This window comes from Zootoca vivipara, chromosome 2 (genome assembly GCF_965207765.1).
Source record: "Zootoca vivipara chromosome 2, rZooViv2.hap1.1, whole genome shotgun sequence".
NCBI classification, from domain to species: domain Eukaryota; kingdom Metazoa; phylum Chordata; class Lepidosauria; order Squamata; family Lacertidae; genus Zootoca; species Zootoca vivipara.
Window position 1 is genome coordinate 55672369 of NC_142584.1, and position 72089 is coordinate 55744457.

A 72089-nucleotide genomic window follows, 5' to 3' on the forward strand; every position below is an offset into this window, starting at 1 on the left:
GGAAAATCTAGTTTTACCGTAGGATAGAATGTTCCATAAAGGGGGTTTCCTGATGTTCATGTTTACCTAACCTCACAGTTATAGTTGTAAATTTGACCTTCTTTGATGATTTGAAAGATTCTCCTCTACTTTTCAATTCACAACCCAATGCATTTACTAGGAAAGTCTAATTGTTTTCAAAAGGGCTTCAAAGTATTCTTAGGCTTGGGTTGTTAGTGGCTTTAAGTAACCCCTTTCCTAGCAATGCCATCAGCAAGTCTCAGTAGTGTTATCCTTCTCTGCATGGCTTTGATATGTAAAAATAAATGACGCTATAGAGATATATTGGGAGCTCCTCAAACCCTATTGAAGAAATCAGAATTATCATTACTGTTCCTGTGAATGTGTCACTTTATTCTCATCTTGGATAGATTTGGGATCTGTGCAGGAAAGCAAAAGACCTACCAGTACAGCCACCTTTGCATTTCATGGCTATTTGCCTGCCCCCCTCTCCAGTCCCATCACCCCTCTTTGAATTCATGTTGTGTACATCTCAAGCAACTAAAACTAATGCTTAAAAGGGGATTCTAGTCCATAAAAGGTTCTCTATGTCAGGACCCAGGTGGCGCTGTGGTAGGACCCAGGTGGCGCTGTGGTTAAACCATTGAGCCTAGGGCTTGCTGATCAGAAGGTCGGCGGTTCGAATCCCTGTGACGGGGTGAGCTCCCGTTGCTTGGTCCCAGCTCCTGCCAACCTAGCAGTTCGAAAGCACGTCAAAAATGCAAGTAGATAAATAGGAACCGCTACAGCGGGAAGGTAAACGGCGTTTCCATGTGCTGCTCTGGTTTGCCAGAAGCGGCTTTGTCATGCTGGCTACATGACCTGGAAGCTATACGCCGGCTCCCTCGGCCAATAACGCGAGATGAGCGTGCAACCCCAGAGTCGGTCACTACTGGATCTAATGGTCAGGGGTCCCTTTACCTTTATGTCAGGAAAGTGTGTTTAGGATTGCAGCCTAAGAGCAAGCCCCATTGAGCTCAAGTTCCACTCAGAACTTATTTCTGACAAGATTATTTTGTAATCATGGTTAAATATTTGCTTGAGTATTGCAGGCTTGCTTTCAGCTGTTTATATTGGGGGTGTCGGGGAATCCAGTTCTGTTCTTGGCCTAAAGTGGAGTATTAAAATCCTACTGTTGTACCGTGCTTTTTCTCCAGTATCTTTCTCCCCCATCAAGGTGTTGGAAGTCTATGGGGTATACACCAGGAGTATTGCAGTTAGGTTGGAAAAGGGAGTGTATCCTCCCCCTCAGAAAAGGTTCAAGAGAGGGATGGCTGCTTGTCCACAATCTTCTCACTTTTTTTCTGGAAAACTGGCCTTGGATTGTTTTAAAGATTTATTTGGCCAAAAAGGTTGACACAAAAAAATTGTTCACATCATTGGATGGCTTTATCAAAACTATGTTCAGCTCTTAATTAACCTGCTGACTGTCTCTACCCAAAACTGCAGGTTTCAGCCAGGAGCTCTGATGCTGGAGACATCTCTTTGGAAATTGTAGGGCTTACTTTCTATTAACAAGGAGGAAAAAAAAAGAAAAAAAAGCCCCAACCCTTTCCATTTTCCAGAAATGGAGGAGCAAAAAGCCCCTCTGCTCCTTTTCTTTCTCTTTCTACTTTCTCCCATGTACTTTCTCTGTACATGGGAAAGACCCTGATTTTAAGGGCAAGCCCCATCACTTCAACCAGGAAATCATCTATTGATTTCATTGTAGTTCACTTCAAAGTTAAGTGTACTGTATTTAATATTGTAGCACTGAGATCATAATCTTGGAAACAATATCACTGGAATCTATGCACTAAATATTAGGGGACTAATTCAATGGCTTTGAGGCAAATCCCACGCTGAAGGCCATGGGACTCAATTGCAAGTAAATGTTCAATGTCAAAGTTATAGTGATACTTGATCAATTTATGCACAGGCCACTCTTTCACTTGGTCTCACAGCATGTTTACATTTTTGGGCTCATTAATTATATAAGAAGACAAAGGAGGTAAAGCCCACCACTACCAGACTGCAGTACTGAATGTAATATTCAAAATATCCTCTGGGATATTTTCTTTAGATTAGAGGATCTAGACATTAATATAGCTAGAAAGGAAGACCAAAAGCATTTGAAGAGGTTTTTTATTATTATTATTCCCATGCTCTTAATTTTGGAAAAAAATCACAAAAACATAACTTATAAAACAATATATATACTGCATCCTCCACAACAGCATTATTGAAACATCCAGCGTAACGGTTACCACAGGTGGGAATACACTGGGAAAGAAGTACCTTGTGCATTTTATATTACGTTTCTTTGTCATCTACAGGTAATAAGTATTGACAGAAAGAAGCAACAAATATGTCTGCAGGAAAACTTCATATGCGTTTTTAATGCGTATTAATAGTTAAGATCATATTTATCATTTTCATAGTCATTTTAGTATTATCTACATTTACATCATAACACCTTTTTAAGATTTCTTGTTTGGGCTCCTTGCTTTTTGTTCAGAGCTGGAAAAGCAAGTCACTTTTTCAAACATTTCCCCCATCCACGAGATTACTATACTCCTTTCCTTTTAAGATGCAGTATCGACGTTTCAGGATAGTCCTTTTCCGTATTTTAAACATTTCTGTCCCTAGATTCTCTAGGAGAATTCTTTCTTAATTAAAAAAAGAGCCATTTAAATAAGGATGAACGATAATTTGATTATCAGGGGTAAGACTTTTGCAAAGGGGAAGGGTTGGGGAGGGGGTTCTGCAAAGTTCCTTTTTAAAGGGATGCGATTTAAAGAGGGATGTTGGGGGGGGGGGATACTGCCGTCTTGGGAGGGAATAAAACGAGAGAGAGGTAGGAACCTTTCCAGCCGCTTAGTGCTCGGCATGGCCGGCTCTCCATCGTTTTCAGCTAAAGAAACACATCCCCATCGAGAGTCACTCATGCACGTGGAAAGCAACGCCGCCCACCCGACGGCCAAGCGCAGGGAAAGGCGAAAAGATAAACAGAACCTCCCTGAAGTGGTTGACCCTTGTCAGGATGACATTTGCTCCGGTTGAGAGTTCCCATCTTTCCATTGACACGAAGCCCCGCCCCCTCTCGCCAGAGTCGCCGCCCCTTCTCCTGAAGCGGCCGGAAAAGCAAGCAAAACCCCGCCCCGGAAACCCCGCCCCTTCCTCCTCCCACCCTCTACCACAAAAAACCCCGCCCACGAGCCGCGCCTTTCTTCGCTGGCGCGGTTTCTCCCCCCCGCCCCCGCCCTCTCTCCTCCCCGCCGTATTTCTTCGAATAAAGTGGACTCTTAGAAGAGGAAGTCCTGTGCAAGTTCAAGTAAACACGCATACAAAACCCGCATCATCCAGAGGAGAACGAAATACATTGCAACTCATCCCCGTGTTTCAGGGCCGGGCTGGGGCGTCGTCTGAACCCCCGTCTCTCTCGCTCTCTCTCTCTCTCCTTTCCCGTCGTCGCCGCCCCGCCGCTGCCGCGCCCTTCCTCCTGCGGGGCTCCCTCGGGCCCCTTCGCGCAGCCGCCGCGGTCCCTGTGCGGAGGCGCCGGCCCGTCAGCTGTTGTACTGGCAGGCGTTGAGGGTGGAGCCGGGGCTCTGCAGGCCGCTGTAGCCGAAGTTCGAGTGCTGCTTGGACTTGAGCCTCAGGCTGGCCAAGCTGGAGTTGCAAGTGTCCCGGTAGACGCTGTAGGGCGATCCCGGCGGGCCGTAGGGGCAGGCGGGCGACGACATGGCCGTGTTGAGCGACGAGCCGCTCAGGTTGTTGAGGCCCGCGTTGGGCACGCCCGGCACGGCCGAGTGGCCCATGGACGACGGCATGCTCATGGAGGGCAGCGTGCTGGGCGCCGAGAACATGGACTGCGCCGACGAGAGCGGGCTCATGGAGTTGAAGAAGGTGAAGCTCTTGGACGAGAGCGGCGCCGGCGCCAGGCTCTTGGCGTGCCAGTAGTTGGACGGGTAGCCCGCGTACACCTCCTCGTAAGGCTGCATCAGGCCGCTGAACTGCGGCACGTAGCCGCTCTTGCACAGGTCCATCTGCTGGTTGCGCTCCCGCTTCCGCCACTTGGCGCGCCTGTTCTTGAACCACACCTGCAAGGGGCGGACAAAGCAGGGCCCGGGCTTAGCGAGGGGTGGCCAGTCTCCACCGACGGCGAAAACGCTGCTCGCCATTCCTCCCACCCACCCACCCACACTGGGGAAAGCGGTTTAGACTCGGGAGAGCATGAGACTCGTCATCTCAGGGTCGTGGGTTCGGGCCACAAGTTGGGCAAAATATTCCAGCGTGCCAGGAGTTGGACTCAGGGATGCCAACTTGAATAAATATTGGCGCGCGGGGGGGGGGGCAAGTCACACCCCACATAATTGATCATTGAGCCTGGATAGCTCAGTTGGTTATAGCGTGGGGCTGATAATGCCAAGGTTGCAACAGCTGCATAATCCTGCATTGGTCCCTAAGTTTACTATCTGCAAACGGGCGTTTAATGCTCACAACCAGCTCTATGATTCTATGATCACATGAAGTGGCGCGCACACGCCATTTGAATTGCAATACCCATAAACCTGGGGGAGGGCTCCCTCAAATATTTTATGGGGGGCAGAGGGCCCCTACAAGTTAGCTCCTGTGGTTGGACTAGATGACCCTGGGATCCCTTCCAGCTTCTGATTTCAATGGCCTTATTTCCCCTGCGCCCCCCCCCCACTTTATTACACGTCACCATTAAGCGGTACAGAAAATTATTAATAGTAATAATAATAATAATAATAATAATAATAGCATAGAGGGCTTCAAAGTTGGCTGCCAGCCCTGCTGCCCTACATTACGTCCCCCTGTGGCATCCGCCGCTACACGGTCGGAGCCTTTTTAATGGGAAGCGCTCAGCAGATGAAACGGAAGGACCCAAGAAGGGTAGTAGCATCAGATTCAAAGTCCGGCTATTCCGGGGATGGCCAGCTGATGGGTGCGCTTCAAGATGTCGTTGGCATCCACTTCCCATCATCCCTGGCCTTTGCTGATGCTGGCTGGGGCTGACGGGAGTAGACAATATCTGGAGGATACGACGTTAGCAATGTCGGAGCTAGTTGCGTACTGGCCAGCCCGATGCTTCCGGAAAGCATCTCCGCTTAACTGAAGCTCGACTAAGATGTCATTTAGTTAACAGCTAATATACTCTCTCTCCGTTGTGGCATCTTCATACCAGATTATGGAATCACTTGGTGGAATTTCTGGAGGCCTATTTTCTGAAAACTAGGAGTATTCTGCCAAATGCTTTGCAAGGGTGCAACATGGTTAAAAGTACAGTAATAGTTGCTTCTGAGCCATTTAGAAAGGAAAAAAGGGACAACCAAAGTAAAGGAAGAAACACTTCGAGCATGTTCAAAATTGCTTTTCTTTCTCTAAAAGAAGAGCTGTCAATGTTCAATAGATTTCTGATATTTCTTTCTCCTTTAACCCCCCAAATATGAAATAAATCTATGAGTTATTCTACAAGCTTATTGCACTCAAATACATTGCTCACCTGATCTAGCAATATAACCCTGGCACTAAAAATAGGTTTGGGGCCACCTTGTAAGGACAGCCTATATTAATTCTTAAGTTTATTGAAGTGGATATGGAAGCATGAAGTTTATTTAGTTTTAATGGTCTTTCATGTTTTAACTTTGTATGTTGCCTTGATGTTTTATGATTCGATAGTATTGAAACACTGTTTAGAAATTTAAAAAATGGATGGCAGAGGGTGACTGGAATGTTAAAAACATGCAGGATCAGCACATTAAACTGATTTTTTAAATTCTCCATTGTATATAGACACCTATGGGCACTGTATATAGACACCTCCATTGTATATAGACACCTACCACTCTCTCAGCCCAACTTATGCATTTGATAAAAGTAAGCTATTGCCTTTAAAAGATTGCACAACAATGTTAGCCTTTAAAACCTGTGGCCCTCCAGATGTTGCTGAATTACAGCTCCCATTATCTCTGACCATTGGCTATTCTGGCTGGGGCTGGTGGCATCCAGCAACATCTGGAGGGCCTTAGGAGTTCCCTGTCCTGGCTTTAAAAGCTGCCATGGTACTTTTGACCATCTTTTTGCTGTAAACTAGCATGATTGCTGGTCTGGATTTTTTTTTAAGCTGAACTGTCACTTGCAATATTTCCCATATTCATGCTGCTCCACTCCACTGGGAAAGCTGTTTGTGGATAATCTATTATGCCAGAGAGGCCATTCAGCCTCCCTTCGCCTCCACCCCCAGCCCTCCCAAAGGAACAACTGGAGTTGAAGTCAATTGAGTAGAGCCAGTAGAGTACAATTTGTTTCTAGGTCTCAGCTAGGGTCCAGTTCCTGTCTCTGGGGAGCAATTATCCTTAAAACTATGGCTGCAAGCCAGTTAAAGAACGTTGGCTTTAAGAGCGCTTTTAATTGATTAATCAGCAAATGAATTGAATATAAATAAATATGCTTATATTCTCAGTCTAGGTGCCTTTCTGGGGATACTGAAGAAAACATGTTGTCCATCTATTTGTGCCCAGTCTGAACTCATGCCAGATTCTAGACTTCCCTTATCTAGTTTTCCTGCTTTCCTTTAAAAAGCCCTGGAGAAAGTTGTCCTAGGAAGAACACACCTCCTCAGAAATGAATTCTGTATCTGCCACCCCTCTCCCAAGCATTATATATTTGAGGCTCCATGCAATAAGACATGTAAGCTGTTTTTGTCCTTGATGTTTTTGTCCTTGCATAAATCCCTTCCTGCAGACTGCTGCTTTGGACGGGCATCCGATTTCTCTCCTCTTGATGATCTCCAAAATTTCAAACCCTCACTTCCTTTCTCTGCAGAGAATTAATGTCCCTTGACCATACTCTTGTTGTGATCAGGCCCTGGTTATGGCGGCTGGTCTGCTTTGTCCAATGCTAACGCTTTTAACAAAAAACACACCCAAAACACCCTCCTTACAGATCATAAAAAGTGGGACTGGGCAAGTAGGTTTAAGGTAAACACAGAGCCAACCACCCCCTACATCCTTCGCCTTTCAATGGATGCAGCATCTGCCTTTGCGTTTAATATTCAGAATTTACAGCTTTGCTGCTGGAGAGCAAAAGGAGGCTAGTTGCTCCTGGGGTTTAATGTAAAAAACGGTGAAAGAGGAGGGGTGAGGGATCTGATGCAGATTTGTGGAAAGTGCATCTTTGGGAAAAGCTTTGAGTTCCCTTTCATAAAAATCCAGGGCTCAGAGAACAGGAAAAGACACCCAACTCATAACCTGAAGCAGGACACAGCCGGATCTAGTTTAGCCTCCTGTTAAGAGACGGCCGATCTAATGGGGAGGTTTGTCTTCCACGTGGTTTCTGCTACAGGTTAAAATATCTTCCCTTGGTGGAAAATATCGGCCTCTGGAACTGACTGTGTTACTGGTGGGTTGTGTGGTCTTTGTACAGGTCCTGGCTAAGGAGAGTCAGGGAAACCAAGCAGATGTGAGAGGACATCACATCCACCTGGCCTCTTAGAAAGTGAGCTCTTCCAACAGAACCCATTTTTCCTTAAGTAAGGTCCTTCCAAAAAGTGGAATGGCTGCTGTGTCATTCAAGGGGGCCTTTCAGACTCAGCCATCTACTTCAAAATTATGCATGTAGCTGATGCTCACCAGTGTCTGAGTTTAGGGGCAACAAACTCGAATGCTACATTGAGAACAGGAAGGCAAATTGTGAAGGGAAAGGGACCAGGGAGGAGGAAGGATCCGGTGTAAATATAAAAGAGGAAACGAAGAAAGGCGACACACTCAAAACCTGTAATTCATTTTTCAGAAGGTGCTTCCAGACAGGAATTTCCTGAAAATGAGGCTAATAGTTTTAATGATGGCTTCTAGACGTTTTAAAGGAAGGTCCTCTTAGCAAATTAAGGGTGGGTTGGCAAAACTGAGTTTTAAGGCTGCTTCTAAATATATATGCATTATCTGCAGAAGGCTGAAGGAGGAGGATAATTGCAATGAATGGGAATGAATTCCCCGAATTCTTCCTCACCAAATGTTCAGCTTGCCCACACGTCTATTATTATTTATTGATTTGTCTACCTCTTACTTGCCAAAGTGGCTTCAATCTAAGCTGTTTACAAGTATAAACGCAATCACAAAATTTACTTGGGAGGAAACCTGATTTTTCTGGCTGCCCCCGAAAGGTTAAAAGCGGCATCTGCAAGCTACGCTTTTATTGGTTTGTTTTGCCCAGGTCTCAGTGATTTAAGTAGGCCAAAGTGGGATTTCCAAAAACGGCCTTTCATTTAGATTTGGACAGAAGTAAGGACGGGGCGATTCCAGCCGAATGAAGCCCTACAAACGGGGCTAGTTCCTAGAATTTGAAGCTACAGTCTTACATCTCGCTTTGGGGGAAATAGAACCCGTGGGGAGTGACACCTTGGCAAGAATTTAGCAAGTGATCCTCAGATGATCCACTTCGGCTGGATCGCGCCAAAACTAGTCTAAACGCATCCTTGCAAAAATGCAGCATATTCCCCGATCCTGCCCATGCTTTGTTTTGGACACACGTCCCATTGACCTCAGGCCTCGGGGTTACTGCTTAAATTTCCTTTACTGCAAAAACGACCCATAGCTTTTTTCTTTTTCTTTTTGCTTGTCACAAGGGCTGCCATTTCCTGCGCAGTTCCCGGGGAATAAGCCGGGGTTCACTTTTGAGGAGACAGAGCTGGCCTAATTGCATTAAATATCAAACCTTAAATAAATATCAAACCTCTGCGGATTTCCCAGTTCTAATAGCCCGATCCCTAAGCCGGTTAAGTGCCCGTTTATTTATTTTTTATTTTGCTTTGAAAATAAATTAGCGGGGCTTCCTTTGCAAGTGCCGCTTGGGGACAAAATATCAGCCTAACAGGGCGATTTAAGCAGACTGAGGAGGTGGCTGAGATCCCTTGCAGGCGTGACTTGAGAGTCACACTGGATTTGGTGTGATTTACCCCCGAGTAAAAGTGCATCGGATCCGGCTTCACCGCGGTTTCAAAAACCCCAAGACTCCAAGCTGACCTCCAGCAAAACAAGCCTTTCCCTTAACGTTTTTCCGTGCTGAGTTTACACATATACCGGTACTCCCTGGTCGCTTCTCCTGCCCCATTGCGGTATACAATACACTTTAGGCTGGTCGCCAGCTGGAGCCCATGATGACGCGGTTTTAAGAGGATGCAAGGCAGAACCATTGAACTGAATGGACATCTTGACATTCGCTTCCGCCCACTGTAGTTATGTCGCAAACTATCCTCAGCGGGGATTAAACGCACCCGCAGCTCTGGCGCTAGGAGGATTCATTCTCCTTACAGTGTAAGGAAGTATCCTGGGCTCATAAATGGGGTGGTGGGGGGGGGTGGAAGATGAGAAACAGAGAGAGAAAAGAGGGTGGAGAGAGAACCTCCAAAAAAGTCCAATAAACTAAAAATCCAAAGTTAAAAACAAGCAAAGAGAAAGTCTAATAAAATACTAATCCTCTCCCTACGGCATGATATTTTTTTCCTGCCAGTTGGGGCAGGAAAACGTTAAAAACAAACAAACAAACAGCCTCTCCAGTTGTAGGCAATAGAGGCGTAAGAGATCAGCTCTGTACGGATTTAGGACTATAATGATTTGTTGACGGGAGCCCAATGCAACTGGCCCTGGTAGCTGAGTTTACTCTGCGGATCCTGTCCGTGCTGCGCTAGCGATTCCTACCTACGCACAGACTTGGAAGTCGCGGATCCTTTGATTTCAACGAAATCTATTGAAGCTAAAGTGTGCTTTGGGGTGTGTTAGAGCTACAAGTTAGGAAATATATTAATAATCAATATAGCCTCTCCTGCCACCCTCAATATTCCCACATCCACAAGGCCCAGTCCATATAAAGTCAACACCAATGGGATTGTTACTCCGATCCTGAACACTGAATTTGTAGTTTCTTTAATTCCAGGGGAACTTAGCGTTTTAGGGCCACGCGCTTGAAATGAACTCTCACCGAAAGCGGGTTGGGCACAGTCAGGGAGACGGAGCCATCCGCTTAAAAAACCAATTTTGTGAATCAGGCTGTTGGCGTTCAAACAATATGTACACGAATATAAGGAAGGGGTGGCCAAAACAAAGCGAAACACAACAAACCAAACCGCACAGGAAATGGGGCCTTTTATATATGGTTCCCTGCTGGTTTTTAGGGATTTTGCACAGCTCTCTCTAACACACACAGAGCAATCTCAGCGCAACATATCAAATAACATTTCATTTCACCGGGATTTACTTTCACGCAGTGGGCACGATCCAGCAACAAACCCTACCTATGTTTAATTTAGAAGTCCGACTGAGCGCTAGGTAATTCACCCTCGCGGATTATGTTTCCTGGGGAGAGTTAAGCAGGTACTTGGCTAGGCCGCTGAATTCAATGTGACCTTCCAGGCCAAAGCAGGGCGTAGTTGCTTGGAATTAAGTCTCAGTGAGCTCAGGTGAACCTGAATCCACAGAAATGCACCTTTCTGAAGTGCTTATTTTGGGGTGGATCGTGTCCAGTGTTCTCCTCCAGGGCAATCCAGCGCAAGCCTCTTAATTTATTTTAAATCTCCGAGTTCTGCAGTAATTTAAGTACAGCGCGCAAACGCCACGTTCTGCCCAGCCAGCACCATTCACAATGCCCAGCACGTGCAAACGAGCGCGGCCCCTGCCTTCTCCTACATTAGCTAAAGGCGCGGTGTGATCGCTCCCCTACGTAGAATGCGTAGACGCCAGAATGTGGGCCGGCGCTATAAAGAGGGCTAAAGAAACGAGGCATTTCAGAGGGTGTCTGTCTACTATTCTTTCCCGCCTCTGGTTTGTTTAAATATGCTTAGAGCTGAAACTTAGAGCTGAAGTGCAGGGTTCTGTCCTGGACGTGTCTCGCGGTCTCACTGCAGTCTAGCATCTAAGGAAATGCGCCAAGGAAACGTCGCGCAAGCGAAGTACCACCCAATGAGAGCGGCCGGGACCAAGACTCCCCTGGGGGGGGGGAACCCACAAGTTCCTCAATTCTAGATCAGACGGCACAATGGTTTTTGTTTTGTTTTGAAAGATCCCTTCCTGGCCCCATGAAAAAGAGCGCATTCATAAAGGCTTTCTACCCGGATGCCTGGGCTCCCTCTCTCTCTCCCCCAGCAATCGCCCGAAGAGAAAATAGATTTCCTGCTTGGTATTAAATGGCTGCATTTAATTAATCCAGGAGAGAACAGTAAATTCTGAAAGATGGCTCTCCTGGCTAAGACCCGCTTTTCCCATGCTACGGAAAAGGACAATGATCTGGGGCAGGGTTTTGTCTCTCTTACTCCCTCTCTTTATAAAGATTATTATTTGTTTACGGCCCAATCCGGGGCATGTTTACTCGGTTGAGCTTGCTCCTTAACGTTCGTAGGATTGCGCCTTCAGCAGTGTAATGGAGCAGTGATTTTGTTTTAAATAAAGCCTCGCCCGCGTTTCTGGAGGCCTGTCTCCCTAGCGGCTTTAAAGGGCCATCGACGTGCCAGGATGGGCGCATTTCCACTGCCACTTTCTCCACCCCTGGGCCCGGTAGGCCCCAGACGCCCCGGAAGGGCTTGGGGCTGATTAGATCCTGCACTCTGCGTATCCTGATTTTATGCGAAAAATCACCTCCGATGCTCCTCCAGGGAACTGGCTTCAGCCCTGTGGTCGCGGCCCGAACTCCCTCCCGGGATTTCCCTCCGCCGGGAGCCCGACGCGCCAAGTTTGTTGCGCGTGGATTCTTTGGTCCTCAGGCGCCCAAGTGAGGCCCGATTCCTCACCTCGTTTACTCAGAAGTGCGCTATGTACGTTTTCACTGGGTTTTGCTCCCCAAATCGCAGCCTCCCCGACTCCCAGAACAACCCTTGGGGTATAGGGTGGTTCCTCAGATTTCCTAAAGCAGGCTTGTAGTTGGAGCTTAGCCGAGTCCACTCAGAAGTAAATCCCGTTTGGTTTCTTACTCCCGAGTAAAGCTGAGGCCACTTTCGTGCGAGCCCGTTCCTCGGGAGTAAGCAGCGAGGCACGCGTCTACGTAAGCAGGGCGAGGAATGAGTTGCGCGGCTCCTACACGATATTCGACGGGGACTTTCTCCTCCATGCAACCCAACTCTATGCACGTTTATTCTGAAGCAAGTCTCGCTGTCCTCGGCGGGACTTCCTTCCGAGCAAGTGGGAATATAGGGCTGCAATAATTACTTTGGTTGAGGAGGTGGCAAGCACAGAACTGATCAGGCCCAGCTCAGCCTTGTTTTCCTGCATGGAATTATGCGTTTTGCTGCCTTCAGTAAAGCAAATTCTCCCATTACTGAAATACTGTCTCTTTTTTCACTACGAAGGAGCTAATTCTAATTACATACTATAGGACTTCCCTCCTCTTTCTGCAGATATTCCTAGCATAAAGTGAAATCGACCAGAGATAGCTTAGGATCTGTAAAAACAAAACACCCTTGGACAGTCCCACCTCCGCCAGATCCCCCGGTTCTCTTCCTCACCTTCCAACAACGGGCGCTTCCTCTTAACCGCCTCCTGCCCCAATCGCTCCCTTTCCTCGGATTTCATCTGGGACTCCTCTATTTGGTAGACCGGTGTCTAAATAAGGCTCAAGGCTGCGCTCCTCTCCGCACAGGCACACCTACCCGGGAGAAGAAGGCCGCGCAACCTCTGGAACAAACTTACTTGGAAGTCCGTCCCCTGGGACACGCACATGGGGGCTTACTTCCGAGTAAAGCTGTTTCTCGACCTGGGAGGCGAGGGCCCAGGAGAGTTGGCGATGGGCTTTTACGGGCTGCCTCGGAGTTGTCTTCAGGCAAGCCTGGGAAGTGGCTGGGTTGGTTAACCCTGGGAGGCGGGCGCCCGAGGAGAGAGCTAAGCATGGCTCACCCTGACTCGGGGCTCCGTGAGGTTGGTCCACACCGCGATCTCCTCCCTCATGCTCATGTCCGGGTATCGGTTCCTCTGGAAAGTGGCCTCCAGCTCCTGCAGCTGCTGGCTGGTGAAGTGCGTCCTTTGCCGCCTCTGCTTCTTCTTCTTCGCCGGGTCATCCACGTTCCCGTCGTCGCTTTTCTGCACGCCGCTTCGCTCCTTTTCTGCAAAGGCAAAGGGCCGGGCATAAGGAGGCGAAATAAAGAATTACAATTAGAAAGCGGGTGTGTGTGTGCAGAAATGTCCAAACTGCTTCTCCTAACTCCCTAGCCCAAGTCAAAGCCATCGAACTCTCCTTCAGAAAGAAATCTGAATGAGGTCTGGATTTGTAGCCCAAATCTTCCTCAAATGCATATTTGCACTAGCACAGCAGCGAGAGCTCCTGGACTGGAACCATCGCGTCTGTTTTAGAAAGCCTCATCAAACACAACCCAGAACCGAGGACTTTCCATTACAAAAGCAAAGGCCAATCAAACCCGGATCCTGACCTAGTCTTCCTTTTACGCAAATGACAACAGCTTTTTTTTGTTTTGTTTTTATAATGGACTTTAAGAGATTCAAGACGGGGAAAACATTTCTTAAAAAGGCGTGGGAAACCTTTACAAGTCATTTCTTTTAAAAAGTCTCTAAAAACAATGAAGAATTCACATCGATTTGTTGTTGTTGTTTTTGGATATTTTCCCAGCAGGCACCAGGACACAAAATATACTCCCCACAAGGGGAACGTTTGAATTTACTTAACCCGAAAACGAAGCCTTTCACACAACTGGGTTAAACTTCTACTTTGGGCATTTGGATTCTGACAGTCAAATGATTTTTCAGTTAGGTAAAATTTAGAACCCTTTCCCCCCCCATGGTTCCTTAAATAAAGTAAAACAACAACAGCAAAAACAAAATACATTTGATCCCACCTACACTATTCGAAAATGGAAATTATTTGAATTATTTTCAGTTTCGAAGTGCAAGATATGTGCACGTGTACACACAAGTTAAGGCAAAACATAATACCTGGTACAAGCTTCTATTGGCACATTACATCAAGACCGGGGCTTCAGTCTAGGACTCTCTGAAGTCACTGAAGGAAGACTTCGAGGGCAAGAGCTCCACTGACTTCAACGGGCAAAATTCAATCACATTCTGAACTCTGCCTCTGACATCCATAGGACTTTCAAGGTGTCATAGGTATGCGCCCTGGAGTGCAAGTATTCTCGCCTTCAATTGACTCGCTTCCGAGTAAATATGCACAGGATCGTGCTGCCTGGGCAGTGATTAAATATATTGCCTTTTGCTTGTTCGATGTCTCCATATTTTTATTCCTGCTTAATAATATTAGTATATCTACTTAAATTATACAACGTTCATTTTATAGCAATACATTCTAGAATGGGGCGAGCGGCGGCGGCAATATCTATGGCTTCTTACTTCTTTAAAAGCAATATAAGAGGAAATACCTAGACAGGTCAATTTGATTTCAGTGAATTTTGTGGTTCACCGGCACTATGGTGCTAACATATTAATGTAGAAGAAACATATTTCAGACCGGCAAACTTTTTCTATCATGCAGCACGATGCTGTACATGTTTACTCAAGAGAAAATCCCAGAGTCCAATTGGGACTTGTTCCCAAGGGGTTGCCTCCTGTGGTGATGCTTTGAGAGCACTAATCATTTCGCCTTAACTGAAGCTATTCAGCTTGCAATCCCTGGCAGCAAATATTAACCACTGAACCTAGCGGCACTTTCTTCCGAGTAGAAACGTTTAGGGTTGGGTTACCAGTGGTCTGTTTTTCTGCATCGATATATTCGTTCATTATTGCAGAGTCACTCCAATTTTACGGGCTTGCAAAACGGTTTTTAAACTCATATTTTACGAAGCATTTTATCAATAGCAATAGACACGTGTGTTAACCGATGCTGATGCGTTGCGCGTGTCTATCGTAGTATGCAAACAGGAGTCCATATGCAAATATTTTCAGGTGGGATTATGTGTACTCCACACATAATCGACTATGCAAACGAAGCAAATATTATGAAAACCACCCATTTTACTCCACAACGCTTTTTTAAAAAGCAACATTCTCCAGATCATTGCAATAAGTTTTAAAACAAAGGGACTATGAATCTCAGCCATAGGCCGTTGTGTGTGTATGTGCAGAATGAGAGCGATTTTGTTCTCACGTACATAAAACTTTGCTTTCTTATTTTTACAGGCTGGTGTCTAACAACATTATTTGAAGTCCCAGTTCTATGGCATTGACTTAGGATCGTCACCTTCTAATTTCTCTGTGTATTGAAACGCAAAAATTGCAATTGATTCCGTGCATAAATATATGTACAACACATCAGTGTTTATGTAATTATCAAACCAAATCAAACCATAGCACAGGATCCATCAAACAGCAAGCTCTTTTCTTCCATTGATTTCAAAAGTGAGATTAAAGCATACACTTTAACCAGTGGGATGTGGGAGGCTACAGAATCTCGCCCCCCACACTTTGTTTGGATCGGGAACTATGTGCCACTCTATAGAGCGAGAAGAATTTCGTGTGCTCCTATCAGTGTGTGTAAGGCACGCACACCACCCATACAAACACGCGCACGCATACACCTCAATGACTCACGCAAACAAGAGTGAATGCGCTTTCATTCGCATCTGGAATGTTTCCTAAATCTAAGGTTTAGTACTGAATTAATTTCCTTGAAATGTATTTGGGAAACGTCGTTTTATGTATCGGGCAGTGGGGATCTGAAAATCCTAAATAAACGAGCTCTACTTCTGCAAAAAAAACCAAAAACAAAAAACCCCCCTCAATTCCCTTTAAGTCACCGATTAATGCCAATCCCCCGCTCTGGCTGTGCTTAAAATGACCCCACCGTTCATCTGGGAACTCTGAAAGCAAAGAGGCGAGTTCAAACGGTTACACGGTTCAAACCCCAAAGTAGTAAATGACCTTATTGGAGCCTGTGATAGCCCTCTTTCCAGTAAGCGGTTTGCAAAGCAAACAAGGCCTGGAACGCACTCGCCTCGTTAAAAGTTTCCTTGGTGGTGTCCAAGCCAGAAACCCATCGCAACCCAGATCCCACCCACTCTAGCTCCATCTAGGCTCCTCCAGTTCGCCATCCCTGGAAAGAGGGTCCGGCTGGCCAGCAGCACAGGGAGAAGATTTCACTTTGGGACGCCTCCTCGAACTGGCAGAGCACAGGAGAGCTGCCTCTGAGAAATATATATGTATATATATTACTATATATACATATAAATTATATACATATAAATCTTTGGAACCGCCATCCATCAAGGCGATTGAGATCTTGGCCTTTGATTTATCCCTCTTGCCCGTTTCATTGCAGGAAAAAAAAAGGGGGGGGGGTCTGCCTTCTCCAACGGGCCTCTGATACAGTTTCAAATCATAACACACATTAGGCTTAATTGGTCTTAGCACATTTTTCCACTTAGAAGAAGTGAGAGGTACTTTGTGCCTTGGCGTGGACTAGCGCGGGCCCTGCTCGCTGAAACGCTTTGGGATTTATGAGCCACAGTTTAGGGGGACAACGACCACTTTCCCACTGCTCCCTCTCCCCGCACCAAGACACATCGACCTTTCAGCATAGGCCCGGCCGCTTTCAAGCTGTCTTTGGGAAAGGGAAAGGAAAAATGAGGTTTATTTATTCCGTGACTTTGCTTAAGGCGCCTCCTTTGCTCCGGAGCTGCTAAAACCGAAGCTCCCTATTATTTTAAGACCTCGTCAAAGCGCCCAGAATCATCGATTTCCGTGGGAAAATCTAGAGGCAATAATGACCATTCCCAGCCCTGTTTTTTGACTGCTTTTGTTACACAAATTAGGTTTGTTACGGAGCTTACGCAGTGTATATACATTCTCGGTATATCTATATTGTGTAGATGGCTGCGTGTGTGTCTTAAAGATCCATATGCCGAAAGTAACAACTGTCTATGCAAAGGAAAACGCACCAGGGTGTGTGCGTGTGTTCGAGAGTTATAAAAAGATACTTAAATTTAAATGAAGCCAATATATATTTTGCCCGGGGAAAAGAGGCTGCGATCCTGTGCACACTTACACAGAAAGACGTGTGACACAATGAGACTTGATCGCAAGTAGATATGTATAAAATCGTGCTGCTGCAAGTCTCAAAGGTTTCTGTAGACCTCCCTTCCAAGAATGCACGCAGTATCCCGGCCATAACCTCTTCCTGTGCTCTTTTAAGCTTCCAGCCCTCCCCCATTCACTTCCAGGTTACAATCTGTCATCGAGGCCTCTAATCGTGGTTTAAGTTTCCCGGGATCTTAACCACAGAGCTCTCGAAATTAAATGGCAAGGCAAGGAATAGGGTCGTATGTACCGACTTGAGGGACAAGGCCTGGGTGTCTGTGACTCTGTTTTGTGTTGAAATAAAAGATAACCTTTTCAGCGGAGGGGCCTTATTATATGCGGGACATCCGCCAAAATTGAAACAGGCAGACAGTTTGGAGGGGGGAGAAAAAGAAATCCGAAAGTCTCCTTAAAATAACTTGAAGCATTAACTTTAATTATACTACGCACGTTTACCTGCGAGTATCAGTATAAGCATCTACACACACACACACATACAGAGAGAGAGAGAGAAAGAGAGAGAGAGAACCACACACCCGTCCCCTTATTTTGGCGTCTTCTAAAAATGATTTTTCCCTTTATAAAGTTATATTGTAACATAACCCAAGTTTTACATGATAGGCAGCCTATGGAATAATATAGATTCTGAATGTCTGGATTTCTCAGTCTTTCTCTCGTCTACTCCTACCCTTCACCCCCTCCTGATTTTTGATGGGTGCTCACCCATTTTGACATGTTGTACAGTTTCCAGGATGGAAAACAAACCCAGCGGAGCCGACATGTTTTCAGAAACGTTCTACAAAAACCGCAATCGGAATGGCAGCTCTCAAATAAATTTATAGCACATAAATTTATGTGCGTGTGCATATATATATGTGCATGCAACGCCAATGTTTCGCTTGGATGTGGAGAGCAATATACGACTATATGCTAGAAAAGCGTTTTAATCCCTCCGCGCCTCTTTCCCTTTCGGTGATTAACATAGTTCAAGTGCATTCGCCTACAGTATTTGGTTAAAAGACAAAAGTCATCCGGTGTATCTTCCCTCGGTAAGGAAAGCAGGCATTTGCCCTCTTTTCTTACGTGACGCAAACAACCCCAAGAACGACGCCACTCGAAGGACGTCAGCCCTTACCTGGGACTTCGGTGTCGGACGATTCGCTGGCGGAATTCTCGATCGCTTCCCTGGCCTCGGACGATCTCTGCAAATGGAAGCTGGAAGCCATGTCGTGGGGCGCCTGGGGAGCTCTCAAGCCGTCGGGAACCCTTTCCAAATTCATCCCACCTTTAAAAGAATCCATAGCAAGAAGAAGAAGACTCAGTTGTGCCCGGCTGTGCCTTCGGGGAGGCGCGCGCGCTGCTTTCCCAAGACGGGGCGAGGGTTATTCCACAGCGGTTGCAAAAGGAGAAGTCTGCTTTTTTGCTTTGCTCTGATTTTGACGGGTTAAATCCACTCGGCTCCGGGCTGGGCTTGGCTCGCTGCGGGACAGGCGGCGCCAAGCCTCGACGGGCTCTGGCTGCATAAGCGGGGCAGTGGTAGCAGCCCCCCGCGCCAGCCAGCCCCTTTGATGGAGAGCAGGGGGGCCAAGCGCAGTAGCAGCAGCAGAGCGCAGTGGCGCGAGGTGGCCGCTGGCGAGCGAGGGAGCTCCGAGTGCGCTGCCCGCGCCCGTAGGTCTGTAAGCTGTCTCGTAGCTCCTCCCTCTGCCGAGGTTCGAAACCTCCCCGTCCCTCCTCGCGCTGAGATGCCTTCCCTTCCACGCTGGGTCGGCCTCAAGGGAGCTGCCTGCGAGCCGGCGGCCCAGGCGAGCGCTCTCGGGGGCTGGCGGCGGGGCGCATTTCTTAAAGAGACCGCGCCGAGAAGGAGCGCTCTCGTCTCTCTCCCGGGTGGCTTGGAGCTGCTCTCGCTCTCTTGCCTCGCCTCCCCTCGCTTAGCTTTAAAAGAACCGAGGCCCCGGAGCAGCCTGGAGCCAATCAGGTGGCTCCTCTTGCCTCTCCATCAGCGCCTGCCTCCTGCCAGGATTTATGGCGCAAGGCAAGGTCCAATTCCAGCCAAAGGGGACCTTCTGGCATTGACATCACCGGAGAGGGGGGAGGAGGAGGAGAGGGGCTGGGGAAAGGTAGATCGCCCCCACCCCACCCCCGCCAGTCTCAAGGAGGTTTTCAAGGGGGCTTTTAACCACATCCTATTGGAATCCACAAAACCTGCCCCCCCCCACTTCAGTGGCATCATACGGCGCCCACTGTTCGGTTGCCAGTGCGCATGCTCCACTTAAAGGGGCTTAGTTCCTTCCTAAGAACTCCCGTCCCAATTTACCTGTAAACGAAGCTGGTTCGAGACGGAGAGGCTGAGCCGCCAGTAAACTGGTCATAGGATCGGCTTGTGAGGCTTTTTGGGGAGGCGAGGGCGGGGATGGGATAGTCCCACCAAATTCATCCTTAAGGCTTCCGTCCCCAAGCTTGGGAGTGAGCCCTACTGAAGACAAAAGGGTTTGCTGCTGAGCAAACCAGCACAGGATTGCTGATTTAAAAAAAGTGGGGGCATGGGATGAGCTCCCAGCACCATTTCGATGCTCACGTGTGAATTTGCTCGGGATTACCATGTCTCACCTTCCCAATAGAACTTTCTGTGCCGATAGGATTGCTCAAGCCTAAACGGCTTTTAGGCACAGAACATAAACCGAAAACCAGCCGGGGGTGTGTAGTTCTTTCGGATTAAATCGCGTTGTGCAAAACGGGTGTGCTATTGCTTAGGGCTCCTGTAAGGTCAAGGGGGGAGGGGGGGGGAAGCACGAGAACGAATTCAGCCGAGTTGCACTGGTTTCAGATAGGGTGGTGGCATGGTGTTCTAACTTCTTATAGGGGTTCGGAGGTCTCTCCGCGCCCCTCCATAAATTTAAGAGCGACGGAGAACATATTTCACCCCTGGATATAAATCCCCATAGAATAATCCAGATACAGTGATACTCAATAGATTTTAAAGAAAAAGCAAATTCAAGTATTCATTAGGACCCCCACCCCTTTTGCAGAATAAAGCACCCCAGCCAAACACTCTCTCTGGGACTGCTATAATTATGGCGTGGAAAGGTTGAACATAAGAAAGTTCTCAGTTTGTTACATATTATCCTTAAATACATCAGTGAAAGAACTTGCCTAGCTTCCTGCAAACTGGCGACCGGGGAGCGCAGTCGGGAAATAATTTGTTTTCATGGGGCAAGAAAGGCAACGCCTTTTCCCCCTGGCCATTTCTGGAGCCTTTGGGCTGAAGGTATAGTATAAGAAGCCATGGCCCAGTCCCCCAGCCAGCATTGCCATGGGGCTGAATAAGAATCTGCCCAATTGTTATTCTTGAAGGCCAGTCGGAGATTTCCTTAATGCGGGAGGTGGATTTATTTGGTTTAAAAGAGAGGCTTTCCTGGCGGTCGTCCTCTTCCACCGAGCGCGCAGCTTCGGGACGGACGCACATGGAGCGGTGAGGGAGGAAGGGGACACCCGCCTAGCCAGCCAGATCAGCCGAATCAACCCTGGCGATCAATGGGGTGACAGATGTCGCAGCCAGATCGCCCTCACATCTAGGCAAAAACAGTTATTACTCAGAGGCTTTTTGACATTGAACTGCAAAAAGAAGATGCCTCGCTTCCTAAGAACTACAGGTGTCTAAAATCTTGGCCTAATCTGGCAGCTGCCCCGTACCTATCCAATATTATCTATGAATCTTATAGATGGGCCTTTTCCAGAGCCCGATTTGATGCGATGCCTTCAGCTGTCTTACACGGCAAATTCTTGCGTATACCAATGGAAGAGCGCCTCTGTCCATGCATGTCCTACAAGGTGGAATCTATTATTCACATTCTTCTACTCTGTGAATTCTATAATGAAGAATGATCACGACTCATTTTACCCCTATTATTCACACCCTTGCAATATTATCTGGAATTCCCCCCCCCAAAAAAAAACGTTACGCAAATTCCTTCTGGAAGACTCTTTGAGCTCAGTATCCTACGCTGTGGCCAAATTCTGCACCTTAGCTATTAAAAAACGTAAATCTCTTTTATTGAATAACATATTATAACAATTTGTCCTGCCCTCCGATGATGATATTGCGGCTACAGTTCTTAGTTAAATTTCTTATTCTTTTATGGTGTTTTATTCCGCTGGACCTGTATTTTAAGTATTGTATATTGACTGTTAAAACCCCATATCAGTTGCTTTTATTGTTCATGTAGAGAATTATGCAGAATTTCTGGTTTAATATGCTGGCTGTTTGCCGTAATAAACATTGACTTGACTTGACTTGCTTTTCTGGTGGGATCCTACCAACACCTGCTTGGGTAAGATGCGGTGCTCCAGTGGCTGAACTGAGTGATGGACTAATTTCTGAGACCCTTTGGTCTCTTTAAAAAGTAGAGCCTTTGGGGAGTTTTCCCTCGTGAGCCGAAAACAGTACCGCTTGAGGATGCAGCCTTTGCATTCCGTGGGAATGTCACCCCGACCTTCCCGTGGTATTTGGATCGCAGCCCACGTGTACTGAAATTCTCGTTCTTCAAGTCAACCGGGAGGCCTATTAGGGATTGCCACAACGTGCGAGGCTCTCATTCCATGCAACTTCGAGAGGACTACTTGGGAAACTGGTTGTGGATTACAGTTTGGAATAATAATCCCTTTTGCTCTTGTGGTTTAAAACTCGCCTCTCGGTTGTTTTAAAACTAGCCTCCTAATCTCGCCTCATTTTGGAGCCCAGTGCCACTTTGGGGGCAGGTTGGATGATGGTGGGAAGGTCGTGGCTGCCACGTGTGTGCGCATGCGTATACATTTTGATGACTCCCTAATGAGTTGTTTACAGATCTGTCGACCACCCTGAATTCACACACACATCTCAGCCCGAGAAGGCAACTTCTGAATCCGACTGCAAGTCCACCGAATATTTCAAATCGGGGAGAGGCTCTTCCTATTCCTACTCCTTGAAATCTCTTCTCCAAACTGGGCTCAAGGGTAGAATATAAAGCCTGGCTCTCCCTCCTCCCACTCAATACTAAAAAAGAGACAACGCCACTTTCAGATCCTCTGGCAACCAGTGTTGAAATGTTTCTCTCCAGGAGCCCGGCTTGGTAGATCAGTTGTGGATTGATGGCTACCTAGACCTAGTTATAATATCATTTGCACGTGTACCATTACTAAAGGTATCAGCGGATAGCAATAAACCAGTCGATAACTCTAATAGAATCTACCATTATATTTATACGTCCTTTAGTTGGCTATATATATATATATATAACTCTTAGTGTTGGTGCATATTAAATTCCACCTTCACCTAGGAAGGGCTCTTGCACAAACCTGGGACTGAGGCATGTAGGCCTGGGGATAGATTCCGCGTCTATACACTGGAGAGTGCTCAGGATCAGAATCTTCCCCCATCCCCTATCACTCTGTCTTGTCTCTCACCTACGCTAAACAATAAATGCAGGCTATAATGTTATTTAGCCCTCTTCTTCTTTATGACTTGTCTGTTGCGGACAGAACATGTATTTTTTGGGATAGGAATGCCGAGTGTGGATGTTAAAGAAAGAAATCTCATCACAAAGAGATCAGCTCAGAAGCTGGATCCTTCCCTGTGTCCTGTTTAAGGAAGCCTCCTCCCCGCCCCCATTGTGGAGCATCCCAAATCCCTCCTGTAACCCTGAAAAAAGGAACACCGGGAGTGCTTCAGTGATGCCAACTTTACCATTTGCAAGCCTAAACACAATTCCTTGGAGACTATTCCACTTGAAAGTAATCAGGAGGCCTTGTTCCAAATAGAAGTTTTTTTGGGTCGAGAAGGCCACTCCTTGCAAGATCTTGCTTGCTTGGCAGGGCTGATGAAACTGTGGTCCTCCAGATGTTGCTTGATTTACAATTCCCATCATGCCTGACCATTGGCTGCCTGGGATGCTGATGGGAGTTGGAGTTTCGCACGATTCTGGAGGGTCACAGGCTCCCTTCATCCCTTGTCTAAGCCGAGTGCCTAAAGGACTGGCCTCCTATGTTGATAGGACGGTCTCCCCAACAGACTGTAATCAGAGACAAACCTCTCTCTCTCTCTCTCTGTGTGTGTGTGTGTGTGTGTGTTTTAAAGGGCTGTGTGGGTTACATAGAATCACGGACAACTATCTAAAGCAGGAGTGGGGAACTGCCCGCGTCACCCCATGCCACTGTCATACCGGGTAGGGTTGTTGGGAACTATAGTTCAACAATACCCGAAGGTTCCCGGTTCCGTCCCCCCTTGAGCTAAAAGGTGTCTTCGTTTCCCAGCTGCCAGGTTCAAAACAGGTTCGATTCGGCCCAAAATACTTCCAGAGAGAAGAAGAAATCTGTGGTTAATCTTCATGCTCCATATTCCAGGGAAATGTCACTGGAGGGAGTTTTCCAAAAAGGGAAAAGGGCCCCAGGAGGTCAGTTTCGGTTTAGGAAACTCCTAAATTCCTGTACTGGACTCTCTTCTTCTTTAATCGCACCCTCCCCAACCAATGTGCAAAAGGAAGACTGGAGAATTGTCTTGAAGAGACTTTTTCCAGACAACCCCAAAGCGCACAGCTCTAACGCTGACTCAGGGCCGCCGAACCACTCCCCGGTTAAAATGGCCCTTCAGCGTTTCACTCTCACTTCTCTTGAAACCACCGACCCACCCACTCGCTCTGAAAGCGCCGATTTCCTTAGAAGCTACTTGTAAGTAAGTGTGCCTAGGATTCCAGCCTTAATCCAACATTCCTGCGTTTTTCAGCTGCTTTAGGCTCGGGTCCTAAACCCACAGCTTAGAAAGGCGCTTCAAATCACAGGGGCAAAAAACTTCCACTGGAGTCTTCCAGGGTGGCCGGGACAACCTTGCGCCGATCGCCCAGGGGGACTCCTGCGCTCTACAAATCCATCAGAACAAACTCTGTGGCCTACACCAGGATCACTCCGGAATCAGGTGCCAAAGGTGGTTCGAGTGTCAAGAAGAGACTTGCCCGGGGGTTGTGTCACCAGAGGCTGCTGGCAAGCCGGATCCACCAAGCTAAAGTGGCGGGTGGGGATAAATCATTCATAGAAGCATAGAATTGTAGAGTTGGAAGGAACCCTGAGGATCATCTAGTCCAAACCCCTGCAATGCAGGAATATGCAGCTGTCCCATATGGGGATCGAACTCAACAGGACCCAGCAGTTTAACTCCAACTCCAACATGGGCTGTGAAGGAACTCAAAGTTTGAGCTCCCCCATGGCTCTGCTTGGAAACTATTTTTCATGAACATAGGATGCTGCCGTTTACTGAGTCAGACCATGAGTCCAGCAGCATCTCGAGGGTTTCAGGAACAGAACGTTCCCAGCCCCACCTGGAGATGCCGGGGATTTGAACCTGGGACCTGTTGCATTGCAAAGCAGATGTTCTGCCCCTGAGCCACGGCCCTTCCCTAAGTGGTGCAATGGTGCGGATGATCTGTTAAACAAATGCACCGCCAGTGACCAGCATTCTCTGCCATCGTTATGACGGTTTCTGTTGACAAAGCGCAAGGGAGCTTTGGGATGGAGCTCTCAAAAACACCCCACTGGGGTATTTATTCTTTTATTATCTGCGTCTCTCCCTCCCCCCGGGGTCCAGTCCCAAAACTACGACCTCTGGACTGTGTTTTAAAGAGACAAAATATTTGCCTGTGCTGATTTCAGATACAAGGAGCCCAGTTTGTTTTGTGGGGGGATGTGTGTGTGGATTGGGAGTGGAGTTTTCCAAAATAAAATAAAAGACAAGCGCTCCAGAAGTCAGTTTGCTTAACCGAAACTCCCAAAGTCCACGGCAATTTCGTCTCCTTGAGTTAATCCCCTCTTATCGCCCCTCCAGCAGCAACGTATGGCGAGAAAGGTGTGAAACGAAGCCTGGAGATTTGGGCTGCACAAATGCAACCTGCCCTTTCTTTCACGAAATCCAATTTTCCTCAGAAAGGATGCACCCTAAATCAAGAACATCGATTTCCCCCAAACAAACTACGTCTCGAAACGCCTTCCTCCCCCGATTCACGCCGGAAGCTAGTAGAAAACACAGCTGGGTTTATCCCATAAGAGGCTTATCAACAGAGCAAGAGTGCTGTGGCACCTGGAAAACGAACTCGTTTCTTTGAGGGCATGCATTGAATTCGTCACATAATCCTGTGTTATAATTAGCGCGCCATCTTGTCTCCTGTGTCAAGGTCGACCGTGTGAAGCCACAACGGGGGTCCCTAACCATGTTCGGTGCGTCTTTGGCTTCGCATGCATCCCCCACACAAGTTAAGGGTCAGCGGATGTAACCTCCAAGGCAGGCTCATTTCGTTTTGGAAATGAAACCCAGCATAAAAACACAATACGTTCTAATCTCCCCACCTCTCATTTATTCCCTTTTTAATTTAAATTTTATATTAGTTTTACAAAGGGATAATCGAGGCACTGCTTGGTTCCAAACTATGCAGAACCCCTCGCTTTCTGATCTTCCATGGTTATGGCAAAGTGCCATTGAAACAACTACCCATGAACTGGTTGGATCAGCTGGGAAACGGAAGTTACAGAAACACAGGAAGCTGCCATCACACCACTGGTCTGGCTAAATCAGTATTGCCTGCACTGGATTGCTGCAGCTCTCCTGGATTTCAGGCTCTACACGGGGTTTCAGGTGAGAGTTTTACTTACTTCTTTAATATCCCCCCTCTCCTCCAAGGAACTCAATATGGCATACATAAAGGTAAAGGGACCCCTCACAGGTCCAGTCGCAGACGATTCTGGGGCATAGCTGCCAAGTTTTCCCTTTTCTCGCGAGGAAGCCTATTCAGCATAAGGGAAAATCCCTTTAAAAAAGGGATAACTTGGCAGCTATGTTCTGGGGTTGCGGCGCTCATCTCGCATTATTGGCCGAGGGAGCCGGCTACAGCTTCCAGGTCATGTGGCCAGCATGACAAAGCCACTCATGGCGAACCAGAGCAGCTCACAGAAATGCCGTTTAGCTTCCCACCGGAGTGGTACCTATTTATCTACTTGCACTTGACCTGCTTTCGAACTGCTAGGTTGGCAGGAACTGGGACCGAGCAATGGGAGCTCACCCCTTCGCAGGATTCCAACCGCTGACCTTCTGATCGGCAACCCCTAAGCTCTGTGGTTTAGACCACAGCGCCACCCGCGTCCCATATGGCATACATACTTCTCCCCATTTTGTCCTCACAACTACCCTGTGAGGTAGGTTAGGCTGAAAGCGAGTGACTGGCCCAAGGTCAGCCAGCGAGCTTCATGGCTGAGCGGGAATATGAACCCTGGTCTCCCAGGTCCTAGTCCAGCACTCCAACCACTACACTACGCTGGCTCTTTTCTCTATCCACCTGGAGATGCCAGGGACTGAAGGTGGGACCTCTTGCCTGCAAGGCAGATTCTTGACGCCTCAGCCACAGTCTGTCCCGTGGTATTGACAATCAAATTGTAAAGAACATTCATCTGAAATCTAAGGAGATAATTTTCCAGTGTCTGTGTTTATCACTGCACAATGCATGAATCAGTAAAAATCAATGTTTTCTCTTAATTTGCTTGCCGGTAGAAATATGATTGAATCAACCACTTTTTTAAAGAAAAGAAAAGAAAAATGGCATGTTGTGGTGGGGAAATGACGAGTCTCCAATCTAAATCAGAGGGTCGCAACTCATTTGCTGCAAAATCAACTTTGACAGACTTCACAGAAAATGCTCCAGAGCAAGCAACCTGAGACTTCGAAGTTTATTTTCTTGAGGAATGCCCTCTGCATTGTTCCACTGAAAGTTAACACAAAGGGACTGAATTGCCCTTATCTCTTCTTCAATGATCAGCTGAGTGGACTGGGAGGGAGGCTGCAGTTTGTGTTTAGAAAGCCTGATATGGGAAGCTGCTATGGCAAAGGGAGACAGGGTTTGTGATAGTCACAGAAGATGGCATTTGGGCAGGTGCAAAGGACAAGGAAGCTTATCTTCTCTCTCTCTTTGCAACTTTTGCAAAAAGTAACTGTGATTCCTGTTACCTTTCAACCATGTCATCAGAAAGCAATGAGAAAGATTTTGAGTTCAGCATAACTTTTATTTGGGTTGGATGTTAAGCAAAAAAGAATAAATGAGTTCTAGTTACAGGTAGGTAGCCGTGTTGGTCTGACGTAATCAAAACAAAATAAAAAAATTCCTTCCAGCAGCACCTTAGAGACCAACTAAGTTTGTCATAGGTATGAGCTTTCGTGTGCAGGTATCTGAAGAAGTGTGCATGCACACAAAAGCTCATACCTATGACAAACTTAGTTGGTCTCTAAGGCAGTGTTTCTCAACCAGTGTGCCTCCAGATGTTTTGGGACTACAACTCCCATCATCCCTAGCTAGCAAGACCAGTGGTCAGGAATGATGGGAGTTGTAGTCCCAAAACATCTGGCGGCACACTGGTTGAGAAACACTGCTCTAAGGTGCTGCTGGAACGAAGAATAAATGAAACAGAGGAAAAGAGAAAATAAGAAGTTCCAGGGTATTTTGCAAAAGGCCCAGTTCATAATTTGTTTAAAGTTTAAAGTTAAACAACTTGGGGCTCTCTAACCAGGTCTGTGGCATACAGTTTTTGAGGCCATGTGGATCTGTTAGGGGACAGAGTAGGTAAGAGGTGGAGAACCAGTGGCCCTCTGGATGTTGGTCTCCAGTTCCTATAAGCCTCAGCCATCATGGCCAATGGTTAAATATGATAGAATTTGCAGCCCAACAACTTTGGGAGGGCACCAGGTGCCACACTCCAAGGAGCTTGATTATCCAGTGGTGTGACTCAACCTACCTTGCAGGGTTGTTGTGGGGATTAAATGAGGGGGCTCCAACATACACCACCTCTTTAGAAGAAAGGTGGAATATAAATGCAAAGAATAAATAATGAAATAAATAAACAATGGAAGAGGCAAGTTTTTCTAGGAACATAGGAAGCCACTTTCCATCAATTCAGTCCATTGGTCCATCTAGCTTAGCACTGTCTATACTGATTGGAGGTGCTCTCCAGGGCTTCAGGTGGGATTCTTTTCTGAGCCATACCTGGAGATGCTGGGGACCTGCTCTGCTGCTGAGCTGCATCCCTTCCCCTTCCTCTAAGCTTCCTACAATTATTTCATCATCATCATCATTTTATGATTTATACCCGCCCATCTGGCTGGGTTTTCCCAGCCACTGGGTGGCTTACTGAAAGGATGACAGTCTTCATGGAATCAGAACTTTTGTCTGCCTAAGGTCACTTCTTTTTACCACATCTATTAATACAATTGATATGCCATCCCTTATCACATGGGAACCTCAGGGCAGGTCACAACATTTTAAAATACAACCGCCTGTGCCAGAGAGAAAATAAAATGCAATTAAAATCAAAATCGCCAGTCCCTGTATTAAGTATTACAATCAGTAGTTACAGGGTCCCACTGGACTCCTTGATTTAATAGGGCCTAGTCAGTAGCCAAAGCAGCCACCAAAGAGGAACTAACTTTCAGCAACTAAGGGAGAATTACAGTATTCGAAACCACGACCTCCTGTGCCAAAGATGCAACAGCTCAGGGTCTTCTGGCATAATTGCCTTTAAGTGTTGATACTCCTGCAGCCAATTTAAAACCAGCTTCAAAATCATAGCCTGTCCAACGAGGCCTGGAGAATTGCAGTCTTGTAAAGTGGCTCGGCGCTGATCCCACCAGAACAAGAACAGCCCCCACAGTTCACTGCAGAACCATCTCTTCGAATGCAAAGTTCTGCAGGATGTTTGAAGCCAAGAGGAAGATCCATCGACTTCTAACTATCCTGTTCGCCCTCTCTCTTCCTCCCTGACCTATTTCGCAGCCTGACCCTTTGATATGAAACTCTTTGCTCGTTTCGAAATAGCATCTGTTTAACACCAAACATTTATTTGGAACACTACTGATTCTATGCAGCGTTGCTTACTCTCAAGGAGCGATGCTCACGAGTCACGATCGAATGTGGCTGCCTGAGTTTCCTGGCCAGGAAAACGTTCTCATGGACTAAGGGAGTTTGTTTCCAAAAGAAGCAACCCCTCATCCTCAATGATCCCCTTCTGGAAATCAATTTCTTTTCACTGAAGGGAATTGGATGCGTGAGCCACAAGGCCTGGTGGTGTCTGAAATCCCCAAACTGCAAGCAAATGATGGGTGCAGATGCATATTTGGGGACATGGGAAGAGGGCTGCCTTGATGTGGGCCTGCCCCACACAGACGTCCATAGGCACAGATCAGCTGTAACGGGGAAAATAGGATTGAATCTCCGAGTGCGTAAGAGTGATATTTTTTAACTGGGTGCGTTTAGACCCCCTGTCAGCTCTTGCAGAGGGATCTGCTCTGAATGAAATCCTCGATCCCTTAAAAGAGCGGCGCCCAGTGCTGGGCTCTGCCAAGCAACTGGTGCGACTCTGCAACCCAAAGGGTCCCCGGCCGGTGCTCGGCGCTCGCTCTCCCCTCCTGGCGCCTTTCAAATAGATCCGTGTCAGCCTGTCATCTTTTCCGAGCGCGGAGGGGCATCCGGAGGCATCCGGTTGGTGCCAGCGGAGCTCCTGCTTCCCTCCTCTTTGAGCTGTCAAAACTTACACCAGCCTTTTCCATTGCAGAGAGAGAGAGAGAGAGAGAGAGAGAGAGAGAGAGAGAGAGAGAGAGAGAGGGAGGGAGGGAGGGAGGGAGGGAGGGAGGGAGAGAGGAGAGAGACCCACCCGTGGCTTTCAACGAAATCTCCCAGCGGAGCCTCCGGGGTTTGTGGCTTGGAGAGATCTTCCAAGCCAAACAACCAAACAACCGCCGTCGGTTGGTTAGCAGCCTTAGCCGAGTGGAAAAACGACCGAGGCAGCCTGCGATTGTCACCGCGGTCGATCTCAACCCGTCTCGCCTCTCTCACCAGCCAAGAGCAGTTTGGTGCGGCGGAGCTGGGAACCAGGAGGTGGCGGGTTCGAATCAACAAGCGACTCTTGTTATCTCTAGCCAATAGGGAAAATGGAGATATTGGCCCACCTTACAGGGTTGTTGTCGTAAAAGGCGGCTCACGTTATTAAAAACATGACCGCCGATCCCAAATGTGTCTGCCTTGCTTTGGAGGCCGTCTGTAGCTTTCGATGGGGCTTGCGAGGAAGGTTTCACACGCATTCCTAAGCATATTTGGGAATCAATTCCATAGCTGCCAAGTTATCCCTTTTTTACAGGGATTTTCCCTTATGCTGAATAGGCTTCCTCACGAGAAAAGCGAAAACTTGGCAGCTATGCAATTCCCATTGGTTTCCTTGGGATTTTTCTTCCAGGTCAGCATGAATAGGATTACAGGATTTCCTCAAGTGGCAGTCTCTTTTACGAATTTGTAAACCCACTACAGTAGATGGAAATTTATTGTAGCTAACCAATGCTAGTCCTGCTCACTATGGATGAGCACCACTAATTTGCCTCCACTTTCTTTAATGTCTCTACTTTTCGTTGGATACAGCCCATAACCTGTATTCTCCCATGCCATTTCATCTGTACAGTATAAAGTAAGGGGGTCCAATGAAGTAGTGGACCTTATCTCTTGTAATATGTTTTCCCACTCATACTAGTTAGTATGACGGAAGAGCGCCGGTTCAAATGGAGGAATGGACGGAGAGGATGTCAGATGAGCAAGATTTCATTAGTTAAACGGTTCTGATAGCTTTGTATTTTTCCCCTTTTAAAGCAGAAGCATCAAAGGACGCACACTCACTCAGGATATAAGTTTCAAACTGGAATTGCGACCATATAACGTGTGTGGACGTAGGATCTCAGAAATAAAGGCCTTACAGAGACCTGTCTGGTTGTTGGTGCTCTTATTTGAGTCCACAAGAAACATCTAACCCACTCCTCCAAATATTTCGCCAGTAGAATATAGAGATTGCAAGTTTGTGCTAAATTAATCTCGCCGCGTAATTCACGGTAAAGTTATGTTCAAATTGGGTTTTCTTCTTTAATCCTAGTAGGTTATTTTTTTTAATTCTTATTTAATTAGACGCTCTTTCTGCCCCACGTGTCTATTATTTGGAAGCTGCAGCTGAAGGGTGATGTCACCAAGCTCCTTTAATGCATGGGCATGACGTCACAGGCTGGAACAAAATCCCGGTACAGCGGGCTCTCAACCTTGGCGCCCTCGATAGCGTCCACTTATCGTCCTATGTCAGGACGTCTTGAGGGGGCTGGCTCGATTTTCCACGGGGAAATTTTCCTATGAATGCGTGGGACGCCTTATGAGAAAGTGTGCTAAACCGGAGTGTTTTTTCCCTTATGTTATTATATTTTTATTTATTTATTAAATTTATATTCCGCCCTCCCTCCTAAAACTGCTGAGGACCGCAATGACAGAAACCATAAAACAATCAAAACATCTGAAAACAGTAATCTAAGAGCCATTCCAATGCACATATTTCGGAGAACAAAAAAGAGGACACATTTGCCGACTTCTACTCTTAACTATGGATTGCAATGACGACTCTCATTTGACATACCCATGAAAAACAGGACATGTCCTGTAGATAGAGGACATATGGCAACCCTTAAAAGCTTCGTCGTCGTTGGCTTGTTCGGGAACAAGTACTGTACAGAGCAAAGAGTCAATTCTAGGAGGATATGGTGGGGTGAGGGATGCAGAGCCTGTATCTAGCGAAAGGGGTCGAAGAGGCTTGGGAAGGCCGAACACAGGAGGCAAGAGGCTGGGAGTGAGCCAACAGGAGAAAGGAGAAAGATGGGCACAGATGGGGAGGCAGGTGTCGGAGATGCGAGCCCTGCGCATCATTGAGTGTGTACTTAGAGGATGAATGAAGACGGCAGGAGGGGGCCTTGGAGCCATAGCTGCCAAGTTATCCCCTTTTTTAAGGGATTTTCCCTTATGCTGAATAGGCTTCCTCGCGAGAAAAGGGACAACTTGGCAGCTATGCTTGGAGCACACCAACCTGGTGGGCGGAGAGAGGCTGGGGGGAGAAGGTCCACCAGCTTGTATTTCAGTAGCACTTTCTCTGTTAAAGACTAACAAGAACATAGGGTCAGACCTATCTAGTTCAGTATTATCTACACTAGTTGGCAGCTACTCTCCAGGATTTCAGACGGGGGTTTCTCGCAGCCCTACCTGGAGATGTTGAGAATTGAACCTGGGACCTTCTGCACGCAAAACAGATGCCCTGCCATTCCCCACATTAATCCTATGCCCACTCAGTGGATTTAGGATCGCGCTGAAAGACATGGGACGCAATCCTAAATCACTTGTGTGGGATATCTAGATAGAGCAGTCAAGTCCAACATGAAGTCGTGTCATTGAACACCGTGGATCTTTCTCGCACTGGCTCAGCTCAATGGCGCAGCAAGGTAATTTAAGGCTCTGGATTGACAGTGAAACTCCATACATGACTCTTCAGAAGTAAACTCCACCGAACTCAATGGGAAGTGTATAGGATTGCAGCCTAAACTGCTTTAGGGTTGTTTTTCCTCAGATGGCAGACTAGAGTGTTTTACTTCCCTGACTTGATAGGCCAGGCAGGCTGCATTTGGGGGCCCTGCTACTGATTCTGCCGAATGGGACCCTAGACCTCTAGAGCCCCGAGACCTCTGCCCTGACAGCAACACGGGTTCCTTACTCTGATGGGGCGGAAGCAGATTCTGTTGGAATCGGCGCGGGTCTTCCTCCCAGAGGCAAATGGGATTTGATTCAGGGATGCAAGCAGGGTTGTGCGTTAACAACAGCAGTGCAGTTCTCACTTATCTCTCTCGTGATTATTAAATCCAGATTTGGTGACTAGGGGAAACAGCAGCAAGGGCGGCCTGCGCAGCGGAGCCGACCAGCGAAACCGTTAAGCCGGAGTACTCGGCTTGTGCAGTTCCAGCCAAGGCGGCATAAACCGAACAAACCAGTCCGAATTGAACCAGATTGTGGGTCAGAGCCGCGCTTTAAAAGGTCAGTGCAACCCAGCCCTCGCTTTCCTGAAAGGTCTGAGGTTTGTTTGCGTTCAAGGAATTCCAGCAACCTTCCTACTGAAGACCGAAATTACCCCTGAACCGATTAACTCTTTGCTTCCTACGGCGACCACACATCTGAAGGCCTTTTCCCCGGCAGGTAACTTTCCTTTCACGAAAAGTGCCAAGGTACTTAAGTGGAAGTGCCTTTTAATGTGTTGAGGGTCCCGGTGTCAGAATGGTTGCAACGGCCCATCTGCAACAATGCTATCCAGAAGCAGGACCCCGAGCCTGACATCTTATACACGCCTCCTCAGACTTACTCCCAGGAAAAGGGATTGCAGTCCAAATCTGCGGCCTTAAACGCATTTATTAGGGAGCAAGTCCCTCTGAACACAATGGGACTTGTTTTATCAGTGAAATGCAGAAGGTTGCGCAGTAAACTTCTACACGACTTGTTTTCTTTCCCGAGTCTGGGATCAGGCTAGAAGGAGTTCCTCCAATTAAAACCTGGCTATAAATCCGGATCTCCGTCCAAATTTCGAAGCTGCAAGCAAGTTCGCTTGAGTTGAAAATGCAAGGAAATGTGTGATTGGGACGCAGTATGTTGGTCTTGCGACAACGGGACTGCACCGTTTTTTACTACAAGCCTCGTTCCTACAGGGAGGTTTAAACGTCGCAAGAAGCTATTCCCAAATGCCTGCATTCCCCTGGGAACAAAAATGTGCTCCGGACATAAAGCATCTGTTCATCACAACACACTCATGAGAAGGCTGAAATGCGATTGTAAATCAAGCTTCCTACCTGGCCATCAATCAATTAAAAAACATGGTGCAAAGGTATTTGTAGTCTATAGTTCAAATGCCAATGGTGGGACGTAGTGGCTTAAAAGTGGTACGTACGTGTGAAACGCGGTTTGGGGTTTCCGGATGGCGCTGCTTGGAGCTGTTTTGAGCCAAAATTGCGGGAGGTTGCACATAGGCTTCCCCGCCTGACCCCCGCCCCCTATCTGTCTACAAGGAAAATACCTAGAGTTGTTGATCTGGATCTGTACGTCCAGGAGCGCTCTGGATCCGTATGCCTATATGTTTGTGGGTTTTTACAATAAAGTCTAGCTTGGTTGTTTTGCGACGGCTAATTTCTCAGTTGTTTTCTAATGTTCAAACTAGCAGCCCACAATGTGTGTGTGTTTAAAACTTGATGGTTCATTTTTAAAAGAAAGTCTCCCCCCACCTTTTACAGCCCAATCAATAAACCAGTTAAGTTATAATATAAAGCTGATTACTAAACAGGGCATCATGCACAGGACAGTAACCCTTAGATCTCACTGAAAAACCACCTGGCAGCAAAATGTGGAATTCCGCCTCCCCCCCCCCGCTCGATTTTCTGCAGGTTTATTAGCGCTAAACAGAGTCATGTTTCGCCGATAAATTATTGAAAATCGTTAAAGAGTAAGTGACACCGTTTCCTCTCAAATTCCAAGGAGAAGCCTATTATAATGAACTACTAGTTCTGACGCACAAGCTCCACAAACGCTCCTAGGACTACATGGATATTAGTTTGTGTTTTTTAAAACAATAAAAAACTCCTTATTTCCTCAGACTTTTAGCAAGCAACATTTTAACTGATTGATATTCCCAGTCAGTCCATCGTGCTTTCAGAGTAGGGCAAAGCGTTGGATGGCTGCATGAACCTCAAGGGTGAGATTTTGGTCTGGATACAATCTAAGCGCCCGGAAGAGGGCTGAGAGCAATCGCTGGCTGATACAATCGATTGACGAATTCACACGCGCAAGTTAGTCAGGTGGCTTTAAATGGGACTTGAACTGGACCTTGAGCCGGTTCACTCCGGCAAGCAATCCTGTGCCCTGGATGGGCGTTTCCCTCCCCGGCAGGAGTATTGCGTTGCGTTGCCCAAGACATTGCCAAGACCAACTGGGTTCCGTAAGAAACGCTTCCACCCAAGAAAGGAGAGGGAGGGGGAATGAGCAACTCTCGACAGAACTTGTCCAAATTGTTATGCTTTATGGACAGTTACTGGGGAGTAAATTTCATTGGATTCAGTGCGACTTAACATCCACATTTTTTAAAAAATGTACAGGCTCGGGATGCATAATGAATAACAAGGTAAGCCTATAGAGACCAGCTAAGTTTGTCATTGGTATGAGCTTTCGTGTGCATGCACACTTATTCAGATACAGTACACTGAAACAGACTTCTGTTTCAGTATATCTGAAGAAGTGTGCATGCACACGAAAGCTCATACCAATGACAAACTTAGCTGGTCTCTATAGGCTTACCTTGTTATTCATTAACGGCAGACCAACACGGCTACCTATCTGTAACTAGAAGGTAATCCTATGTATGTCTACACCGAGGTAAGTCCCCCTGAGTTTAATAGGACTTTCTCCCAGCGGGATTGCAGCCTTAATACGGTATATAATTCATTGCACAAAAATACGTACGGGTGGATGGCAAGTTCTGACAAAAAATCTCGTTGGAAGACTTTTGGACGTTGGTTGACTTGGGACTGTGCTCTCTCCCGTGGAGGAAGCAGAGAGTTAGGAAATTAGGGAGAAACATTTATTATTATTATTATTATTATTATTATTATTATTAATGCAACTTGAGACCCCTCATTTTCAGACTCACCAGCTGTACTTCGATTTGTGCGGTGCTTGCCAAAGCAAAATATGCTCCAAGATTTCTATGGAAAATTTGTAACTGTTTTATCAAGAAGACAATGAGACTTTGTGGGTGGCGTTGAATGATGTGCCCATTCTCCTCTTCCAGACAATAAGCAAGAACAATAGCCATTTCTATCTCGTCAGGAGAGATAAGTTCTATCTGTACAAGAAGCTGCAGCTCGGAAAATGGCTGGAAGGAGCGGGAGGAGGGACATACTAAAAAATTGAAAGGCAGAATAAAGCTTCAAGCTGTGCTTGAGTTGGCCCACATTATTCTGTTCACTATTAAGGCACGCCTTTTACTTTTAAACTAAGGCTTGCTTGGCTGTTATTTTTAATGATTTTACAGAGCGACAAACAAAATAAATACCTAAATAAAGGGTTCCTGCCCCAAGGATCTTACAATCTCTATTTTGCCAGCAGGAAGACAACTGCGCAAAAGGAAGAGAAGCCTTCTAAAGTTATGGATATTTGCATAGGAGTAAGCCTTCCTAAATGTATCGAGCTACTCCTTAATTTACTCCTTAAGGACAGCAGTCTTTATTTTACCTGTGCCTTTACATAATCCATGGGTGCAGCCAAGGGTGGGGCAGGGGGGCAGCTTCCCCCTAGATCAAGTAAAACAATAGAATCACGTCGGTTCTGCCCCCCCTAACGAAAGTCCTGCCCCCCATACCAAGTCCCGCCCCGCCAACAACCCCGCCTGGCTATCCCATGACCTAATCTGAAAAAACCTGTTGTAAATTATTCTCCAATTGCACTCATAATCTTAAAATATGGGACACGACTCGCTTTTGAGTCCTCTATTTTCCCCAAGACAGTATTAGACAGGCCCCTAACAGACCACTCTTGTGCATGTTGACTTCGAAGTAAGCCCCGTGGGGATACTCCTTAATACATTTTCTTAGGATTGCACTGTGCGTCTATCCTGATCTCAGGGTCATAGAATCGTAGAGTTAGAAGGAACCCAAGTGCCATCTAGTCCAACCCTCTCCAATGCAGGAATGATATACCTTGTAAGCAAGGCATCAATGTAGCTGTGTCCCTTTCTTGGTCTTCCTCATTTTTCGTCCATTTACATATAAATGTGCATGAGATCAATCCACTTTGTTTGTACACAAGGAATTCGGATTAACTGGTTTGTCTGCTTAGAGCTGTGGAACCGAAATAATGAAACCAGGAAGGAGGTGGACGCAATGATGCGCCCACTAATGGCGTAGGATTGGACGCGACTGGTACGTGTTGAATTCATAAAACAAAAGGCAATTGTTAAAGCCTTAAATAGCCAAGGAAGACCTCCGCGTGGTTTAAATGTAGTTCCTCGCATGCATGCAAAGCACTGCACACAGGGGAGGGTGAGCGCCAGCCACGTCTCACCGAAGCCCGAAAGGCAGGAAACTAACCCCACGGATTGCCACGAGAGTCTCTATCGCGCGCACTGAAACTTAATCTGTCCCGCGGGGGGGGGAGGGGAAGAAGTTCGCATCCCGCGCCACCAAACCCAGGAGACAAAGACACTTATGCGAGCGCCGCGACAGCTCAAGACGCCCATTATCTGCGGATCATTATCTGCCTGCTTTTGCCCGTCAAGGAGCGCTCCATGGGGCGATCGGCGAAGTCGGTCCAAATCTTGCTCCCTTTTAAATCTGGAAGTGCGTCCCCGTGGGGAGGGTGAAGCGGGACGTCATTCCCAGCTAGCCTTGGAGAGGACTGCAGAGCCACGCCAACCAAGGGGCAGCTATCCGATTCCCGACCTCATACGTGCTGCGAGGTATAGCTGATCCTCGAAAACAAATTCCACTGGGACTTACTGTATTTCCAAACCATTTGTTTCGGTCGGATCAGGGCGCGAGTCCCACGAAAGCCAACTGAACCAATGCCCTACGCCTTTATTGGGAAAAATAAATGCATTTAAGGATGGGGACGTAGATATACAGTAGGATGAAATCGAAGCCTAGGGAAGGGGGACCCTTGCGGCGGGGCGGCGGCTCTTAGGATTTGCAAGCTGCCTGCTTCTTCTTAAAGCCGCGAATCCCTGCGCGCCTCCCGGAGGTGGCGATGCTAATGGAGTCCCATGGGCACGGCTCCTTCAGGCCTCTTTCTCCCACTTGCCCAAAGCGTTATAGAAGCGTGTTCGCGCCGCGTTGCAGTCGGATCTCCCCGCTCAGCTGCCTCTGCCCTCCACTAACAGCATTGGGCCTGCAGAGACACAGTCTCTGCGGGGGTGGTGTGCTTGTGGTGACCCGGAGGATGCCGGGGGGGAGGGGCGGGAATCACACCTGCCCCGTCCTTGGAAGCGGACCCGTGGCTTTTGGGCCCCGCAGGCGGATCCTTCGCTGGCTGGTCTGTTCTAGCCAGGGCGGAGAAGGAGCAGAAGGCGCCTGCCCCGCTCCAGGTGCCCCTAGCGTCCACCACCGTGGCAGCCATCCAGAGCGAGGCAGGTTTTATAGAGCCTTTTATTTTACACGGGACAATAAAACAGCTCCCCGAGGTGCCAATGCAAAGCGGAGGGCAACGCGCTTTGGGCTTGGGAAGCGATCGCAGCAAGAAGGGAAAGGGGGAGCATTCAAGAAGGCGGAGGCACTTCTTTGAGGGGTTCAGGACCCCAGAAACAGTCTCTCCCTCTCTCTGTGTGCACTTGACATGGTTAAGCGAGGCTGCTTTTTTATTAAGAGTGAGTTGGGAGAACAAGCAGGCTGGTCGGTTTCCTCGCGCATGGCGGCCCTCAGGACTGGAGGTCAACTTCTGGCTCTTTACACAAACCACTGCCAGGTCAATACCGGCGCCCAAGCAGCGTCAGCACTTGGAGAGGCGTCCCAGAGGTCCGATGACCAACCCAGGCATGCGGGGGTCGCCCAGGAGGAAATGGAAAGTTACAGGAGTTACAACAATAAGCCACAGGCCCTCCTCCCTCCAAGCACTGAGGGACTTCCCTCTCTCTTGGGGGGGGGGTGTGCACAAGAAGAGAAAAGTTAATCTCCTCGCTGCTCAAAGCGCATCCTACGCGTACAGCCCAACAAGCAACATCCACTCCGCTGTGTGGAGTTCAGCAACTCCCTCACTACTACCACCACTACGTTGTTGCAACCCATAAAAGGTGGGGGCTGTGCATGACCCCCCTACCTTCTCGCTTTGCCTTGTTATTTGATTCACAGTCATCCTTGTCTTCGGGCAAAATCCCTTCTTTAGCCCCATGACGGGATCCCACTCCCCTCCTTTTAAAAAAAATGCAAGGGGGACATACAACCACACAAAAGAATTTGCTCGGGAGCTTGGTCTGCAAAACTGCCTCTGGGCGATCTATTTATTCAAGTGACATTCCAGCTTTAAGCTTCAGAAGTGGATAAATTCAAGCTAGAAAACCCAGATTAGTTAAATAAATGGGCGAGGACCACCTACTTTCTCTGTCTCACCCCCACCCTTTCTCTTCAGACGTGGCAAATGCACTCTTTCGCGAACACTGGGACCCAGTTTGGGAGTACCATATCAGTGATCTACCTGCACGGATTTGAGAGAGAGAGAACGCGCGTGCGTGTGTGTGGACTCGTGTGAAGCTCTGACTGTAATAGGATGAGGCATCGCGCGCTGCGCAGATGCAACGTCTTTAATATATTACTGTCCAAACAGATGATGGGACTTTAATAATAAGGCAGCGGCCCTGAACTAAACGTTGGGAGAGCTGACAAAAACGCGGGCTGAAAAACAGAAAGCTTAATTTTCCCTGACAGATACAAATGACACCCCAAGGCTTTTTCGAAGAGCAGCAACTGGCTGCCGGAACCGCCGCTGATCTCTCCCGCTCCCCTCCACCCGCCGCTTGAACATGCTTTCCAAAGCTGGGAAGAAAGAAAAGCCCTTCTCTCCCTCCCTCCCTTCCTCCAGCAAAGCGAGCTGGGTTTCCGCTTGGCACCAGGACAGCCGGCTTGTCTGCCTGCCTAAGGCGCGCCTGGGTGACTGCAGGGCCCCCAGGCCGCCAGAGCGCAATGGCTGAGCCTCTCTCGGGGGGCCTCCGCCTCTTGTTAGGATGCTGAGGCTCTCTTGCGTCCTGATCCTAGACGTTTCCAAGAGGAAGAGAAAAGGAGAGGATTGCAAAGCGCGTGTGGGGAGAAGTATCAGATAATAAGAGGGGGCAGAGCATCTGCTTTGCATGCAGCCGCAGGTTCAAGTCCCGCCATCGCCAGGCAAGGGTTGTGAAAGGCCCCTGTCTGAGCCGCTGCCGGGCCAGTCACGGGGAACCTCTGGCCCTCCAGATGTTGATGGGGTCCAGACAGCCAGGTGGAGGGTGATAGCTGTACTCCTACGACATCTGGAGGTTCCACCGGTTTCCTCATCTTTGGTGTGTAGACAATAGTAGTCTCGTTATTCGTTTAAAAGGAAAGAGGTCCCACAGTTCCAGTTTCTACGAAAAGAAGCAGCCCTTGGGGCTGAAATACACGAGTGACAGCCTGGCACTTCAATTTCGGGACAATTACATTGAATCCCATTTTGGACACAGTAAGGCTGAAGGCACGTTCGCGTCGCGTTGGGAGGGAGAAGCAGGCCTTCATCTGCTGCTCTTGCTTTTCAACCCGTCTTAACATGCAAAGAGAGGTGAACCTCAGCAGGAGCGCACCAGTCCCTTGGAACCCATTCATTGGCTGGCCTGGGACTTTATTGCTGCAAAATCGAGATGTTTCGTTGCATTAGAACGTGCTGCATTCCGACTTCGGCTGCAGCCCGGTCCAGTGCTGTTGAAGACCCACTGCACGGAATAGGATTCGCTTTCCAGAGAGAAATAAAACGCGCATCTAATTTCCGCGTTAGGCTGCGCTGGGCACTTACACCAGAGCAGATCTATTGATCTTAGGCGGGCCCTGGAGTCCACGAGCTGCGGGTTGCTGTCTTCTTTAATAGCTCTGACTATCTTCAGAGTAGAAGAGAAGGGAAGTTTCGGAAGCGTCCGGAGGGGCAGGATAAAGAACTATAATATCGTTCCTTAGCTCGCCCCCTCTGGGAACATGCTTTTCAGATTAATTGATGGAGGAAAAGGGCAAGGGAGTTTGTTAACCAGGCTGCTCATATTACTCAGGGCATCTCTTCATCTGAACTCGGTGCGCTTTTTTTCTTCTTCTTTGGGGCGGAATTAAAAAATATGCCTCTGATCCAGTGTAATCAAAAGCGCAAGAACCACCAGCCTCTCATTCGTTAGGGAGCCTTCCCAAGCTGAAAAGAAGCTGCAATCGGAGCCACTCGGGATTGTGTTTCCAACATGTATTTCACCCCCCCCCGTCCTTGTTTCATTCGAGCAAGCCTCTTAATTGCTGGCAGTATTTTGCTTGGGGAGCGAGGGAGGGAGGGAGGGAGAGAAACACCCCCCCCCAAAACGGGACATTTCCTGAAAGGCTGAAGTATTCTAATAACGCACGGGGCTTTTTAATGTGTTCAGAGCAAACCCAGCCAGGAATGTTTCCTGTTTCAAACGACAAAAAATCAGACAAATAATTACCCTTTGTGGAGAACCAACAAACCCAAGATGCCTTTAAACACAGCTAAATTGACAACCCGGTGACTCTGCTGAGGAGAACGGTCAACGACCAATATTTAATAATGGTAATTATAAACGTTTCGAGAACTTCGTCCGCGTCCGATAAAACCCCAATTAAGAAAAACAGAACCCAGACAAGTGCAATCAACAAGTCAGCTAAGCGGACCTAACCACGACATCGGCTAAAATCCTTTCTGGTTCTGAGTTTAGCTGCGGATAGGTATGTATGTTTACTCGAGAAAGTTTGATAGGAGTTTATTTTTTAAATAAAATATCAAATCATCATTACAAAACAGTTTTCACTGACTCTCCCCAAGTCGAAACTCTATGGAAAGTGAGCCTCGTAGAAGGCGATCCTGCACACACACATTGGACCTGATGGAAACCCCACTGGATTCCCCCTCCCCCTTGAGATCAAGTACATGCAGGATCGCAGCACCTAAACAACATCCCCACCTTGAACATGTTTCTTTGGAAGTCAGAAAGCCACGGGACTTTATACTTCCAAGTTCTTATTAGCGTGTGCCAGCTCCATCCATTATCTTTCCTGCAGTCATGGGGTCCAGAGAGCAAACAACGTTGCAGAGAAATAGCCCAGATAAGGCTGGTGATGCCTTTGCAGTTGTATTTGGAAAAAACAAAACAAAACCCGCTTTATCTTAACACTAGTAGCAACTTGATTGGGGGGGGGGGATGAGTCAAATATTCCCTTAAAGTCTTTTTTTGGGGGGAGGGGGTGTAGCCAAGTTAATCAGCAGCACACGCAGAGTTAGAGATAGCGAGGCAAGAGTAAATAAAAGAAACGCGCCTCAATTAGTGCCTTTAGAATTCCGCCCAACTAAAAAAGGGCTCAATGGACTTTACTAGAGTATTAAAAGCGACGCGGAGCCAAATGCCAGGAAGACCCCCCCTCCCCTCCCCCGCTCCCCTGCTATTCCGAATTTCTCTCGCGAATAGACACTGTCTTACCTAAATCCACATAGGGAGGGATACTCTTGGGCAGACCCAGTTCCATAATACAATCTGTGTAGACAACAAAAACACTGTAAATGAATCGCATGGGGATGCTTGTATGTGTGTATCTATGCATGCATGCTGGAAGAGTGAAATAGATGGATTTATACCAAAACCGCGATTATTATTTTCAATGGAAAAATCCTCATCCAGTATTTCAGCTGAATGCCTTCTCTTAAGGGCCTATATACCCAAGCCACCCCTTGCAAATAGGGGACATTTAGGTCCCGCTGATTTCATTGTTTAGGCACGTGCTTGGCTCACTTTAATGGAAATCAATTGAGGAATTAGGTTTGGCGGATCACGCCTGGGTTTTATTGGGAAGGAAGCTCTACTGTCCCAAGGTATGTTAATATAGCTCCCCTCCAAAAAGAAAATCAAATGGCAGTGGCAAGTGTTTGACAGTCACTCTTGGAAAGCTGTATTTTAGCAAAAAAAGTTGCTTTCCCGCACACTGGAAAGGGAGATTTATTTTATAAAGCGAGCGGCTGCAGTTGTATGCTCCACTTATTCTGTGTCCCACTGAACACGGTGGGATTTACTTCCGAGTAAACATACAGAGTCGGGTTGCATTGGCGCAATCTAGAGCCAAGAGTGGATTTCCTACTGACTTGGACAGGATGCCATCCCCACATTCAAAACTACAGAAGCTCAATGTCCCGTTTTTCCGATTCTCCCCAGGGCTCCTCGTAACTGAGCGAGGTTTTCAGAATGGGGTGGGGTGGTGGGGGGCAACGGGAGTAAGAAAACATAAGATTAGGAAACTATGAGAATTTGCAGCTGGGCACTTTCTTATCTTAGCAAGCAATTATTATTTTTTAAAAAAAAGCCAAATAAAGAAACATTTAACCCGCCCACAAAGTACTGTATTATCCAGACTGGAACTATTAAACAGAAGTAGCGTGCCACTCGATCTTAATATGTTTACTCATAAGAAAGTTCCATGGGATATATCTCCCAGGGTATGTTTAGGACTATACCAACCAACACCTACGGTATCTATTCCCCGCTCCCCTCACTGTAATAGTAACAAGAATTGCCAGGGTGGATAACACGCAAAGAAACCAAAGATATTAGTCTATTCTCAAATTAGACAGGAACAGATTTAGAATCTTGACACAGATGTGTGTACACACATATACAGAAGTGTACATCAGGTAGCTTCTCTCTCTTTTGGTGCTACTGCCTTATTCACAACAAAGGCGACAATTGCTGACAAACGCTTGGGTGATTGTTTTATTTATTTTTATTTTACTCTAATCCACAATGTATTTTAAACCCCAGTGTTGTTTGAATTTAAAATGATTATGGGACTGGCACCCAGATTTTGATTTATTTTTAAAAAAGTAATCAGCCTTGACAGAAATAGAACTTACTTCCAAGTAAAACTGAAGTCCTGAACAAACATACTTGGATGTCAGTTCTGTTTAAATAATGTAGCCTCTTCTATGTTTTAAGACCAGGGTTTACTATGGAAACTTACATAAACTCAAGTAGTCTGCCTTAAGCTGTGCAAGGAGTGCAAAGAAAGCCAATGAACTAATTTCTAGTAAGAGGAAGTAAGGATTATATTCAGCGTTTAACTAGGGCAGCAATTACTGTACATGGACGGGAAATGAACGCACATGCTTCATTATCAATAACACAAATCTCATTTAGGATTCAAGTCAGGACAGTTTTGATCGTCTATACATTTTTTTTATTTAAATGGATATTTCCAGTTTAATAAAACAGCTTCCATTTAGTTTTTGAATGTGGACAGTTTGATTTCCTATTTATTTTATTAAACCGTTTGTTTGCAGTTTAATAACTAGAACCAACAGTTATTTCGGTCTATGAAAAAAGAAAGAAAGAGAGAGAGACATTGTCTTTGTAAGGCATCGGGTTTCCTACTTGATTTCTCTTTGGGGTAATGCATTCTCAGTTTTATTTGTTCTTCCTAAAGTCCTCCTAGACTTTTGGCAAATTATTCGAGTTCTGGTGAATAAATCAGTGCTCTGAAAAAATCATTTGGACCTTAAGCTCTTGTCACATGACCTCTAGAAAAATACACCTGTGAAATATTAGGTTAGCCTTTTCAACTGCATATATATATTATAATAATACTTCAGGATCAAGTAGCTGCAGCTATAAAAAGAAAATCGAATTCCATAAAAATATAACATTTATTAGCGACGTTCCGACGTGTTCCTTGTCATGCTGATCCACAACGCGCAGGAGACGAAATTGTCCCCTGCAGCCTTGACACTAGACAGCCCCGAGAACTGTCTCCCCTTGGCAAGAAGTTCTGGTTTGATTTCCATCTTCGCAGTATGCAAAATGAGGTAACCCCCTTGGAATTATATTTTCGGGTATATTTGTCAGATTTGACGAAGCGCAGGAGCCCTCGAGAATTTATACAAGGTATAAAGAAGTCAAGGACTTGCAACTTCAAGGCTAAGCCCAGGCTGCAATTAGGAAAGCCGCGGGGACGGCGGCGACTTCGACGGGGGAAAAGGCCGAGGCAGCCAAGGAGAGAGAGGGCGGGGCCCGGCCGGGGTTGCCAGGCGATCGACAGGATCTCTCCCGGCTGACAAAACCCGACGGGCGATCGGCTAAGGCGACTCCGCCGGACGGATCGTTCTGCGGGCCAGCAGATAACCTCGATTTTTTCACTCGCAAGAGAAATCCCCTTGGATGTGGGGTTAGGGACTCCATATTCCTCCCCCGCCCCCTTTCCAGACTCCAGCACTGCCCTCTAGAGAGTGGTGGTGGTGGAGAACCAAGGGGGTATATAAGCAACGTGGGGTTTGGGGCGGGGGCAAAGGGGAAGCCTTCCCCCAGTCTCCCAAAACGATTGAGGGAGGGCTTCGAGCTCCCCTTGGGCTACAACAGACTCCGAAACCAGGAGCTCTGTGGAATCCGCAAACCTGCGACACCGGCCCGCCCCCGCGACCCGAGCAGCGAGGCGCTTACCCTTGCTCGCGCCCCGGTCTTCTGGAGCGCCTCGTATGTTATCCCAGTAGAGAACAGGCTGCTAAAATTAGGATAGCAGCGGCGGCGGGGGCGACCTTCTCCTCCTCCTCCTCAGCGTGCTCTAAGCGTCCTGCCAGGGTCCATGTCGACTCCGCTCTCCGAGCCTTTCGAGGGAAGCCGTCGGAGGGAGGCCCTTCCTTCCTTCCCTTCGGGGAGCTCCGGCCCTAAGGCTCGTCCTGGACCCAGCGGCAGCCCTCCGCCTCCCGCCCCTCGCCTGCTCTGGTCCCCGGGCCCAGCAGGGAGCTGTGAGCAGCCGGCGCCGGGGGGTTGGCAGGTTTTCTCCGGGCGATCACGCCGGCTCCTTCTGACGTCAGTCACCCGGGGTCCCACCACCAGCACACACAGTCGAGGGAGCGAGCGGGGGTGGGGAGAGAGAGAGACCCCTCCAGACGAGAGCTGAGCCTTCCGCAGTGTATGTGTATACCTTGCCCCGCACCCTCGGTTTCTCTCTTCGACCCCAGCTCCCGCTTCCTGCAGTGCCGGCGGCCTCGAAGAACGTGATCCTTCCAATCCACCCCCTCTTCCCGAAGGGGATCACCCTTTCCGGTGCGTGTCTGCCCTAGCAGAGGGCTGGTGCCAATTGCCGAGGCAGGAGGCGGCAACGGAGAAAGCTCCCCCTGCCTTTATATACATATATATAGGGAGAGAGCGAGAGTTAGGAGATCCTGGAAAGAGGAGGGCAGGTTTGTTGGCCCACCTTTGGCTGGGGACCCTGCCTCGCCACGCTTTGGCAGAGAAGACCTCCTTCTTCCCCCTTCTTGCAAAGGCGACCTCCTTTATCGCTTGTTATTCGGCCCCCCTCCTCCAGCAAGTCTCCTTGACCCCCCCCTCGCCTATTCCCCTTTCCCCAATCAGGAACAAAACGCGGAGGCCCCAAGCAGCCCTGATGAGGCGCAGGGCCTACAAATTGGCTGCCTTCGTTTCCTTCTCTCAAATTGCCCCCTTCCACCCTTTGCAGCCCCCACCCCCAGCCGCCTGCTCGTTCCTGCTTCGCCACTGCGAGTGACAGACAACATTAACATTTTCTTTTCCCTTTTCCCTTCCTTGCCTTCTAGGGGATGATTATTATGGAGACCCTCACCCTGGCAGTGGATAACAAGGTCTTTGCCTGGGGATTTACAGGAGCGGGATTCCCTTCTCTTGCTAGGCCTAATCCTCCAGTTTCTCAAGTTAGCAAGGCCTTTTATTAAATCGCTGAATAACAGGATACATCAACACACAGCCGAAGAAAGGACTAATAGGCCGGTGGGGGTTGGCGTGGTGGATTGGTGGGGGTGCGTAAGAAGTGTTGCTAGTTTGCTGTTTCCTTATTGAAGCAAGAGTGAGCAAGCTCTCCTTCATCCCATTGTGGCCAAGGGAGCAATCCTAAACTCTTTACTAGGGAGGATGACCCATTGCACACATTAGATCTTCCTTCTGCATAGGCTTGGCCCCTGAACATTAGGTCCAGTCGTGACCGACTCTGGGGTTGCGCGCTCATCTCGCATTATTGGCCGAGGGAGCCAGCGTATAGCTTCCAGGTCATGTGGCCAGCATGACAAAGCCGCTTCTGGCAAACCAGAGCAGCACATGGAAACGCCGTTTACCTTCCCGCTGTAGCGGTTCCTATTTATCTACTTGCATTTTGACGTGCTTTCGAACTGCTAGGTTGGCAGGAGCTGGGACCAAGCAACGGGAGCTCACCCCGTCACAGGGATTCGAACCGCCGACCTTCTGATCAGCAAGCCCTAGGCTCAGTGGTTTAACCACAGCGCCACCTGGGTCCCTATAATGTGTCCCTTGCACACATTAGATCTTCCTTCTGCATAGGCTTGGCCCAACCTCCCCTATTTCCTGGGTTGGAAAGGACAGTGGTAAAGAAAACTATACCTTGTTTCCCTTTTACTTTATGGAGGCAGCTTAAGGATGATGGTAAAGTTGACAGGGGGTGGGGACTTAGCCTGCCTTGACAAAATGGCTTTAAGCCTAAGAGTCTTCCACCCCCCTCTTTTGGAGCTGATGATACAAAGAATCACCAGATTCTAGGTTTTGTACATAAATCATGTATCCTGGTCTCGTGAGATTTAAGGCAAGGCAATTATGGTCATGTCAAGACTGACCCTCCTGACTTGGGGTTTGGAAAACAGGGTGGTGGTGGGGGCAGTGGTTTAGAAAAGTTGTTGCAGTTGAGAACCTGGATTCATCACAAATCTGATTCTAAGAACATGTGTGCACAATGCAGTTTTTGTGCCAAACCATTTTAAGTGCAGATGATGATGGTTTTCCTGCCTTTCACCTTAGGCCCCAGGGCAGGTTAAAATCAAAACACATAGTTCATAATACACACAGTTCTTAATATACACTACAGCAGGCACCCCCCAAACTGCAGCCCTCCAGATGTTTTGGCCTACAACTCCCATGATCCCTAGCTAACTGGACCAGTGGTCAGGGATGATGGGGATTGTAGTTCAAAACATCTGGAGGGCCGGAGTTTGGGGATGCCTGCACTACAGTCTTCAAGATATTTGCTAGGAAGTAGTGCCATTGAACTCTATGAGATGAATTTAGGATAAGGTTACCTACCAGATTTGTTTCAATGAATTCGGGGACACTTTTCAACTTCAATGGATTTTGTATGAGGACTGATTTGTAAATCCAGGAACTGTCCCTGGGAAACAGGGACGCCTGGTAACCTTAATTTAGGACTTGGCGTAAACGTGTTTAGGATTATGGGTGGACTAGTTTCCTTCACATGCTACTTAATTAAAAATGGATTTAAAACAATTACATCCTTATCCCCAAATTTGTTGTGTCAACCATGATGCCTGCATTCCTCCAGAAAGCCATGGCAGCAGAAATGTTTAGAAAATGAGGTAACCAGCAAGCAACATACTCCAATCTAATTAATGCATGAAGGGGTTAATGCCATAGAGTATGCAGTCCCAGCAGACTGCATGTCACTTCCCCTCACCTTGGGAAGAAATAGGTAATCATTCCTTTTGTCCCTAGTCTACCTGAGAGAAACTCACTGTGTGAGGAGGTTTGAATAGGTTGCTGCAGCTCAACTGCTTGGCTCTCACCAGCCACTCTTGAGTTCCTATACCAATAATCTAGGAATTTTTACCACTTTGTAACTACGTAAGCTAAGTTTTTACTGCCTGTGCAAGTTTTCTGACTGATGTATGGAAAAGTACACGAACCACATATTTGAAGAGTTTGTAAATAAACAAATTTTTAACTTACTAAACGTGTGGTCTTTTCCTATGCTGATGGAAGAGGGAACTTTTGGAACTTACTTGAAAGGGCGTAGTTTAAAGGTCTAACAGCCTATATTTCCACACTTTACTTGCTGCATATTTTGTGACTTTAAATCTCTGCTGAGGTTCTCTCATGAAGGAGTACTTTCCCCAAACATGGATCTTGGCATCCAGGAATTCTCTCACTCCCCCCCCCCCAACAGCATAGAATTCCTAACGGTCTAAGTGGACTAATTGCAAACTCAAATACCTGTATTTAAGAACCCTGAATCCATTATGTGGAGACAGGCTCTTGTGACATCAACTGCATTTATTTCCACGCAAGCTTCAGGAGAATAGAGCATTAGTGCTTTTACTTCTATTCTTCTTTGCCCTCTGTTCAACAAAATATGGATTTAAAGTCAGACTTGTTGAAATTAGTGGGGCTGCCATGCTAGGTGCAATGTATCCACTCTTCACTGAAATTGGAAAAAACTGAACTGTACCAATTACTGGAGTGTGGGCCCATTTAAACAAGTAGGAGTTAGTGCACATCATAGGCACACTCCAACACAGAGTTAGGTGCACAGAAACCCATTGAAATCAATTAGTTAAGCAGGCCTAAGCTCATGCTGAATCTTTAGGATGAAGGCCTAGATTAATTTACTTCTAAAAACGGAAGGCTGCAATCTTCTGTGAGTAAACATCATTGATGTCAATGGGATTTGCTTTTGAGTTGATGTGTCTAGGATTGTAAGTAAGACTGCAATAATATTTACTTGGGAGTAAGTCCCATTGAAGACATGCACAAATTACTTCCAAGTAAATATGATTGGATTAAGTCTGTATGTGTAACTGGGCTTTGATTTCTTACTTATTTTAATATAGTAAGATAGGACTTTTATTTGAAATAAGTAATACATTAACTCAATAGTAATTCTGAGAAAGAGGTGGTAGAGAAATACGCTGATACAAGAGAGAGAGACCCCAACTGTACTACACATTGAAAGCAGCACCATAACACTAAATAGCCATGGCTTTCCCCAAAGACTCCAGGGAATTGTAGTTTGTTGAGAGTGTTGAGCTTTGTTAAGAGACCTCTATTTTACCCCCCCCCCCCGCCCCAAAGCTACAGTTCCCAGAGTGGTTTTAACAATCCCTATTCCCAGAGAACTCTGGTCTCTGAAATAATCTAAATGTCTATCTTAATGATTGCATCTGTCCGTCAGGTCTAGACATTAGGGCTTGCAAGAGAGCTGCTTCCAAATAAGAGAACTGCACCTTTAGAGTGGCAGAGATTTGTAAGGAAGATTTTGAAGAGATTTATAATGCACGGTCTGGGGCATATTTAGTTGAAATCTAAGGGTACACATTTGCGGAACGTAGTAGGGCACAATCTGTACATGTGAGAAGTCACAGAATCAATCCCTGTTGTCTCCTGATAGGGCTGAGGAGGACTCCCATCTGAAATAATGGAGAGCCACTGCCAATCAGTGTGGACAATACTGAGCTAGATGGACCAGTGGTGTGACTTGATATAAGGCAACTTCCTATGTCCATCAGTTTCATGCTGTCTTGTAATTCTGCATTTTGATTGTGGAATACAGCTCCGGTGAAACACAATCTCAAAACTGGGTCTGGATCTGACAGTTACCGTATGCAAGATACATTGTGGAATTCAGAGGATAAATAAACCAAGGCCTAGCTAAGCTGAGAGTCCTGTTATCATGCAATCACTGGGCAGTGCTTTCCTATGGAGAATGTGAGCAGGACTTCTGGAAAATTCCTTACAGTGCAGCCGCAGCAAGGGGAAAATGGGCCAGGTTCCAATTCTGGACAGCTTTAAAACACCGTTGTATAACTAAGGAGAGCAGAATGAGTACATTCTCCATTTCAGGTGTATAGAATTGATGGGTTAGGAAAAAGATGGCTGCTCCTTGGAGCCTGTCTATCCAGAAGAAGAGTATGATCCAGAAATAATAGGGTTAACAAGTTGTGCCCTTTATTTACTAATTTAATATTGATCACAGTCTCCAAGATTGTAGAAGCAGTATACAGTACTCACTTATTTGCCACTGCTTCTTCCTTCCAGCCAGGATGTTGCTAGATACTGAAAGGATTTGGTTCATATTCACAAATTTGCATATACGGAGTTCGTTTGTGCTGTTTCTTATATGCTGTAACGGCCTCTAGGAAATTAAGAAGGGTGGCTAGGGTTTCATCAGCCACCTAGAACCAACTTTTAAAACAAAGTTCCTTTTATTGTTTTTGTTTTTTTAAGGAAGGGCAGGAGATCCGAAACCAGAAAGGACACAGGACTTGGATACCCACAACCACCTTCTAACAATGTCCCTGCTTCCTTCCTTCTCAAACACCCAGTGCTGCCCTGGGCACTTAATATCCCAAGGAAGGAGTAAGTTTTTTCCGTTTGCATGTAAAAAAGGGCATCTTTTGGAGTCTCTCAAGCACATCATGGATGTCCATGAGAAAACCTGACCTGAGCTTCCCTCTTGTTCTGCATATAAAGCAAAATGAGAGTATTCAATATGGAAAGGATCATAAAGATAAATAGCATTAAATGAGGAACAGTCCAACTGCACACTCGCCGTTTGTTCAATAGCCAATTCTTAGATGGTATGATAATATTAATGTTAGTATTTTATGGGTTGCTTGAGCTTTTCAAAGGGACTAGAAGGGTGGGGTTAATATGGGATGGCAAACACGCACTCTGTGTGAGACATTTTGGCACAAGAGCCTACCCAATACAACAAGGTGATATGAAGGCCATAAAAACTCATTGGGGAGCTCATAAATTAATGCATTTTACTGGTTTAATGCAGGCAACTAACAATGTGTTTCCTGTTTGGCTGGGAGTCCCCATTGCACTATGGCAGCTGTTTTAAAGGGGATGTGAAATTAAAGAGAGCAAAAGGCGATTGTCTCTAAATCAGAGCTTAATAGAGTGTTATTAGGAAGTCTTCTTTTATTCCCCCGCTTTCTTTAAACTCCCCTTAAACGGATCATACACAGACATCCTCCAAATGGAAAAGGAGAAGCGGGCACTTCCTGGTGTGGGTTGGATTCCCAGGAATGTGGTGAGAATGAAAGGCCACCAGGAGAGAAACACCCCAGAAAGATAGGCAGAAAACAATAATTACAGCCTATGTACCCACCTCTTCCCCTTCACTCTTTATTTAGATTGAGATGATTGTTGAGACATCCAAGTGAGGACTGTGGTCTAGCTCAGTTCCCCTTCACCCCTGCTAAGATGCCAGTTGTAAGGAAGTTCCACTGTTGCAAAATTCCAGGTTTATTCAGAGCCAACTCAACACCTGTATTTCAGAGGTTTTCTAGGTGATGCGGGGTATATGGGGTGTTAGGGGAGGGGTGATTTAGGGACTTCCCCTGAATGCCAATACAGGCTCTGGCGGATTGAGAAGGTGGTTTCTGCACATGCTGTAGAGGGAATTGAGGGGCAGATGGGGCTTGTCAACCTGGGAAGGTAGCATATCTAGGAGAAGGGAAACTCTGATCCTAACCCTCCTCTGCCTTGTGGGACATCTTCAGGAGAAGAAAGGGCTAAGGAGTAAACCCTACGCCAGTGGTTTTCAACCAGTGTGCCATGACACCCTGGGGTGCCTTGAATGAGGTGCTGTGGGCAACATTGGCCTTCTTTCCTTCCCTCCCTCCTCTGATGCCCTCTTGCGCCTCTGATTCCCAAAGGCTTGCACAGCTGTTTATTGCAGCCCTGGCTATAAGTTCCACAGGTACCTCTCTTGAGGGGGGGCAGTTCAAAGACGAGGGATGGCAGCATTATCTGCTCAGAGGACTCCCAAGGTGAGGGGAGAGGAGAGGAGGCTGAGGGAATACTTCACAAGGGAAGGTGTTTGAAAAAAGGTGAGAGGCTGCCAGCTTTGCAGGCAAGGGGTGACATAACTGCGCTCTTGAGTCCCACAGGGGTGCCCTAGAGATAATGGGGACACAAAAGGTTGGAAATCTTTTGCCCTACACAAATCCTGAATGGACTCCCAAAGGCGGTTGGATGGCACCTTGTATGCCTCCTTCCGGCAACTTCTCCAACCAAGCTGGTGCCAAACGTATTGCTCTTTTTTTCCTTTGGACCACATCAGCGAGGCTGAGAGGGGGGTCGTGTCATCTGGGCAGCCCAGGACCTCCATACGCACTGCCCAGGCTTGCGGTTTGACTTCGCCCCTGGAGGCATACTCCATTGTCTCTCGAGGCAGGTGGATGCCAACCAGTAGGTGATGCAGGCAGGCCTGTACTGCCCTGCTACCTGTGGGGAGACATTTGTGTGAAATTTAGCAAAGTCTACCATTCCAGAAAGAAGATCGCTCCTCGCCTCCCCATATACCTTGAAATAAAATATGTTTCGGATGGAGGCATTACTAAATCAAGCTCACATACCTTAGTATGCACTTTGCCCATCCCATGGGGATCTATGCAGGTTTCTTAGCCTTCTGTTATTGCATTGTTGTCAGTGCCAGACCCCAACCATTAATTTTCAGTTGGATTGGTGTGTGGTTGGAGACATGACAATTAGACCAGGCAAACTGTCATGTCTCCAAAGACCCTCTTGGACACTGCATGCTCTGTGGATAGGTTTCCAGTGTTTTCCAGAGGATGGCATGCACATTTTAGACAGGTACTGTCTTGCCGTCATGGTATTGCTGTTGAACCCTCTTTTGTAGGCAGCAGCTCTAATGGCTGTTTACCAGATAATTCTGTAATGTATACATTAACTGATTAATCCCAGCAAAGGGCCAACCACCCACACTCTCCGTACTAAAGCAAAAGAAGATGTATCTCATAACCTGCCTGCTTAACATGTGCTTGGTTTGATGATACAATTAAGGTTAGTGTGAAAATAAAGACAATATGCCACACCAGGGTATTTCACTTCAAGTTAATAACCCCTTTTTTTCTTGCTCTCCTCCTCTCCTTGTCTATAATGAGGGACATAATCCTCCCTGAGGACCTTTAATGGCTCCGGTGGAAAATTTGCCTTTTCTTGTCTCAGTCGTGCTGCATGGGAAGTTCCTTAAATTTGCTCTAGGGAAGACGAGCCTAATGATTGGTTGTTAAGGTGCATTTCCAAAAGGGGAATGTGTGGTGTGCTTGGTGCTACAGCTAAGGCAAGATTGCAACCGCATATCCATTTAAACAGCAGAATTCCTGCCTTACATTCTAAGGATTCCATCCTGAGATCTGCTTATTTTAAAGTTGTTAAGTTTTGTGCTCGGTATATGCGCTTGATATATACATGGGGTGGGGAAAACAACTCGGGAGACCTGTTGACCCTTAATACGAATGTAACACAACATACTGCACTTAAAAATTGTTATTATATACAGCCTTGGACTGTAGGGGACCTACATTTGGGGGCCCCTGAAGCTTGAACTGTTATGGGGCCCCCTTTGCAAGCAGCAGTGAGGTCCGGGAAACCACTGTTATCTTCTTCAACGGAGCTGTTCCATAACAGATTGCCACACTTAAAGAAACAACAACAACTACTACATCTCAGATTTTGATTAAAATTGTTGTACTGAAATATCTCACATGCCAAAGTCACTGGTGTGAATAAAAAATTCATATGCCTTATAGTTTTCAAGTTATGGGGCAGTGATAGGTAGGTAGGTACATACATGATGCATCACAGAATGGTGAAATAGGGTCTAATTTTTTAAAGCATTGTGGACTAAAGTCGCTTCTGAGGCCCCTCCAGGATTAGGACCCCTGAAGCTTAAGCTTCATTAGCTTCATAGTTGATCCACATAGTGGACTTGTAATTTCTTTAAAATTTACTTATTTATATCACCAGCAGCCTAGCACATAGATACCAAAATCTAGGGAAAGTTAGTCATATTCAAACCCCATTAAAATCAATTATTATCTTAACCTATCCAACAAGGTGTTCCATTGGTTTCAATGAGAGTGAAGCATGAATAAGTTTCTCTGGATTTTGGCCAGAGCACACACAGCTCTGGGTACAAGCATACTATAATCAAATCTGCAAGCACATTCGTATATATCCATGTTTGCTCTAGTTAAAGTTTAGGTCATGTGGCCTTTGCAACTACAATCTGGGTTAGTCATCATAGCCTTCACCCAACAACCTTGGAATTTATAGCTGAGAGAACTCAAGTAATTGTAGAAGTTATAGGTTCACTTTAGAAATTAAACCTTGCTTTGCGTAAACTAAGGCTTACTTGGGCTGCATACCTTTTGCCTAGGGATCTTTTTCCCCTTAATCCCAGATATCTGGGGGCTGGATGCGGTTAGGGGAAATAAAAGTACTGCGGCAATATTAGCAATTCCTTTTTTTAATCATTACTTTGCATATTTCAAGGCTGGGCCAAATATACATATTTTTCCATGTATAAGACTAGGCTTTCCCCCTAAAAAATAATGTCAAGAATTAGGGGGCGTCTTATACACGGACACATCTCCCTCCATTTTCTTAAATCTGAGTCCCCCAAAATCTGAGTCTTATAGACGGGAAAATACGGTAATCTTTACGGGAGCATCAAGATATGACATGTACACTGCCGTGATATTTTTTTTAATGAGTCGGTGGTTTATAAATTGAATGAATGAATGAATGAAATGTTTCCTCCCCTCTCTCAGACTCATTACCATACCAAGAGATAAAGAAGGCATCCAAGAAGGCACAGGGGAATCCTCCCATGCAGTCAGAGCAGTGGTGGCTAGTGCCCACTGGGATTGGTAGAGAGGGAGGCAGGAAGGCCAATTGGACATGACAACAGAGCTAGACACAGGCAGCCCCAACTAATTCCAGTTTTGTCTCCATTCGACCCACTGAGGGTTCTACATGGGCAAAACTGGAAATAAAGAGGAAGCTGGCAGTAAATGCTACCCCCTGGTTGAATTTAAGAGCACTGATTATTGTTCCTGAGTGGTTCAGTGACTCTTATGTCTTAAACCAATTATTGGGCACTGTTTGGGAATAAGGTAAGTGTCACTTCCATGGCTGTTCTAAACCACACTCATTTGGAACATCTAGAAACAGCTTCAGTTTGTTGCTCAATTAATGTCCATTTCCCCAGTAAATGTAAAGTATTTGAAGCAAACAATTATTATAACATTTTCTGTTTCGTCTACCTCCCTAAATGGTTTCCTTCTTCAAAGTACTGAGCTAATATATGTGAGAGACTTTGAACACATGAAATGCGTGATATACTAATACGTGGTTATTAGCAGCAGGAATGGAGAGTTTCCCATCACCACCAGTCCCAGGGGCCGTGCTGGGAATAACTTTTCAGACCTCTGTCTGCTTCTGACTTTCTGACAAAGAATAGGATTTGAGGGATTTGGGCATTCGCTTGAAGTAGTCAAGCGTAGACATTGATCTGTCTATATAAAATGTCATATCATAGCATTTGGATACAGTGGAACCTCGGTTTATGAACACCTCGGTTTATGAATTTTCGGTTTATGAACGCCGCGGACCCATCTGGAACGGATTAATTCATTTTCCATTACTTTCAAAGTTTGCTTCAGTTTATGAATGCTTCAGTTTATGAACAGACTTCCGGAACCAATTACACCCATGCTTCAGTTTATGAACATTTCAGTTTAAGTACTCCGCGGACCCGTCTGGAACGGATTAATCCACTTTCCATTACTTTCAATGGGAAAGTTTGCTTCAGTTTATGAACACTTCAGTTTATGAACAGACTTCCGGAACCAATTGTGTTCATAAACTGAGGTACCACTGTATAGAGTTCCTTTACTTTCAAATGCTGTGTGTAGTAGTAGCCTGATTACATTTGATAACCATGTAAAAACGGCCACCGTACATTTCAAAAAGCATTAATGTCATGAAAACAATTCACAAAAAAGCACTGTTGTTTTACGCTAGTATTACTTGAATGTTGTGTACTTACTAGGTTGTTAGTATCCTGATCATAACCCATGTGTGATTTTCAAAAATGTTTGAAGTTACATCCACATAATGGGTTTAGGAACCGCTGGGTGCTTCTGCTGACAATTATTATTACATTTAATATTCAATGTAATAAACATTAAATATTTATATAAATATTTAATACACCTTTTAAACTTGAATACTAACAATGCATTTGATTTATTTAACTTTTAATTTCTCTCCAAGGACCTCAAGGCAGCATGCATGAATCTGCCCCCTCTTCATTTTATCTTCACAACAAGCCTGTGAGGTAGGTTAGGCAAACAGTTGGCGACTGACCTAAGGACACCCACTGACGTGCATGGCTAAATAGGGATTTGAACCCTCATCTTCCAGGTCACAGTCCAACACTCTACCATTACACCAGACTGAATTAAAAGCATACCTCTTTACCTGAACTTTTTCTGACTTGCAATACCAGTTCCTGGCATTTCCATCTAATGTAATTGATACTGATGTTTCTTGCTGCTTTAATGATATGGTTTCTACTATTCTTTCTTTCTTTCTTTCTTTCTTTCTTTCTTTCTTTCTTTCTTTCTTTCTTTCTTTCTTTCTTTCTTTCTTTCTTTCTTTCTCTCTCTCTCTCTCTCTCTCTCTCTCTCTCTCTCTCTCTCTCTCTCACACACACACACACACACACACACACACACACACACACACACACACACATATATATATATATATATATATATATATATATATATATATATGTAAAGGGACCCCTGACCATTAGGTCCAGTCGTGACCGACTCTGGGGTTGCGTGCTCATCTCACATTATTGGCTGAGGGAGCCGGCGTATAGCTTCCAGGTCATGTGGCCAGCATGACAAAGCCGCTTCTGGCAAACCAGAGCAGCACATGGAAACACCGTTTACCTTCCCGCTGTAGCGATTCCTATTTATCTACTTGCATTTTGATGTGCTTTCGAACTGCTAGGTTGGCAGGAGCGGGGACCAAGCAACGGGAGCTCACCCCGTCACAGGGATTCGAACTGCCGACCTTCTGATCAGCAAGCCCTAGGCTCAGTGGTTTAACCACAGCGCCACCTGGGTCCCATATATATATAAACTGCTTTTTACAATTCAGCTTGTTCTTTAAACTCAAACCCTTTAAAGAGATTTCCAACAAAATAAATATGTTCCCGGCAAATAAATCAGGCAGCTTCTAATTTTATATCTTCCCTAGTGAAGCCCAAGGATTCAAGGCATCTTGCGTTCTTTCATTCCAATAAGATATAAATAAACTCTATTTTGCAATAAAGGAGTTATCCCATTGTCTGCCTTCCCTAATCCTAATAATATTTGGAGGTTTTATTATTGTGCTGTATGCCAAGCCTTAATTATTCAGGTTTCCAGATTTTTTTTTTGGGGGGGGGGAGGCCTCTGGATTCCTCTGTCCTCTGCATCAGCAGCAGGCGGGGGTGGTGTAGGCAGGACTGCCTTGCTCACCTGCCTTCCAAACACTGAGCATCAGTGCTGCTGGTTCTTGGGAGGGAGAGAAGGAGGCGTGAGTCACAGGGAGTTCAGCATGACATGACAGTGTAGGGCAGTGGCTCCCTAAATGGGTGGTACCACCCTCTGGGGGGCAGTGGGTTATTCTTGGGGCACTAAGAGGCAAGAGGGCAGCAGGGGGATGCTGGAGGTATGAATGACTACCAGACTTTGAGAAGCTGGTATCACTGGATAAAGTTCATCCATTTTGTTGAATTAATTAAACCAAATACAGTGGCACTGTACCTTGGTTCTCAAACACCTTGGTTCTCAAACAACTTGGAACCCAAACTGGAAGTAAATATTCCGGTTTGCGAACTTTTTTCGGAAGCTGAACATGCTCCGTTTTGAATGTTATGCTTCCGATTTGAGTGCCACGCTTCCGTTTTGAGTGTCACACTGAGGTCTGTCTGTTTTTGCTATTTATTTTGCGTTTTTGTTTTTGCGGCTCTTTTTGTTGTTGTTTTTGTGACTGTGTGGAAGCCAGTTCAGCTACTGATGGATTGATGGTGTGACTGTAGAACATTGTTTATTGCTTTCATTTTATGGATCAATGGTCTCATTAGATAGTAAAATTCATGTTATTTTGCAGTTTTAGGGGTTCATTTTAAAAGTCTGGAACGGATTAATCCATTTTGCATTACTTTCTGTGGGAAAGCACGCCTTGCTATTGGAACGCTTTGGTTTTGGAACGGACTTCCGGAATGGATTAAGTTTGAGAACCAAGGTACCACTGTAGTTTTAATTGGATTTTGAGTATGTGTTCAATTAATTGTTACTGTTTTAATGTTATTGTGTTATCATTTTCCTTAGTGGGTTGTGCAAACTGCTTTTAAAATTATGCTTTTTAAGGGGCATTGGGGATGAGTTTATGAATCCAAGGAAGGGGGTGCCCCCCACAAATTTGGGAGCCACTGGTGTAGGGAAATGCTTCCTTCCATGGACCACTTGAAAATTGCTGAGGGTCTCCCCTCCCCAGACCACTTAATGTCATTTCTGCCTGTGGTAGCATTTGTGCTAGATACTTTGTTATTTTTTAATTGTATTTGTTTTGCTTCCTTTATTTCATACATACTGCATTTTATTGTATCATAGTTTGAATTCAATTTAACTCAAATTGTGATACAACGAAATACAATACATAATAGGAGAAATAAAAATATAATTAAAATCAATAGGAATACAAGTGGCGACCATTTCGCTCAGGGGTTCCATTCCCCCCCCCCACAGCACATCAGTACAGTGTGTATAAGCTCCAGCTGCCCCATTACTGCCTGGCTTGCCCCCATTCCACCCTGTTCCACCCCCTGCCACAGCACATCAGTACAGTGTGTATAAGCTCCAGCTGCCCCATTACTGCCTGGCTTGCCCCCATTCCACCCTGTTCCACCCCCTGCCACAGCACATCAGTACAGTGTGTATAAGCTCCAGCTGCCCCATTACTGCCTGGCTTGCCCCCATTCCACCCTGTTCCACCCCCTGTTCTACCCCGTTCCACCACCGTTCCGCCTTCTTCTGGGTCCAAAAGGCAATAGCACATCAATTGGATGAGCCTAAAATGGTTGCCTCCTGTATTTAATGTGATGGCAGTGCCGTCTCACCTGTCTTCAGCCACAAACCCACAGGCGCACCACAGACACTCTGAATGATGCTTGTGTATCACTGGTGCTTCATGGATCAGTTTGGGAATCCCTGGTGTACGGGACTTAGTTGAACCTTATTTCTTTTGAGCCCTTTATGAAAACTAGACAGTTTGGATATGAATGGTGATTCCTGACTAAACAAAAGAAGTTTATGGCATCTTTATCCCATTAGTCTGTTTTTGATTTCTCCACATTTCATTACCCTCAGGAGCATAACATCATTTTTGCAGAAATGGGCCTTTACCTATTCCTCCTTAAAATAAACAGCCTTTTTGGAAAGGAGATAGACATTTAAGGGCAGACATAAACCGACTCTGTATGCTGATGATGTGGTAATCTCAGCTGTAGATCTAGTATTGTCTTGTAGAGAAACGATGGATACAATTAAAAAATTCTGCCAAATATCTGAGTATGAACTGAATGAGATCCCCCTCCTATGATTATGTCCTTAATTTGGAAAATGAAACTTGAGTACAAATTATGATGTCATTTGTGTGAAGTCCCAGGGGGGAAAAGAATGAGACAAGTAAAATATATGAGAATATATTTTAATCAAGCAACATTCAGGATTTTTTAAAAGCAGGGGAAGTCCATGGCCTTTCAGATGTTGCTGGATTCAAACTCCCATCAGTCCCAGCCAGCATGAACAATGGTCAGGGATGATTGGAAGTATAATTCCAAAACCTGTGGAGGGCCACAAGTTCCACACTCTTCCCCTATAGATACCTATATATTTTAAAACAGATGTATGGCAGAGGACTGATTGGATATTTGTGGATTTACCTCCCCAAAATGACATTCCATTTACTATTCCAATTCCCAGGAGCAGGGGCGTAGCCAGGATGAAAATCGGGGGGGAGGAAGGGGCGGGCCAAGGGGTGGGGCCAAGGGGCGGGGGCGGGGCCACAGTGGGGCAAGGAAAGCTCCCCTTTCCCTTGCCAGCTTTCCCTCCTCCCCCTCCGCGATCGGCAGGTGCGAGGGGGCGCCAGGATCAGCCCGATTTCGGGCTGCTCCGACTCCCTCCTCCCCCTCCGCAATCGGCAGGCGCGAGGGGGCGCCAGGATCAGCCCGATTTCGGGCTGCTCCGATCCCCTCCTCCCCCTCTGCAATTGCGGGGGCAGGTGGAGGGAAAGCCCCAGAGCCGCGCAAAGCGGTTGCCTGGCTTTCCCTCCGCCCGCTCCACAGCCAGCCAGGGAGAAGGGAGACGGCACCGAGCGGGCAGCGGGGCAGGCTGGCCAGCGGCCCTGCTTCCTGGGGGGGGGGCAATTGCTCCCTCCTGCCCCCCCCTGCCTATGCCCATGCCCAGGAGATAATCCAATTCCCCAATTTCCCTGGGGAAAAAGTTTTGCCTGGTATCTTTGCTGTTGCAGGAGTTAAGTAAATCACAAATCCTTTTCAAAAGTGATATACAGTGGTACCTCGGTTTACAAACTTAATTGGTTCCAGAAGTCCATTCTTAAACCAAACCATTCTTAAACTGAGGCATGCTTTCCCTAATGAGGCCTCCCTTCCACCATTCGGATTCCGTTCTTAGACCGAGGTAAAGTTCGCAAACTGGGACACTATTTCTGGTTTTGCGGAGTTTGTAAACCGAATCGTTCTTAAACAGGAATGTTCTTAAACTGAGGTACCACTGTACAGATGGATGCAATAGAAAATCATAGATGATGCATGTATAATCTAGAACAGTGTTTCTCAACCAGTGTGCCTCCAGATGTTTTGGGACTACAACTCCCATCATTCCTGACCACTGGTCTTGCTAGCTAGGGATGATGGGAGTTGTAGTCCCAAAACATCTGGAGGCACACTGGTTGAGAAACACTGATCTAGAAGAGATGGACTGAATATTTCAATTTTTCTTGACATTCCTTCCATATTCTTAGGGTTGTAGGCATGGCTAATTCCCATTTGTACACACTGCCTGCTCCATGGTTTCGGAATTATTTGGGTCTCCCTTCAAGATATGCACACAGTTCATTCCGTGTTGCAGTTTTTGGCAGTGAGCTGCCGAATGTCAGACACAGAATTCCTGAAAGAAAATACCAATTTGTGCTGAAGAGTTACAATTCAATCCAATCCAAAAATATTCAAGGTGTGTTAGCATAATTACATATTGTATACCTCAGGTTTAGGGAGTGCATTAAAATGTTTGCTTTGAAAGACTCAAGTTTACTCCACTTCATACCTACGTAAACATAGGAACATGGGATTTTTTTAAAAAACCAAAAACCGGATAAGACCGGTGGTCCATCAAGTCTAATATCCTGCCTTCTCTGGCAGAGACCCAGGTCTTGATGCTTTAGAGGAAAGTCTCCCATCCATAATGTACCAAAGAACTGCAAAGGAAAAAGCACATGCCTGATTTGTATGCCTATGCATAGTTATCATTTGCATGGCTGAATTTATTTTATCAACTGATTATTCTTTGTTTAGTTTTGCCCTTAGAGCTTGTTTAGTCCTGCTGCTTTTTCCTGCCAAATTTAGAACCCAGTGCCAATCCACAGCATCTTCAGTGAACATGGCATTTTAAGAAAATCACTGTGCTTATAGATGAAATGAAATGGCTAAGTCCAATATATCAACCATGGTAGCTATATCCATGATGGGATCTCCATAGAACTGGAAGGCATCTCAAAGGTAATCTAGTTTAACTCCTGGGCAATGTAGGCAATGTACCGGTACTATCAATACATTCCTGATAAGGATACAATTGATCTATGCAATGCTATTGGGTTTAAGCTATCAAATCAGTTTAGTTTATTTGTATTTTTTACAATGTTGCATGGACTGGGTTTTTTTTTTAAATTTATTTACATATTGATATTACAGTTATTTCCAGTTTTTTTCTAATATTTTTTAAATTGTACTTATTGTTCTTTTGTTTTCAGCCATTTTGGGCACAATTGTGTGGGAAGGTGGCATATGTCTATCTATATCAGGCACCTCCAAACTTTGGCCCTCCAGATGTTTTGGACTACAATTCCCATCATCCCTGACCACTGGTCCTGTTAGCTAGGGATCATGGGAGTTGTAGGCCAAAACATCTGGAGGGCCGCAGTTTGGGGATGCCTGATCTATATCTATATCTATCTATATCATCTATATCTATATCTACAGTCATACCTCGACATCCGAACGCTTCGACTTCCGAAGGTTTCGACTTCTGAAGTCGACAACCCTGGAAGTCTTTTCGCCGCTTTGCGCATGCGCCGAAGCGGCGCTTCGACATCCAAAAACCTCGACTTACGGCCACAGAACGGATCATCTTCGTAAGTCGAGGTACCACTGTATATCTATCTATATCATGTATATCTCTATCTAATCTATCTATCATCTATCTATCATCTATCTATCTATCTATCTATCTATCTATCTATCTCTATCTATCTATCTATCTATCTATCTCTATCTATCTCTATCTATCTATCTATCTATCTATCTATCTATCTATCTATCTATCTATCTATCTATCATCTCTATCTAAACAGATGATAGTGAGGTGGCCATCCAGCCTCTTGAAAACCCCTAGTGAAGGAGAGTCCACCACCCTCCCAGGCAGCCTTTTGAACACCTTGTTCCATCTTAATGTTTATTTTACTTCCAACTTGAACCCAATGGTTCAGGTCCTACCCTTTAGAGCAATGCCACCCCAAATGTTATTCATGTGATGCTCCTTCAAATATTTGAATATGTCCGCCCACCACATAGTCACTTAATTATCCCTTCTCCAGACTAAACACAACCAACTCATCCAACTTTTCCTCATATAGAACTAAACTATTTAATTGCATTTGTATTCTGCCTTTCTTCTGTCAGGGAACCCAAGGAGGCATACATGTGTGGGTCTCATGTGGTCACCCATCCAGATGCTGGTCAGACCCAGACCTGCTTAGCTTGAGCCAAAGGGTGGCCTAATGTGCCTTCAATATCCTGCAACTTCAGCTCCAATGTTCTCACTATGCAGAGGCAGTTTACACTGAGACAGTGGGGATAAACAACAGATTATGGCTGTTGCCTTCATGATAAACAAAAAGAGAGGTGAACCTGTGATTGGAGCCTGAAAGACAATTTCTTGATTTAAATAATATCTTGGCCAATATCTGCCACAGAACCAAAGGCATTGACATTTAATTACAATAGATATTTACCAGTATGCATTTTGAATTGTACAATGAATACCGTATATATCAATATGTGCTATAGGTAAAGGTAAAGGGACCCCTGACCATTAGGTCCAGTCGTGACCGACTCTGGGGTTGTGCGCTCATCTCGCATTATTGGCTGAGGGAGCCAGCGTGTAGCTTCCAGGTCATGTGGCCAGCATGACAAAGCCGCTACTGGCAAACCAGAGCAGCCCACAGAAACACCGTTTACCTTCCCGCTATAGCGGTCCCTATTTATCTACTTGCATTTTGATGTGCTTTCAAACTGCTAGGTTGGCAGGAGCTGGGACCGAGCAACGGGAGCTCACCCCGTCACAGCGATTTGAACTGCTGACCTTCTGATCAGCAAGCCCTAGGCTCAGTGGTTTAACCCACAGCGACACATGGGTCCCTGGCTAATATGTGCTATAAAAATGAATAAATACGAAATAAAAACAGTGTGAAAGCACTTGGTGGTATCCAACAAAGCCATCCCATCCGCTTGTGGAACAGGACTTCCTTTCACTGTGTGCCTCCCGAGCCTCCCCCAAATCTGCTCTGGAAAGTAGGGGAGCTCTCAGAACAGAGAATGTGCAAGCATAAGTCCTTGTGCTACTGCAGAGATGGGGAATCTCCAGCCTTGGGGGCTAAATGTGGCCCTCCAGCCCTCTTTATATGGCCGTTGGAACTCCTCTGAAACCACGCCGCACCTGCATTCCTCAGGCAGGTCACTCCCCTCCCTCACCCTGCTTCTGGATGAAGTGTAGCGAGGGGCATGTGAGTGTCTGTAGAAGCTAGCCTTCTGTACAAAGGTAAATTTCACACTTGCTGCTTCACTCACTTTTGCCTCTGGACCTGCCCAACCATGGAAAGTGCCCAGAAGGGAATGAAGCTCTTTGGCTGTAAAAGCTTCCTTACATCTGTGCTAATGGGGCATCTCTGCTGGGTACAAACCACTAATGAGATTCTACAAAATGATAGGACCCATTAAATCAGAGTACAGTACAAACTGGAACCAATATTAAACCATCTATGTAAGAGATACTTTCTTTGACCTAGATAGCTTCATCTTTTTCAGCTCACATATTGAGGCTTACGTGACGATATTACTCAGGGCATTTAAAAGTTGGTTTTGAAATCCGGGCTTTAAAGAATTAGCTGCTTTCATTTAATGGGAGGGCTTGGAAATACTGCAGGTTGCTTGGATGTTTCTTCTCGGAGTGCTTGTAACCTTTCGTAACTAGCCCATTGTTGTCTGTATTAAGAATACAGTGGACTTGATGACCCTACTTATCCTGGAGATGGCTATCCACAATTGCCCTTGCTATAGGTAGGTAGCCGTGTTGGTCTGACGTAGTCGAAACAAAAAATTAAAAAAATTCCTTCCAGTAGCACCTTAGAGACCGACTAAGTTTGTCATAGGTATGAGCTTTCACGTGCATGCACACTTCTTCAGATACACTGAAACAGAAGTCACCAGACCCTTATGTATAGTCAGAGGGTGGGGAGGGGTATTACTCAGAAGGGTGGTGGGAATGGGTGATTGGCTGATAGAAGGCTGTTTCACAGATGCTTATTTCACAAATTTGGTATGTTTCTTGCTTAACATATGTTTCAAAAAGAAAGGATTGTTCTTGTGGTATCGATAAAGCATGTCCATTTCTTGTTTTGTCAATTTTATATAAAAAAGTGTGCTGTCCAGGTTTATCATAGAATAACATTGTTCTTAGGTTGATTTCCACCCTGCATTATTGATATACTAATACACCACTGATGAAGATGTGTTAAAAAGCTTTGCTAAAATTATTTTGCAGGCCCTTTTGCAGTTGGACATTTATCTATCATTGGCTTTTTTAGGCATTTCTAATGCTGCAATTATTCTCTCTCTCTCCCCCTCCCCCACTTCTCCCTGCTTGGGAGTTTCCTGAAGGTTAGCCATTGTTGGAAAACAGGTTGATGTTTTCCAAGAATGGCTTGCTTGTGTAGTACATCTTCACTATCCTTTTTATTTTATTTTAAAAAAGATCAATTTTATTGTTTTGAATGCAAAAAAAATCAACAAACAGTTACAAAATAAAGGGCAACTTCATTGTAGAACTAGCAATGCCAGGTCTCTTACGTTTCTACCATGCAGGAGAATCATGACAAGGGAATGCGAGAGTTGCAAGTTGGTAAACAAAGTAAGTCCCCTTATCGTACAGAGTCTCTCCATAAGCCCACATGAGAGTCCAGTGGTTCCACTCCTTCGACTGACCTATTAATGAGCGTCATAAAAAGAAACCAGACAGCCTCAAATGCATCTGGCTTAGATTGTCCCTTGGCCAACCTGATGTGGCTCTTCACTCAATTTGAACAAAAGTCATTCCTGAGAGGTGAGTACATGGTAAAGGACACCCAGGAAACTCTTGCTATTTACCACTGCTTTGCCTCATAAGTCAGACTCAAGGGCATCTTGGGAGCTGCCATCACCATGTTTCTGAGTCACCATATCCCCTACCAGTGACCGCCAGGAAATCTACTGCGGGCATAGAAGCTCTTGGTGTTAAGATTATGGTTCCTATGCAGTGCCGGATTTATGTATAGGTTAAGTAGGATGAAGCCTAGGGCCTCTAAATCTAGGGGGCCTCGCCAGCCCTCCCGCTCCCCAGCGGGCAGTCTCCCCTCTCCCAAAACTGTAAACCCAAGACTTCATGCAAGGGCAGGGCAACTCAGGCCCAGCAACTATTAGACTCAGGGCTAGCCAGTGGGGCCCAATTTGAAGTAGTGGGGTGCAACTTGAATTTTTTTTTGGTAGGGCCCCAGTTCACAGCCAAAGCCTGCAAAATCTTATAGATATAAATAAAATCCATCTAGATTGCTCTGGTGCAGGGGCCCCCTTAGGAGTGGCCCGCAGGGCCCAATTGCTCCAATTGCCTTAAGGTCAGCCCTGATGAGACTGTGTAGAAGTTGGACTGACCCTGCACCTTCTAGGTCCCTGGTGTCACCATTCAGAGTACATACTCAAGGACTTGTTATGGAAATAAGAGGGGGGCACTTATTGGAAATCAGTTTTTTCACCTCTTCCCCCCAAACCCTGAGACAATGAGCCCAGCCACCTTTTATTCACAGTCGCATAAGCACTACACTACAGCATGGCCATAAACTTGTGCGTTCAACCGCTGAAATATACACCCAATATGTAGCAATGGAGATTTATGTTACTGCTTTATGAATGAACGCTGTGTTTTATGAATGGACTCTGTATTTTGTGAATTACCTAAGAACCACCTAAGAGCTCTAGAATCTGACAGCTAACCAATTGGGTACTACCAAACCACAACCCCTATTGCTGAAAGCAGCCCAGCCTTTGCACTGTTGACTAAACACCCCCTGCTGTGCAGATAATGGAGAAAGCTCATCAATTGTATCCCTTCTGGCATGCTGGCCAACTCTATTACGCTGGTGTAAACCCTGGTGCACCAGAAGCACATAATAGCAGCAAATAAAACCTGCCCATACATCAGGAACTGAGAAAACTTGTTAACCAGTTCTTCCAAAGTCTTCCTAAATTATAAAGCTCCAAAATACAGGCCAAAAGAGAGAAGGTCTGGGAAGAGCAAGGCATACATTGGGCACCACCCGTGAAGAGGCCTGTAACTCCTGCCCTGTGATTTGATAGAGTGCCCACTTGCCCTCCTTCTTGACATGGAATGCTCTCTGTTGGAGTCTCCAGGTCTAGTACAAAGACCATAAGAATGGAGAGCAGGGACCTTGATGTTCCCAACAGCTGTTAAGCAAGCAAGCAAGCACACAGGTCACCTTTGTCACAGTCAGAACGCCTATGTCCTGGCCAGACCTGCACCCAATCTTGTTTTTGTACAATCTTGTTTGTCCTCAGTAACCAATATTATATTATCAACATATACAAGCAGAAAAGTTGTTTCCCTTCATTTGCAAGGAATCGTACAAAGCAAAGTGGCACTAATAAAGAAAAGTTCCAGGGTGGCAACAGAAAGCAAACTAAAAATGCTTTTGCATTTCATCAAAACTATCCAGCAATATCAAGTTATAGGAAAACTGGTGCTATTAACAGTAATCCTTCTAGTTGGTTAATTGGTTTGGCAAGGCAACTTCCATGCACATGACGTGTGATGCTAATTATTTCCCCCAAGAGTTAAATGATAACTAATCAGAGGCAGCTACAGGAGAGCTATGAGATTCAGGTGAGGGTGAGATGCCTTGTCAATCCCAGCAGGTATATAAGAGGACGACTTGGCTTGCGGCCTGCCCAACTGTTAGTAACTCAGAGAAGGTTTGGGAACCTTCAAGCTTCCAAGAGGTCCAAAGTTTAACCTCAGAAGATGCTGAGCCATGGTTAAATGCCATGAAGGCTGGACCTGATTCCTTAGAGAGGAACAAGACATGGGAACTAGTTCCAGGCCTGCCCAGGCCACAAAAGGTTTACAAAGTTCAGTTATTGCAAAAGTTTTTCAGTGTTAATTTGATGCATTTTTTTAAAAAATCACCATGGTATTAAACAATAATATCCTATGTCCTTTAGAGGAGAAATTGTGAATTGTAGGATTTTAAATGCCCGTCATCATCCTTGGCTTCACTCAAGTTTGTTTATAACCCTCTTCCATTTTCTTCTAGTTGTGAGGGTGGGGGATAGGTAGGGGCCTCACAAGTGGAGTAGCCTAGGGCTTCTCTTCATCTAAATCCGGCCCTGTTCTTATGGCAAGCATTTCTAAGTGAGGAAAAGCTTACTTACCATGGGATGGTTGTTTTTAGGGTGCTTACTGAGTGCAAAGGATAGATGGGTTCTCCTTTCCTCCTCTATCAACTTTTGGATCAGGAAAGTGGATGAGTCACACCATCTGTTTGATGGATTCACACATGTCAATGCAGCCCACCGTCGCATGAGGGCATCTGTGGAGCGGGGCCAAATATTTTAGGCTGCATTTACAAGAAACAGCATTGCATAATATGATATGGGAAGCCAGGCAGTTAGAAAGACCTTGGGAAGGAATGTTACTTTAAACAAATTCAGTGTCTGCACAGAGCAGATCCTCATAGTTGTATACTTTATCATTGAGGGACAAAGTAGATTGAGCTTCACAAATCAATGTGTTTTTTTTCTACTATTACTGTTATAGAGTACATAGGACCTTCGTAAAATAATTTAATCTCATTTGCATTAATGTTAGGTATCTTTTTTGTGAGAAAAGTATCTTCGGCAAAACCCTTCCTGCTATTCAAAGGGACAAAGGGCAGGCCTTCTATAGTTTTCACCCAGGTACATGAATTTTAAGGCGGAACACATCCAAGGAAGAGATCTAGCCTTGACTACAGACAATAATTATTACAAAATGAAACCAAATACTGCCTGTACCCTTGTACTATTTGCTTGGGTTGTGAAGCTGAGGATGAAGGAATGGCAAATGCAGACTTTCAGCATCAAGTAGATTCACTTTAATGCTTTCAACACTGACTACAGGCTTTCCAGTTCCATGTTTGTAAAGAGGCAGGAGATTTCTTTAAGGAAAGAGCTGTATACTTTATAGAGCCACTGGGATGGTGGAAGGAATACCACTTTGGCTATGTACTCTTCTACCACATGCTTTTATAACTTACATAAGTGTGCTTAAAAGGGGTAACATACTTATTCCGAGCAAAATTGAATAACATCTGTTTGAGCTTTTGTTCACTTTTTGGATGGTTTCTCCCCCCCCATTATTTTTTTTAAAACACAGGCACTCTAGCAATATACTTCAGCTCTTTTGTGAGTTTGGCTTTTAGCATAAAAAGCCCAGGGAAAGTAATCTACATTTTTGATGTTGTGAAAATGCAGGCTTCTGCTGAAAGTTTTCATCAGAATTTGGAAGCATTTTTAGAATTTCAGGTAAAGACTAAACTCAATTCCCTTCAGTGCTGGGGTGCCAACTGTGAGATTGTGAGCTACATGCATCCTACAAGGCTCTCCAATCTGCCCTACAGCTGATGCTGCCATTTTGGTTTGGTTGTAGGGCAGCAATTTTGAAATAAACTGGGAGATCACCAGGCAGCAGAGGCTAGATGGCCACCTTTCAGGGATGTTGTCTTCTTCTTTGGCGATCACTCATAGCTGAGTAAGATTGTCTTCCACAAACATGGTTTTAACAATGAGTCCCCAAGTGACTGTGGAGGCCAATTCTGGATCCACACGTCCTTCCACAGTGGGGACATTGGTTTCTGGGCGGAAGTTGATCATGGTGAGGGTTTGCCAAGCGCGGCTTCCTCTTAGCACATTTCCCCCTTGCGTCCCGAGTTTGAGTGTCTTCAAAGCCCATGACACCTTTGGTAAAGGCTGTTCTTCAATTGGAGCGCTCGCAGGCAAGTGTTTCCCAATTGTTGGTGTTTATGCTACATTTTTTAAAGATTTGCCTTGAGACAGCCTTGAAACCTCTTTTGTTGACCACCAGCATTACGCTTTTCATTTTTAAGTTCGGAATAGAGAAGTTGCAGGGATGCTGTAATAGTACCGTAGTGTGATGTACATACTAACACCAGCAGAGGTGAAGTAACTCTGAACACCTCTGCAGGGCTGAAGCTGAATACTGCATAGAGACAAATCTCCACTGCTGCTTCAGAAGCAGTTATTTGCAGACTGAGCCTTATGCAGGAGATGCAACTTTGTCTTCCACCTTTACTGAGAGGCGCCTTTTCATTTAAATGGCCCAGCGTCCTCCTGGAATAGTTTACTCCGACAGAGTGGAAACACTGGCTGTATTGGAACTTCTGAGATGGAGTCCTCTGTGTCAGAGGAGGGCAATGCTCCTCTTACAGAAGTGCTTCCAGTAGGTTTGATACATCAGGGGGGCTGGTCCTTAGGGAAATTCCCTCTCTGAACCGCCAGCCTCATCTCCGGAAGTAGGTGACTCTGACCCCAGGGTCATGAAAGGTAGTGGGTTTCCTGTATCAGCAAGCGATAGGAGCAGATGACCCATGGGGCCCCTTCTAACTCCATGATTCTAAACAAATTAAGATGTTTCCCCCCAATAAATATGAAGAAGAATGCACAAAAGTTTGGTTAACAAACAAGCAAACAAAGTGGAATGACTTTTGCTTGCACAATGGGACTGCCTCCCTTCTCCCCCTTTGTGCTTCCTAAATTCTTCTGGGGTTTCATTCTAGTCCCCCAGAGAAGATTTGGTGACGGCACAGGGAAGGGGAGGAGAGGAGGAGAAAATCCTGTCGCTCAAGTGGAAGTTGTTCCTCTCATGTATTTATTTTGTTGAATACCATCCAAACAAAACGAGCAAAGATGTTCCAAAATTAATGAATAAGACCAGAACCTGGTGAGTTTTCTGCATGTTTATACTGCAGCACACATGTTACATGACTTGTATATATTTATCCATTCTGCTCTATTATATATATTTTGGGTTCGTCTCTGTGAAATGCTGAGAATCTTTTAGCTGAGAACTGGGTTGATTGTTGAATGAGTGCTCTAGGTAGCCACGTAAGAGGTCTCTGCTGAGATTCAAAGGGTGCATTTGATTGAGTTAATTTCATTGCTGATTGACTTTGTTAAATATGTCCACTAATAGGGGGAAGAGGAGTTGGCTGAGCCAGATGCCCTTTGAAAATTTATTGCTGTTCTGAGGAATTTCTTATACATACCAGAACCAGGAATCCGAATAACAGGCTGTCATGGCAAGTAAAGGAATATATGGCGTTATCTTGATAGCCAGATAACACAGTATCTGCTCACATAAAGTCATTTGAGGAATATTGTTTGGGAAAGCCACTTTGCTGTGGATCCACTCCTTTTCCCATCTTCTGATAAAAAGACCCCTAAACACCAAGCAGTTAAAGGCTGCCGTAAAACTGAGAAGAAACACTGACAAAAAAGACACTTTATCAACCTCCATCTGGGAGACAGGCCAGCTCTTCCTACTTCAAGTTTATTTCCCCTACTCTGCTTTACCTCAGATAATGTCTCATAAACAGTTAAGAGGGTCATTTATAAATGTTTCAGAATGGGTTATTGCTCTCATCATAGGTTCTGGATCCCTCGACCTTAAGCTACACAAGATGATGAAAAGTCAGAGTAGAAAGTCAAAAATTCTTGACAATTTGACACTTTTCAGGTGGGACCTGATCCAGCACAGCTCTTTTTATGTTTTTAACGTTTTTAATGATAAGATTCTCAACGTTTTTAATGATAAGATTCACATTTTAAAAATGGAAGCAGAGTTAGAGTTAGCCATTCTTTTGTTGCTTTTAGTTTGGTAATTTCTCTTTCAGTGTATGCAGCTGCAGTAAAATACAATACAGTAAAAGGAAAAGCCTCAAGAACGTTGAACCAAAATTTAAGATTTTTAGAGACACTTTACCAATGAGATATGTAATAAACACTCTAGTCCAGTTACATAATACTTT

The 72089-nt window shown here is 46.0% G+C and overlaps 1 protein-coding gene across 2 annotated transcripts; it reads right to left on the reverse strand.

The window, feature by feature from the left end:
- Positions 1-2149: 2149 nt before the first annotated feature.
- PITX1 (paired like homeodomain 1) lies at positions 2150-45720 on the reverse strand. Of its 2 annotated transcripts, XM_088661923.1 has the most exons (5): positions 45171-45720; positions 42171-42224; positions 18199-18348; positions 12918-13123; positions 2150-4118 (listed from the first exon to the last, which is right to left on the reverse strand). In XM_088661923.1, exons 2-5 carry the CDS (start codon positions 42214-42216, stop codon positions 3585-3587), a joined length of 936 nt encoding a protein of 311 aa, XP_088518049.1. In that variant the 5' UTR covers positions 42217-42224; positions 45171-45720; the 3' UTR covers positions 2150-3584. The 2 variants fall into 2 exon arrangements, with proteins under 2 accessions (XP_088518049.1, XP_034963913.2); XM_035108022.3 differs by lacking the exons at positions 42171-42224; positions 45171-45720 and adding an exon at positions 19378-19507.
- Between the last annotated feature and the right edge of the window lie 26369 nt (positions 45721-72089).

Bases quoted from the DNA above. Each gene is read 5' to 3' on its own strand.
- PITX1 (XM_035108022.3), bottom strand. From the start codon at position 19,432: ATGACCAGTTTACTGGCGGCTCAGCCTCTCCGTCTCGAACCAGCTTCG. The intron at 18,349-19,377 runs GTAAATTGGGAC...ATTCTTTTAAAG, and splicing joins CGAACCAGCTTCGTTTACAG to GTGGGATGAATTTGGAAAGG. The intron at 13,124-18,198 runs GTAAGGGCTGAC...TTGCCTTTGCAG, and splicing joins GTCCGACACCGAAGTCCCAG to AAAAGGAGCGAAGCGGCGTG.